The 72,089-nt window shown below is 44.2% G+C and overlaps 2 protein-coding genes across 4 annotated transcripts; one reads left to right on the top strand and one right to left on the bottom strand.

The window, feature by feature from the left end:
* Window positions 1-24,343: 24,343 nt before the first annotated feature.
* Window positions 24,344-32,507, top strand: LOC132449636 (uncharacterized). Of its 2 annotated transcripts, XM_060041396.1 has the most exons (11): window positions 24,344-24,597; window positions 26,995-27,086; window positions 27,217-27,363; window positions 27,503-27,621; window positions 27,738-27,874; window positions 27,964-28,057; window positions 28,161-28,272; window positions 28,363-28,583; window positions 28,787-28,955; window positions 29,271-29,398; window positions 29,687-32,507. In XM_060041396.1, the coding sequence occupies exons 2-11, from the start codon at window positions 26,996-26,998 to the stop codon at window positions 30,002-30,004; spliced, it is 1,536 nt and encodes a 511-aa protein (XP_059897379.1). In that variant the 5' UTR covers window positions 24,344-24,597; window position 26,995; the 3' UTR covers window positions 30,005-32,507. The 2 variants fall into 2 exon arrangements, with proteins under 2 accessions (XP_059897379.1, XP_059897387.1); XM_060041404.1 differs by lacking the exons at window positions 24,344-24,597; window positions 27,217-27,363.
* Window positions 32,508-58,528: 26,021 nt separating this feature from the next.
* LOC132449474 (uncharacterized) lies at window positions 58,529-66,693 on the bottom strand. Of its 2 annotated transcripts, XM_060041124.1 has the most exons (13): window positions 66,439-66,693; window positions 63,950-64,041; window positions 63,673-63,819; window positions 63,415-63,533; window positions 63,162-63,298; window positions 62,979-63,072; window positions 62,764-62,875; window positions 62,453-62,673; window positions 62,081-62,249; window positions 61,638-61,765; window positions 61,010-61,349; window positions 60,801-60,952; window positions 58,529-58,852 (listed from the first exon to the last, which is right to left on the bottom strand). In XM_060041124.1, exons 2-11 carry the CDS (start codon window positions 64,038-64,040, stop codon window positions 61,032-61,034), a joined length of 1,536 nt encoding a protein of 511 aa, XP_059897107.1. In that variant the 5' UTR covers window position 64,041; window positions 66,439-66,693; the 3' UTR covers window positions 58,529-58,852; window positions 60,801-60,952; window positions 61,010-61,031. The 2 variants fall into 2 exon arrangements, with proteins under 2 accessions (XP_059897107.1, XP_059897116.1); XM_060041133.1 differs by lacking the exons at window positions 63,673-63,819; window positions 66,439-66,693 and adding an exon at window positions 64,658-66,394 and having other exon boundaries at window positions 60,801-61,349.
* Window positions 66,694-72,089: the final 5,396 nt, after the last annotated feature.

Raw genomic sequence — 72,089 nt, 5'->3', positions numbered from 1 at the left:
AATTCCTCCTCTCGATCTTCTTTTCCTCCGTATTGTCTTCTTTATCAGAGTGGTTGGTATGAAATCCAGTTGTTCGGGTGATAAATCAACTGTCTGGCAAGCGAGTTGAAGCTCCAGAAGGTCCGCTCTAGCGTAAGTGCGTCTTGGTGGATTTGGATACGTGGTGACCCCAGCAGAGAAAAAACCTCCATAACTTGATGAAGAATGGCTTTTGAATTCCTCCAACGCATTTGACAGTATCCATAAGTCATAAGAATATTGTCATGATTTAAACTCGACAAAAATATGAAAAAGTAAATTAAATATGTAATAAAGTAGCCTTTCAATGACGAGTCGCTCAAACATAGGAGCGCCCATCTCGTTGCCATGGAAAACCATGTTATACATGCTTACACATCGTCGTTTTTTTTTGGCGTCGATGATTCCTTCTCCTGTGGGCTGTGGCGTGGCATAACTATGGTCTTTCAAACAAATGCGGTGCATGTTCAAATTTGCCGGTAAAACTCGTCTCGCTATACTAAGCTCTGTTCCACCGTTACGCTGGCTCAGAGTGAAAACGCGTTTGCAATTCCTGTACGACGTAGTGCTTTTTGACCCTCTCGGCAGCTCATAGACCGGAAGAAAATGGAAGCCTCCATGAAGCTTACCCGTCCTATGTAACCATATTGATATTAATATTAATTATTCTTCGCTCAGGAGGATAAGTGAGATTTTTGGCAGAGATCATTTTACACCAATGAGGACTTATTTATGAATGAATATGTTGATTTGAGGTAATAAATTACTCAAAATATTACATAGTGTCCCTTTAAGGCTTTGTAGTTAAACTTGTATAACCATCTGATACTAGCCAAGAGTTAAGCATATTCATCTAGCAAACTATACCTACCTTGGAGTGTTACAATAGCCAATAATAATTTTATTCCATGTGTCCATGCAGGCAAATTGGTGGATCCAAATGTTATTAAAAAACAAACATACATATATGATGTAATTTCTTTGTAATCATCCAAAATAATGTTAAGTGTATGGGTATTTTTCCCAGAAGGCCACTGTTCGATACGCGCGATCCATTGAGTGGGCAACGCGGCGTGTACTTAGTGGGCCGCGCGCCGTGTATTGAGTGGGCCGGTCTGACAGAAACTCCCGGGCCACTTTTTTCCCCCAGTCCGCCCCTGGCCGCGATCCCTGTAGTCCTAGTGCTACTGCTGCTAGCACCGCAAAACAAGGACATAGAGAGCTTCTCCCCCTTCGCACAAAGCCGCTGCTGATGAATGGTTGAAGCGTTGTGTGATTTAATGGCTTTAATGCCGTTCCATGTTACATTTATCGTTTTTTTGCACAACGAGCAAAACGCTTCCCCTTCATTTCCCATCACGGGTTTCAGCCAGTCTTTAAATGTCGGGTCGTCAACCCAAGTTTGTGAAAATGTACATTTACCCATTCTCTCATAGAGCTAGAGACGCGTACCGAACTCTGAGGGGGAAATGCGGGAAATGTTGCCGGCGTCGCTATAGCAACCTGCGACGCCAACTCATTTCAGGTCCTGTTAGCAACGTAAACTGTATTTTTTAGGCTAAATTAAGTTAAAACATGTAAACACAAATATAAAGCCAAAAATGGAAACTCATTATATATTGAGGTGGTGATGAAGTATTTACTACCAAGTCAAATTGCATTTGTTACCTTTTACTACCTTTCAAGGGCCTTCATTTCAAGTTTTATTTTTTACTACCTTTTACTACCGAGGGACACCCTGAAATAGGGATATGACTCCATACGGTTACATCAATATTAACAACTGTGTGAATGTTAAAGTCATAGTTCACTTGAAATGGGGTTGTATGAGGTATGCTTTCCTATGCAGAGTCAATGTATTACCATATTGGACAGCGCTCAGTACAGTAAATTGATATAATGTAAAAGACAAAATGTGATTTGAATTTAAGCTATGAATGTTAATATTTGAAATGTGTTTAATGAACACAACGTTGATTTACATACTGATTAAAACGTTTGTTTACAGAGGAAACATCCATCAAAGCTGAAGGCCTTCAATGACTATGTGGCAACCCGAAAGCGAACCCTAGAGGGGCCTGCCCGTAATTCCGAAGCCTCATTGTTCCGACGTCTCAATGTTCCGAAAAATTTGCCATTAGATCGACATGCCACTATTCCGACGGTTCAATGTTCCGAAAACGAAACCCATTGGTCCGAAGGTCCGTTAGTCCGACTTTTCAAAAAGGAGGCGCATTAGGCCGACGTTTCAATATGGAAAAAGGAAAAAGAGTTTTATACCTCGCTCGCTCCCTTTTTTGGAGGGCAAAAAGACAACGCTTCACTTCATTTCGACACAGTGTTGCAGCACCATGGACAGAGAGCGGAGGTCTAATTCTCAACACGGGCACACACACATACACACACACACACACACACTTGACTAAGTACACGGTATGAGGTATAAGTTTGACTAAATCAATGCCAGCGAAATTATTTAGGCTAAAAGCCGCACTGCAAACACAGTAAACAACACATAGGCCTATAGCCCCACACACAGCTACTAAAGTCAACATTTTTATTTGTTTTTCACTCACCATTTGACTTCTTTAAGGGAAAAGTATTAGTACTTGTATAACGTGCGCTTCATAAATTCACCTCTTGTGACAGTTCAAGCCCACAGCAACAGTCTGGCTTGGTGAAGTGCACTGCTGGAACTTAGCCTACATCGTCTTTTATTTTTGGTTTCATAATCCCACACGTGTTTCGTTATCCGTTTGGTTGGGTTGGTCTCTCGGAGTTTCGTGACTCCAGTTATGCTTTATGAGGAAGGCCGGGGCGAGAAGTGTGACGGCAAATGCAACATTCAACTGCTCCTCGGAAAATCTTAAATGTAAATTTCCGATTGAGAAATCAGTCAGGCTTTGACATTCATGAACTGTTAAAGAGAAACTTTCAAATTGATTGTATAACTTGATTCCATTACGAAGAGATGAAATGTACCTGTTGTTGCGTCACTTCCGATCACGGTCCGGTTTTACTCACTATTTCTTTCAATAACATTCTAAATGCACAACTTTAAAGCAACATATTTTTAGCGCATTATTGAATTAGCTATGCAAATATTTACTCCTGAAGGCCTATATTCCCAATGAAACCTGAAGGGGCTGAACCGGAACTTATCACAAATGCAAAGAAGCGTTAACCTTGAAATATAACTTCAGTACAGTTCAGTCGAAAGGCCTAATGGCATCCATACAGCCAGGAAATCGGGGAGGGAAGATTTTAGTTCATGAGGGTTTCCGTTACCAAAAGAACAAAGCAAATCAACACAGAATCTACTGGCGTTGTTGGAGAAAAACCTGTAATGCCTTCATCCAAACTGAACCATTTGACATTGATGAAGCAAATGTACGTATCAACATCATACACGTGTCAAATCACAACCACCCAAATGACACAAATCTGATTGAGACCACTGCACTGACTCAAACAATGATTGAGGAAATTGAGACTGACCCTTCCAAACCAATAAAAAGGGTATATAATGAGGTTGTCAGAAATTCCCAGCAGGATGACTATGTCCCTGAATTCAGCTTGGTTCGTTCAAGACTCAACCGGAAACGTGCCTCACTTGTACCTCCAATACCAAATGATGTGTACGAGGTGCTAATTGAGGATGAGTGGGCTGAAACATGGTGTGGAGCCAATTTTCTGTGTCATCAAGACAATGACTGGGGAGTGCTGATGTTTGGCACGGATGAAAATTTTTCAAAGCTCAGCAGGTGCAAAGATGTGTACATTGATGGCACATTCAAAAGTTCCCCAAGGCCCTACAAACAATTTGTCACAGTACATGGCAAGTACCTGGGTAGAGTGGTGCCATTAGTAATGTGCTTGTCTACTGGCAAAACGGTCGGCCAGTACAGACAGATACTGACTCACGCATGCGCGCAGATGGGGGGGGGGACATGTCCCCCTCAGATTCATAGTGACCCCCCCACTCTGTCCCTACATAAGGCGACAAACATCGCCGGTAAAACGGAGGATTGATGTTCCGTTAGTTAGACTACATAAGGGGACAAACACCGCCGGTAAAACAGAGGATTAACGTTCCGTTAGTTCGACTAATTTACATGCAGCGCGCATTGAGAGCCTGGCGTTTGTGTGCTACGACTAATGGTGCGTTCCAGTTGTGCACGAATGTCAGAATTTCCGTGCTCCAAGTCAGAATTGTAATCAGAACCCCCCGTGAAGTTGGATCTCCAACTCAGGAAGTCGGATTAATCTCACCAGCCAGACATAGAATTCATGCTATCTGCTACTCACGTAAAAAGTAGTTACATGTTTTGTTTTTACGTTTGTGAGGCTGGGACGCGCTGGGAGCACTCAACTTTGGGGTTACGTTGTTCCGAGCTCCAAGTTCCGACTTTCAGTGTAAATTGAACACACCATAAGGCACGACTCTCACTCCCCAGGGTCCTAAAGAGGAACTGGTTGCTCAGCCGCGCCTGTACCTGTTGCGGTGATCATTATGACAGAGCGGGTGCAATGAAGAAACAAAATGAAGCAGCAAAAAACAATCAGTGTTTTTTTAAAAAACTAACAAAGTAAGTAGGCTATCCTATCCTACGCCTGTTGCCTGTTGACTTTCCCAGATGTGGCAGCTAATCGTTTTGTATTGTTGAGTAGCTAGTGACATTAATAAACGGCATTTACTCTTACCTGAAGTAGGCTAAATGTAAAATAAAAGTATTTTTATGCCGTGGGTGAATAGCTTTAATGTTTTTTTCATTTTTATGTATAATCTTAGAAAATTCCTAAAGACATTTTGAGTGTGCCTGGCTCTGGCCCATACCTTGTCATTCTCTTTAGCTAGCTACCTACCTACACTCTAGTGATAATGTCACACACTCTAGCTGTGAACATTCTACCAATACACACCCATACATTTTTATGGCCTGATTTTTGGAGATTTATCTGCAAACTGTTTGGCTTAGAAAAGTCATAGCACTAATCTCCCGACCGAGCCGCCGTTTTGGTGCCTTTTTGTGTGTGTGCGACCAAAACTGGGAGGAGTAGTCGACCGAATAACGTAGAGAAGAATACAATATTATAATAACTATGGTGGATAGTAGTAGTGTGCTTTTCCAGGCACACTAATAAGCAACTGTTAAGTGAAATTATAAGATTTAAAATGTCAACATTATCCTCCTGGCCTGCAGGCAATTCCTGATGACAGTGAGGCAGGCCCTTGTCAGTCAAGAAAGAGACTGCATGAGGAAGGAGAGAAAGAAGGAATACAGACAGAAGAAGCAGGGACAGAACAAGGAGGGAAAGGAGGAATACAGACAGAAGAAGGGGACAGCCACAGTAGAAAAAGACAGCATGAGGAAGGAGAGAAAGAAGGAATACAGACAGAAGAAGCAGGGACAGAACAAGGAGGGAAAGAAGGAATACAGACAGAAGAAGGGGACAGCCACAGTAGAAAAAGACTGCATGAGGAAGGAGGGAAAGAAGGAATACAGACAGAAGAAGCAGGGACAGAACAAGGAGGGACAGGAGGCGACACAGATGGAAAGGAAGTTGACATGATAATGACATATACAAAGCCAAATCAACCTGACCCTTTTCAGTGCAAACCATTGGCCCATAGGCTATTACGAAAGTAACTACTTGAGCGCTAGTTAAAGCCCAAATTACACAAAAATAACTTATTGAGTTGAAATAATTTGCTGACAGCTTGGTCCCCCCCAGTTCAAAAATCCCATCTGCGCCCCTGGACTCACGTCAAGCGCAAGGTGCGGCGTGTGACTGGACACAGGTGGAGACCGCAGCGCGTAGTAACGGATTTCGAGAGTTCGCTGCTGCTTGCAATTCAGACGGAACTACCTAACAGTCAGACTTTTGTCAGAGCTTATGGAGGCGAGTCCAGGAACTGGGCCTTTCAGGCCCATACCAGAGGCATGGCAGTCTACAGAAATGTATTCAGAAATTCATGGCGATGGGATACCTGCCGGTCGCTTTAGTTAGGCAAAATTTCAGGATTCTGTCAACGGAAATAGCTACAGTTCGCCTTGTACAGCGCTTCCCTATGCTGGCTAATTTCATCCAGTATCTTGAGTGGAACTACATTGTTGATGGTTGTCAGTTTACACCACAACTGTGGAACGTGTTCGGCAGGACGTCAGACAACCGGACCAACAACTTTGTTGAGGGTAAGAACTAAAAACTTTTTTTCTGCGATTCACCATGTGAAAATATGTTATAAATGCTGAGTGTATGTAACTGTATGTAAACCTACAGTTCTATTTAGTAGCAATATTATAAGCTACATGCCATCAAAGGCTCAATTAAAAATGTATGAAGATGATAACATGGCTTTTAGTGGAGGCAGGACCATACATTCCCCCCCTTTTATTCAGGGAGGGTCAGGTAAAAATATTCGTAGCAACAGGGAGCCCACATAAGTAACAAACAGTGTGGTTATCTGACGATCTTGGCATTATTCGTTTAAGGTTTTCACCAACGATGGAATGCTGCACTGCAGAGGAGACACCCATCACTATGGATTTTCCTGCGGCAGCTGAAGGATGAACAGCGTCTGGTGGAAACCACAACTGCAGCTGCTGAACGTGCAGAACCTCGGCCACTACCAAAGAGAAAGTGGAGGCGCTGTCACGTTAAAATTGTACCGGGGGCGAAAATTGTACCGGCCTACGTCATCGTTTGTTTACATCCTGACAACCTGCCCGGCAACAGACGACGCGATGCAGAAAACATGTTTCCAAACGACGAAATAACATAATACAGATAGCGGATCGCTATCTGTATTATGATAGATAGCGATAACACTTGTTTTTACTTTATATTTGTATTGTATTTAATTGTTTAATCGAAACAATAAAAAAATTTGCCCGCAAAACGGGCGATCGCGTCAAATGACAAATGTTTTGCCCGCGAAACGGGCCATCGCGTCAAATGACGTAGGAGGGTTCTTGAAACATAATACAGATAACGGATCGCTAGATAACACTTGTTTTTACTTTATATTTGTATTGTATTGAATTGTTTAATCGAATTTAGCTAGTAAACTGAGTGTTTTAAGCAGGTTTCATAGTCTAGAATGTTCAAGAACCTTCCTACGTGATTTGACGCGATCGCCCGTTTTGCGGGCAAATTTTTTTATTGTTTCGATTAAACAATTAAATACAATACAAATATAAAGTAAAAACAAGTGTTATCGCTATCTATCATAATACAGATAGCGATCCGCTATCTGTATTATGTTATTTCGTCGTTTGGAAACATGTTTTCTGCATCGCGTAGTCTGTTGCCGGGCAGGTTGTCAGGATGTAAACAAACGATGACGTAGGCCGGTACAATTTTAACGTGACAGCGCCTAGAAGAAAGAATTGTGCGTCTGAAGCGAGAATATAACCAAGGCGTTCGCACACTGGACGAATTTTGGAATGCTGTGCAGCATTCAGTGCACAATTTTGTGTGAGTTTCCAATATCGGTAGGCCTATTTGCTACACATTTCATATAAGCCTAGATTTATAAGTTTATATTTAATTTTTTTTTTTTTTATAAAGCATCTTTAAGTTCGGTGTTTTATTGGTGCCAAACCTTTCTTTTTACTATTATGTTGTTGTTTTTTAGCTTTTGTGTCTGAGAATGGGGTCTGGGAGAATAAAAAAGGTAGCTACAGTACTTAATACATTTAAAGGTTCAGACAAAGAAAGTTGTTGGTTGTTTAGTTCAGATTATCAGAACCATAACCTGGACCATGTTATGTGTCTTTAAGTGTAAGATCAGAGTATAAGCATTGACTGGAGAGCAGAAACAGTCAGCAGTTCTGTTTATTACTGTTATTTTTTTGTATGGCAGTCATCATATGTATAGTTGAATAATATATCCCATAAAGATTTGACTGAATTGTTATTTCAGACATTAATGTTTTCGTCTTATCTATCTATCCATAATTAAGTAAATAAGTGGAGATAAAAAGGTATCTCATGTAGGTACTAAGATAACATAGCCTACTATATGTATGCTTGGCTACATGTTTTCCTTTGGTCGATAATCAGGCTACTTTATCTTATTTGCATTTCACTCCAGTTACTTATCTTTAACTAATGATTATTTACCTTTAGCCGACTTGATTATTCATTAATACAGAAGGCCTACCACCCAGTCTGTTTATCAGTATAGGCTTACTAATCATTATTGCTTGAGCAACAGTCACTCTACTTATTAACTTATCCTATAGGCCTACCAATGGTTCCTTAGTAACTATAGTCTACACTTTTTGTGACCCTACATGTTAAGTGTTACCAAAGTTTCTGATAATTTTCTCAAGATCCAGTTTATCAGGGAACTTTTCGATTGTAACTTGGCCCGACGATGTGTGCAAATCTCTCAATAACAACACTTTTGAAATCAGATATTTCTCAATAACAGCTGTTTAAATCAGGTATGAAATCAGGTATACAATTTTAATACAGTCTGCCGAACTAGAATCGCCACCATCAATTTGATATCAACAGACCAAAAATAGTCGGAAAGCCTACAGAAACTATAGATAGTAAATGTGACAATCACAAAAATTTACTTGGAGCAATGATTTACTGAGGAACTATTTTTTTTGGGAGCATATGCTTTTGCAGGGAGTTCGCCGCCCCACCTGCCCATATGGACGGCACGCGCCTGGTTGAGTCGTATTGTGGTCATAGCCTAAGCAGGACACCTGAGACATGCTGCTAGTGGATTTTAAAGAACAACCACATTATACAAAGGTTATCATGATTTAACAGCAGCAGCTATTGCCATTTACATAAGAAAATTTGGGCAACTATAGAGAAAAAAGCAGCCGCAGGACGCAGTTTCTTTAAACAAAGTTTTCCGAGGAGTTGTATGTTGCATTTGCTGTCGCGCATCTCGCCCCGGCCTTCCTCATAAAGTAGCATAACTGGAATCACGAAACTCCGAGACCAACCCAACCAAACGGATAACGAAACACTTGTGGGATTATGAAACCAAAAATAAAAGACGATGTATAGGCTAAGTTCCAGCAGTGCACTTCACCAAGCCAGACTGTTGCTGTGGGCTTGAACTGTCACAAGAGGTGAATTTATGAAGCGCACGTTATACAAGGACTAATACTTTTCCCTTAAAGAAGTCAAATGGTGAGTGAAAAACAAATAAAAAATGTGTCTTTAGTAGCTGTGTGTGGGGCTATAGGCCTATGTGTTGTTTACTGTGTTTGCAGTGCGGCTTTTAGCCTAAATAATTTCGCTGGCATTGATTTAGTCAAACTTATACCTCATACCGTGTACTTAGTCAAGTGTGTGTGTGTGTGTGTGTGTGTGTGTGTGTGTGTGTGTGTGTGTGTGTGTGTGTGTGTGTGTGCCCGTGTTGAGAATTAGACCTTCCTCCGCTCTCTGGTGCTGCAACACCGTGTCGAAATGAAGTGAAGCGTTGTCTTTTTGCCCTCCAAAATTCATCGTGAACGTGATATGTAGGCCTAGGTTGTATTTTGGAGAGAGAGAGAGAGTGAGAGTGAGAGAGATAGGGAGCGAGCGAGGTATAAAACTCTTTTTCCTATTCGGCATATTGAACCGTCGGCCTAATGCGCCTCCTTTTTGAAAAGTCGGACTAACGGACCTTCGGACCAATGGGTTTCGTTTTCGGAACATTGAACCGTCGGAATAGTGGCATGTCGATCTAATGGGAAATTTTTCGGAACATTGAGACGTCGGAACAATGAGGCGTCTGAATTACGGCATGGCACCACCCTAGAACCACCAGAAACACCAAACAAGCAAGCAAAATTAAGTGCGGTGATTGCACTGGGTGCAAACAGACGTGTGCCGCAGTCAAAGGTTGACAAGCTCCTGATTAACTTCATTTGTGAGGGTCTTAATCCATTTCATGTGGTTGAACAACCTGCATTTAAAGAACTTTATTGACACTTAATCCTCAATGCAAGGTCATTTCCAGATCCACTCAAGACCAGAATAGAGGGAACTGCCAGTCAGATGAAGACTTTGATGACGCACCTGACTGGAGTCAGCTATGTTGCCACCACTACAGACTGTTGGACAGCGTACCAGCAAAGTTACATAGGGGTCACATCTCATTGGATAGATGAGGACACTTTGGAGAGGAGATCCGCTGCACTTGCTTGCCAGAGATTAAAAGGGTCCCACACCTTTTGAAGGTCAATCACCATGGGAAGGTCAATTATATTCAATACAGTTAAATGCTTAATAAGCATTTTGTTCCTGTTTTATAAGGTTGAAAACCTTGATAATGGTGGTTGACAATTGTAAACTTCCTAGTTGCACTTTTGTTGTAATATACACAATATTTTTAAGTTGTCACAATGCAGTGTATTTAGAAGGGAAGGTCAATTGTATACATATATTCCATACAGTTAAATGCTTAGAAAGCATTTTGTTCCTATTTTACAAGGTTGAAACCTTGATAATGGTGGTTGACAGTTGCAAACTTCCTAGTTGCACTTTAGTAGTAATATGCACACTATTTTTAAGTTATCAAACTTGTTACGTATTTTAAGAATCTAAGCTACCTACACATAGCTCCAATGATGCAGGACCAAACATATAAGCCGTAAATACCATACATAGCCACAAGGGGAGCAAGACCCTACTGAAGACTGTAATAAATACTTTAGCCACAGAAGGCAGCATCACAGACCAGGCGAGAAAATACCGAAGATTATCTCACATCGGTTCCCCCCACTACTTCCGGACCGCGCTGATCAGATCATAACAGCCTACAGACCCACATTGACTTCAGAACTCTCCAGGCAGCGATAGGACATACGTGGGTTTATGTTTTGGATCAGCTGGGAGAATACTCTCGCACGTGCTAAGGCACATCTTCAATCTCTCTTTACTTCAGAGCATCAGTTTACCATACCGAAAATACTTTATACAAATAAAGTCTCTTTAAAGCTATTCCTTTGGATTCGACCCCTCTTTCCCTGAAGAACTTAGCAATTGGTTGACCCCGACGTTCTTGGAAAGATCCGGACCGAGCCTAGCGACCGCGAGGCCGTCGGGAACAGTACAAGCTACTTACAGGCGCCACAACAAAGGTAAACAGAACCTGTTGTCAATGACTAAACTCTGTATAGTTAGATTAGTAACATTAGGTGAATAGCTTGTACTGCGTCCGTCAGGCTGCGGGGACGTGTAATCTCGGACTGGTTTAAATTCATACAGCCGGTTACAAACGGCCTAGAATAAGCTAACAGATTGAAATTAAATAACGAGCTCACGAAGTATAAGGGCTAGGAGTGTGTTTTATATGGGTTTGTAGATAGACTGTATCCAATCCTGATTAGATCTAAATGTTTGTACCAACGTGGGAGACGCATTACCTGTGGTTAAGTGTTATTTATTTGGTGATAAGCTTCGAGTTCAGCCGGGCCACCATAAGGTATATTTATTACCGGCCACAAACTTCTAAACTCTTACGGTGGGGCGAGGAAAGGTCAGGTTTTTAACGTTAATCTAACTTAGTTGCATATTGAACCGGAGGCTTGGCCGTCGTTTGCCAAGGAGTTCAAAACTAATTGATTCCTCACAGCCCGGTTCATGTAACATCTAATGTGCAATTTTGGTTAGTATAGAACGCAGCCGTAGAGGTAGACTTACGCAGTATAACCCATCTGCTATCAAGTGCCTCGCTAACCCGCCGTGGAGACAAACTTGCAGGAATCTCATACTTCTTATAGAGATCCAATACAGTTTGTTTCTACAGCATTTTGGATGTACCACGTGGTATACGATTTAAAGGGACAACGCGTCTTGGAAACGTGCGTTTCCTTTGTTCGTACCTCCACAATCTTTGTAGTAAGAGCCCTTTTTGAAATAAACGCCATTGCTCGTGAGCAACAGGGGGGCTCAACTTAAGTGTTACATCCTCTCTCTCTCTCTCTCTCTCTCTCTCTCTCTCTTCTGCAAGTACGGTAGGGGCCATCTTGTCTGTTGTTAAGACTGCGTGGTCTCTGACAATAGCAGACCTCTCTCGCTCTCTCTCTCACTTTGACAATCTCTACCTCTCTCTAGAGATATGTTCTCTCTATCTCTCTCCAAGCACACACTTATTGAAGGCAATAAGTGTCATTTTTGACCTGAGTGCTCCTGGCTGTTTGATAAGGCAATGGTAGCCTGCACAAAGGGACCCCCGGTGTGTTATGTCTCTCTGTCTCTGTGTGTAGAAATATGTTCTCTCTCCATAAATATATTCCCTTAAAGATCCATCTGTTTCAAATGATAACAATGTTTTGGCAGCTACTTATTCAGCCAATGGTGCAAGTATAATTGTCACATTTCACTAGTCAATAGCTGGAAGTATTACCATTGTATATTTCATTCCAATATTTGAGGTATTTAGTTTGATTTTGATTTAAATATCAATATCTAGTTCATAACTACAGTTTCCGCACGCTCCTTAAGTGCCCTCATCCTCTACGAATCAACAAATCCATAGCAATAAGTTGAAAACCATCGGTAAAGCAATAGTTTCTGACACATAATATTTTGGCTATAGTTCTGTAACTAATAGACTTCAACATCTATGGGAGAACAATATTTATGTATACATGTGATAAATCTGTAAATCCACTTTGTTTGTACAGACATATTACTTTTGGGCAACCAGGAAGGTTGTTCCACAGTTTCAATATGGGATATTGAAAAGTAATTAACGTTGTACAATCTTGTAACTCCCAATTCCTCGCTCTTTCTCTCTGTCTGCCTGCCTGTCTAAAAGTAGGCCCTCCCTCACCCCTTAAATTCCTTCCCCATCCTTTAGTCCCCATCTCCCACCCCCCCTCATAAAGACCCCCCTCTTCCCCAGAGAATAGAATGAACCCCCACCCTTCCTACATCACCTCTCTCTATCTCTCCCTCTCTGTCGCTATTTTTAACAATGATAACTTCTATTTGTAGTTCCCCTTATCATCCAAGGATCTCATAGGGCTATCTGTGTACATATAAATGTACACACAAGGCAGAAACAGAGTGCATTGAGAACACAAATTGCGGTTAAGTAGTAGCCTTATGTTATAAGGTACCACAGTTTTCAGCCGGACAGATAGAACTCTGAGAAGTTTCTGTAGTCGGCTGATACGTATGTAGTATGCACCGCAGCCATATTTGTAGTTCTTGGTAGTGCCCCCTACTCGTTAACACGAGATTATTCCCAATTACATCTCAACATCTCCAAATGTACCACAAGTATATAACTATTATAAGTCCCAACTAGACGACCCCCAGCGTTCCAAGTAGCCGATCTCTTGCATTTGTACTAAATTTGTTCTCTTTTCTCGTCAGGCCTTGGCAACCCGAGCAGTAATGGATGCCCGACATTCATCATTTTTAATCGTTAACATTTCTACAAATATTCTCTTTTCTAATCAGGGAGTGGCAACACAACGACCAGTTGCCCACGATCATCATTTTACTTCTGTGCATAAAATATTAATTCTCTTTTCTCTTTAGGAGGTGGCAACACAAGCATTATAGTTGCCAAACACTCATCTTTTTACTTCTCTGCTTTGATCTTAATTCTTTCTCTCTCCAGGAAATGGCAGTATAAGAACGAATGCCAAACACTGACAGTAATTATTATTATTATTATTATTTTTATTTTTTTTTCAGATTGTTGAGCCCTTCTGTCTATTAAACATGCGTTTTGTGTAGCAAGACGGGTAGAGAACCAGGCTGGTTCAAATAGACACAGGGTTCAACTGCTAAAATAATATGTCTAATTGATAAATGGTGCACATGGTTTTAAACAGTGCCCAAGGAGGGAGTTAGCTCAACTGCTGTAGACACAATTACAATACGGTTTTTGCGAATATTAAATCTACATGGGTTGAATTCTACTATAATCAGCTACTAAATACGAATAAACACTGCGTGAAATGTTCAAAGGCCAACTATTGCTTCCATTGGAGCGATTGCAATAGATATAATATCATACCACCAATATGCATGCAATATCTTGTATTCAACAATTAGGAAAGCCGGATTCCAGAACCGAAAGAAGTCCTACAAAAGGGCACCAACCCAGGGGTCTTGCATCAACCAGATCCCTGTACGGCAGTTACACAGTGATCTTAAAATAGAAATAATTATCTAGACTCCACATCATGAACGGTTAGCCTTTAAAGTTGTCCATAGCGTGCATACCGCTCGTCCACAGAAGTCCGGGGTTATCCAGGCCTGGGGATTCTTATTAGAAGAGTTCTGGGATAACCTCCAATGAAGGAGTCCCCCCCAATAGAGGATCCTGAGGACAAGCGGTAGAAATGCATAGTTCAACAGACCTGACGAGGTCCAAAATACCAAAATAAGAAAGATTAAAATATATATTTCAAACTATAAAAAACGTTACGGTAACAACAGAAGTATGATGCCTAATATTGAAATGCAGATTTTTAATGTTAAGATATTTGATAATGTTCAAATTTAAGTTTTGTATGTTTGTATTTTCCCATGTGGTCTTGTCACCCTGTTATTCTGCAGGGTCGTTCAAAATCCTTTTAGGTTAGTGGAAATCAGTTCTCACTCTGTTCCTATGTTGTCCTGTGTTGGTTTGGGCCCGTTATCCTTGATCCCCAGAGAAGCGCAGAGACGCAAGTGATAAGGAACGGCCAACCCCATATTTATGACATCTTAAGGAATGATGATTTAGATGACCATGTGGTTAACAAAGGCTTTTGGTTTGTTGTGAGGCAGCTGTCCTCAGCAACACTTCTGAAGGTGTAAGAACTCCTGGCCACTCAGCGGACCTTTCTGCGGACCCTTTAGAAAATGAAGGGCTCCGCAGGAAGAAATCGCATCTGAGGTCTCAAATTGTTGAATAATATGCTTATTTTTAGGTCTGTTGATGCATATTATGATTAATCTGCGTTCGTGCTTTTCTTAAGAATGTGTATATAGAGATAAAATATAAAATGAAAACAAATGGTGGATTCATATACCATGTGTGAATGTCCTCTTGTGTGTGCCAGAGCCACCAAAATAATGGAGGTCACTCGACTGTTACATACACGAGGGGATATTGAAAGCATACCACATATAAAACTAAGATAATTAGAAAATGGTTCATTATAATTAACTTTCAATAACTTTGCTTCACCCAATAACTTCTGAATTTTTCTTTTAGGTTCAGTTTTGTTTTGTTTTAGAATATCACCCTATATTTAATACTCAGATGTGCATAATTGTTGTAGGTTTGAATGACTCTTTATTCTAACTAGTTTAGACGGTTTTGATTGACCTAGCTGAAGGTTCACCAGGTGTCAAGACGTAGGATTGTGGCACTTCCTGGGAGCCTCCGGGCCACACTTTAATCGACTAATCGTTCCTGCAGTGTTCTGAGGTGGTAACGGTGGGGCTCATGGGGAGGCCCCGGGAGAGTTGTCATTCGCGGGCTCACACGGGGAGAAATCGGGTAGGTCGGTAAGTCAGAAGGTTTAATTAATGTATCGATTTGATGTTGACCAACAAAAAACTAGATAATTATAATAATAAATACTGTTCATGTAATGGTATAGTTAGGTCTGGGACCTGCGTAGCTAAAAAAACTGTTTTGGAAATAGTAATGAACGTGTCCGGGACATGTATAGCTATAAAATAAGTCACTTTGCTAAGACATATTCACGTTTGATGTGGTATGCAGAAAGTGGCGATTTAATAAGGCGTATTCACGTTTGATGTGGTATACGATGTACATAGGAGTGAATCAAAGTGTGGACAACATCAAATGCGAGCAATAGGTAGAATAAATGAAGATTAGGTCATCCAATATACACAGTTAGTGTAGGACAATCGGGTAGTATGACTAAGGTAACTGTTATTATGAGATACGGTTAACACAGAAGTGATATTGAACATGCAAATTTTAACATTGTTATTTCCCTTTTACATCTTTTTGGTTACAGCAACTTGGTTGCACTACGGCGTGGTTAGCTTTGGTTGTCATTCAATGCGCATGGCTGAAGCAATGCGCAAGGAGGGATGTAGTGTGAAATTAAACCAAAGTAGATACTGTAAAACAATTAAAATTAGAATTCATGGAAATATGTTTTTGAACAACTAACTGCTGTACATGAGTTTGTATTTCTGCAATAGAAACAAAAGTTCCAGAACCAGATGCAGACACACCCGGAGCCTACAAACTACCACCACCGAGCAAGGACTAACAGTCACATGAGGAGATCAAATAACAGCAGGATTTGAATCGCTCCGGATGGGTTGGTGGCCAGGGCGCTGGTATGATTACAATCCCTCAGGTTAGAATTGGCAGAGAACTCCGGCATTAATGACCCTTTCACAGGATGGATGGAGAATATGTTTGGGAGGTGGAAAGGCAGAATCCAGTAAGTGCCCGTCGCGGGAATAAATGCAGAGACCGTGTTAATTGTCACCGGCTGCCGTTGTATTCCCTGCGCACGAGGGCTACTGCATCTGCTAATCACCACAGCAGTGGGCGCTACAGAAGTGCCAAGTGCCATCCAGGCTTACATTACCTGAGGGGCCCGACCCTATCCAGCTGTAATATGTAGAATAGTCAACACCTATACTATTCTAGTAGAAGCGCCTGTATATAAGATGATCAATATCCCGGATTTACTTAAATAACAAATTTTAAAAACCATACTAGACTATGTTTGTTATTATATAGTATTGTTTGGTTGCGAGTGCAACCCGTTATTTCTGAATCGCTACATTGATAATGGTACTGTTGATCTTCCTTGAGACGGTTGTTTTACAGGCCACCTGTTACTGACACGACGACGGAGAACCTGTTTGGAGGCTCCCATGATGTAGGAGTAACCTCTCTGAGTTGAGCCCTTGACAAGGAGGGACGAGTCTTGGGTTCATGAATTACAGGCCCGACGGCGACAGAAAAAATAAAAATAAAAACAATGACTACGATAATAACAATGCCCAAACCACCCACATGAACCGGCGCACCAATACACGAAGATCACCTAAACCCCCCAAATCCATGCCCAAACCACCCACATGAAGCGGCGCACCAATACACAAAGATCACCTGAACCCCCCAAATCCATGCTTGGCTATCAATCATTTTGAAATTTTAAAATTGTATTATGAATACCAATTTTTACTTTACTTTTGCACATGATGAAAATTGTATGACCTTGTAGCACATGACCAAAAGTATTAGCTCAGGATTTCTATGAATGGTTTTGTTTGTGTGCTGTTTGGCCATGTGATTGTATGATAACAAGATTTATGTTCATTGTTGTATTGTTAAATAATGACCTGTATTCCCAATGAGACCCACAAGGTGAATGCCGTTACAGTGTTATGGTAATCCGTGATGGTTTTTGCTCGGTAAAAACCGAGTTTTCCCACTCGGTTGGTGGTGTTGATGAATTATCCTACTTTGACTATGTTTTCGGTGTGGTAAATGGTGTTTAGGATTTAAAATAATATTGTATGGTCATCTAAGATGACCAAGGAGGGACTGTTACGTATTTTAAGAATCTAAGCTACCTACACATAGCTCCAATGATGCAGGACCAAACATATAAGCCGTAAATACCATACATAGCCACAAGGGGAGCAAGACCCTACTGAAGACTGTAATAAATACTTTAGCCACAGAAGGCAGCATCACAGACCAGGCGAGAAAATACCGAAGATTATCTCACATCGGTTCCCCCCACTACTTCCGGACCGCGCTGATCAGATCATAACAGCCTACAGACCCACATTGACTTCAGAACTCTCCAGGCAGCGATAGGACATACGTGGGTTTATGTTTTGGATCAGCTGGGAGAATACTCTCGCACGTGCTAAGGCACATCTTCAATCTCTCTTTACTTCAGAGCATCAGTTTACCATACCGAAAATACTTTATACAAATAAAGTCTCTTTAAAGCTATTCCTTTGGATTCGACCCCTCTTTCCCTGAAGAACTTAGCAAACTGTAGTGCATCAAGCTATACCTGTTTACAAAGGTTATGCCCTGTTTACACCAACCCGATCGTGGGCCCCGATGGCTAAATCAGCAGCTATCGTTATAACATCGGCAAATAGCGTGGTTGCATCTGGAAACACCGTTACTCTTCCCGGGAACATCGTTAGACAACGGGAAGAAAAGCTCAATGATCGGGCAACATCGGCAAAGAACGAACATGTTTGTTAATTTTGGGTCTATCGGGGTAGAATCGGTTACCAGGTGTTGCTATGGGCTAATCGGCTATAATCGAGAATAGAACGGGAGTATAACGTAAGACATCGTAAGTCGTTCGGGAATTTTGCTGGGGTACATCGGCTATATTCGTTAATCTTCCGCGCTTTATCTTGTTTTATCGTCTTTATATCGGCAACCTCAACACACGAAAGACCCCCGAGAGACACCCGACGTCTCTAGGGAAGACATACGGAATAGCACGTTTATTATACGAATGCACACGAATTACACCCGATAGAGTCACGCTATTTATTTTTTACCCGAATTAGACCCAATGTAACCCGAAACATACAGATTGCAGGCCGAATTATACCGATAGTCTAACGACAAATAACGATTGTGACCAGATTGTTTAGGAAGACCCTCATTCTGTCACTTGGGTATAAATAGGTGATGGATGGATGTCCTACTTTTATAATTAAAGGGATACTTCGCCCATTTAGAACCGGCATTCTATTATTATAAAATCGCTATTGTAATATAAATAAATATATAAATAAACATCAGTCTAAACCAGTCTCCCCTTGGCCTTCTCCCGAAATGATGCCAAATGACGTCAAATGACGCCAAACGCACTTCGGCTGTCTTCCCTGGCATAAATCGTTATGTTATCGTTATAACATCGGGAATGTGTAAATGCTACCCCAATAAATGGACCCGATCATAAATTTTTAGCCCGATATCATCCGAATCACCCCGACTTCCACATCGGTGGTCCATCGGCCATTAGCGGGATGGTGTAAACGGGGCATTAAGGACGGTTTAGCCCTGAATTTTCATTGCAATTTGCAAAGTTTTTGCTACAGAGAAATAAAACTCTTTTCAGACACAAATAATGGTCTTCTTGTTTAAAAGTCCATGTTGCTGAAACGAGAGCTTAAAGGTACGGCCACACTGAGCGCGTTACACGTTCAGTGTGCAAAACAACCGTGAGCACAAGTTCTATTTCATGTAGGCTACGCCGTCTAGGCTTCGCCTTATGGGCTTGTCCCGTGCGCGCGCTTGCGCGCGCTGAAAATTCAACTATGCACCTATCAGCGTGGGCACCGCCCACATTTCCCACGGTATCGTGTCTATATAACGCGGTGTATACCGTCGCTCATCCTCCCTTTTCTTTCAGCACTTGTGCTTGTCAGCAGATTAGAGAACTACCTAAGATGTCTTCAACGGAACAACGGATCTCCCTAGCCGGTGGCAGCGGCCCGGGAGAGGCCTCGGACAAACGGCCCTTTTCAGGGCCACCGGAGAGCGCTCCTGGGGCTAAGTCCTTCGCAGGACTCCTTTGCGCCTCCTGTCCCGCCTCCCTGGCACCGGGTGACGGGCACGTGGCGTGTTTTCGGTGCCTCGGCGCCGACCACGCCGCGGCTGCTATGGCGCCCTCTGTCACCTGTGTCTCATGCCGGGAGCTGTCTGAAGAAGGGATCCTCTCCAGACACCTCTACTTCTCCCCGGCGGTGGACCTGGCTGACGCCATTGACCTGTTCAGGGCCAGCCCGGACTACCACGATGGCGTCACCGACGGCGACGCTGTCTCAATGGACGACGTCTTCGACGACTCGGCGTCCGGTGTTTCCCACTCCCGGTTTTCAACCGTCACCGCCGTGGAACGAGAGAGACCGCGCCGGATGGCCGATCTCTTCGGGGAGATCATGGCTGAGGCGGCGGCCATCAAAGGAATTCCTATGCCGGCCCCGCCTCTCGCCCCCATATCGGATGATATGCAGGGCGAGTGCTTTCGCACCCCATCGTCTTCCCGAAGGGTTACCCAGTGCCCCTTGTTCCCGCCTGTGCAGCACTTTTTTAGTGCTGCCGGTGGGGACCCTTCTACACTGAAGGCCCCTGTGAAGTCCTACACGGACTTCACCAACGTGGAAGGGTGGGCCGACACTCAGGCGAGGGGGATCCCTCGCCTGGAGCCTCCCCTGGCAGCGCTTCTCTGTCCGGGCGCCGGATGGCGCCCTAACGAAAAGCCGCTGCCCCCCGACCGCCTCCAGAAACAGATTGTCGGCCTAACGGACAGGGTGTTCGTTTGTGCCTCTCAATCTGCGGCGGCGGTCAACAACATCGCCATGCTCTCCTCCGCCATGGTCTCCTTGTCGGCTGACCGGGAGGCCTACGGCCCAGAGGAAGCCGCAAGATGGCTGGCGGTTTCCCGCTTTTCCAGCGCCATCCTCCAGCTATGCCAGCCGATAGCCGTTTCGGCCGGCCGGCATATGGCGTGGGCAACCATGATTCAGCGAATCATATGGCTCTCCCACACTGCGGTGCCGGAACGGGAGCGGGCCAGCCTGGTCCAGGGTCCACTAGCGCCGGATGGCCTATTTGGTCCCCGGTTTTCCGAGGTTCTCGCGCACCAGCAGTCTGTCCGTGAGAATCGTTCCCGGTTCGGGGCGATTCTCACGGGCTCCTCCCACCAGCAGGCCGGGAGGAAGCGGGGTCCAGGCCGGGCCCAGCGTTCCAGGGGACCGCCTCCGACTCCAGCCCCGGTGCCGCAGCAGCAGCAGCCGCGGCCGCCGCCACCGCGGACGGGTGGAGCAGCGCCACGGACCGGAAAGTTCCGGAAGCTGGCTCCGACTTTTTCCTTCCCCAATAAAGAAAAAAATAAAGACCGTTCGACTGAACGGCAGTACATGGTACCCAAAGAGCGATATTCCTTAGGCCACCTGCGTCCTACGCTTGTGGCGCGTCCCTCCATGTTGCCTCTTCCCCCCCCTCAGCCCGGTGGCTGTAGGGTGGCGGACGGACGGCGTGTTCACATGGCCTCTGGTTCACCTGCTTCTAAGAAGCGGCGTCCCTTGGAGCCTCATGGACGGATCGGAGACCCGTTGCACGAGCCCGTGGATACGGCCGCTTGTACCGGTCTCCTGGTTCCCCACATTATAGGTGAGGAGATGGGTCCGCGCGCTGTGGCTACAGCCTGCGGACAGCGCATGCGCATGCGCACAGGTGCTGCGGCCGGACGGCTCGCTCCCTGTTCAACGAGCGCGACGTCTAGACAGCTCGTTGTTTTTACGGCTGCTAGTTCTGGTACGTCTCCTACGCTCGCTGAGCCTCCTCCCTTTCGTGGGAAGCCCCCCTTGGTTCACACGCAGTGTGGAGGCGGTAGGGGCAGAGGAATACGGGTTATTCCTGGACGGTCTTCCTCAGCTGTCGGCTCGCCCTCTCTCCAACCGCTATGCGTGTTGGCAAGAGCGGTGCGTTCTGCCATCGTGGTTGGACACCACGTTGAGATGGGGCCATCCCATACAGTTCAAGCGTCGTCCCCCACCCTTTATGGGGTTGGTGGAGACCTCGCTACGGGACCCGGCTGCGAGCACGGCTCTGGCAGCAGAGGTGGCACGTCTCTTGGTGAAGGGGGCCATCACTGTCGTTCCCCCCCACGAGTCTCACCTAGGTTTTTATTCCCGCTACTTCCTGGTTTCCAAGAAGTCAGGGGAAATGAGACCTATTCTGGATCTTCGCGTGTTCAACAGATTCGTTGCCACGAGGAAGTTCAGAATGCTCACGGTCGGAGCATTGTTCCGGTGTGTGAGAGAGGGCGATTGGTTCACATCCCTGGATCTCAAGGATGCTTACTTCCACGTCCCTGTTCAGCAGGCGCACAGGAAGTTTCTCCGCTTTGCCTATATGGGGATGGCGTACGAGTACCAGTGTCTGCCGTTCGGCTATTCACTGGCTCCGCGCACCTTCTCGAAGTGTGTGGAGACGGCGTTGGAACCGCTCAGACGTCAGGGAAAGAGGATTCTCTTCTACCTAGACGATCTGCTTATTCTGAGCAACTCAGAAGAGACCGCGAGAGGGGACACCATGTTGGTGATAAACCATCTCTCCTTCCTGGGTTTTGCCATCAACTGGGAGAAGAGCTCCCCGCTCCCCAGCCGGCAGACAGTCTACTTGGGGCTTTGCCTAGACTCAGCCACCATGACTGCGATGCTTTCGCCTCCTCGGCGAGACGCCATCCTGTCGGCGCTCTCCCGTTTTCACGTTCGCAGAAACGTGACCGCACTGTCCACCATGCGCCTGTTGGGGCTGATGGCAGCTGCCCACCCCGTGGTCCCCCTGGGTCTGCTTTTTATGCGCAGACTCCAGCGGTGGTTTGCTCGTCAACGGTTGGACCCCAGGCGACACAAGCTCAGGGTGCTCCTCGTCCCCCGTTCGGTGTCGCCAGACCTGGAATATTGGAAAGGACCCTCCTCCCTTCTCAAGGGTGTTCCCCTGGGCAGGGTGGCGTCCTACGTAGTGGTCTTCACGGACGCCTCGTTGACGGGTTGGGGAGGAACGTGCCTCTCTCACTCGGTCGGAGACGAGTGGCGCACGCCCCCTACAGCACACATAAATGTGTTGGAGCTCGACGCTGTGAGGAAAGTGCTGTTGCATTTCTTTCACCTGGTGCGCGGCCGCCACGTTCTGATCAGGACAGACAGCGTGTCGGCGGCGGCGTACATCAACAGACAGGGGGGAGTCCGCTCCCCTGCTCTCCACCGAAAGGCGGTCGAGCTCTGGCTTTGGGCTCATCAGTATCTCCGCAGTCTGAGAGCCCTGCATATCGCGGGCGCCCAGAACTTTGGGGCGGACCTCATGTCTCGAGGCGGTTACATCCCGACATTGTCAGACTGATCTGGCAGAGGTTCGGGACAGCGCAGGTGGACCTCTTCGCGTCCCGGGAGAACACGCACTGCAGGTGGTGGTTCTCCCTCAGCCCTCGGGATCTTCCCCCGTTGGGGGTAGATGCGTTGGCACACACACCTTGGCCGCGGGCTCTCTTGTATGCGTTTCCCCCGCTCCAGCTGATCCTTCCTCTTCTGGAACGGGTCAGACAGGAGAGACTGTCCCTGATATTAGTGGCCCCGGAGAACCGTTCAGCTCTGTGGTTTCCAGAGCTGGCCGCGCTCTCGCGGTCGGCGCCTTGGCCAGTACCATTCAGGCCGGATGCGCTTTCACAGGCCCACGAGACGGTGCACCACCCGCCCGATGTCTCGGGACGGCTGTTGGTTTGGCTCCTGAGAGGTTGATCCTGCAGGGCAAAGGTTTGCCTGAGACGGTTATCAACACTATTCAGAGTGCTCGTGCGCTTCTACTTCTTCCCTCTATGCGGCGAAGTGGTGCGCCTTCTCTAATTGGTGTGAGACGAACCACGCTGTCCCATCTCAATGCGAGGTGGGAAGCGTGCTTTCGTTTCTGCAAAACTTATTGGAAAAAGGTTTGGCCTTCTCCACTATCAAGGTCTATGCGGCAGCCGTTTCGGCTGGCCATGCAGGCTGTGATGGTGGACCGATCTTCAGCCATCCACTGGTCAAGAGATTCTTGCGTGGGGCTAGACGGGTTAGGCCTGTTTCACGCGTGCTTACACCACGCTGGGATCTCCCCACCGTGTTGCGCGGATTGTCCAGGGATCCTTTCGAGCCTCTCTCTCAGGCCCCTTTGGATGCCCTGTCATTTAAGACGGCGCTCTTGTTGGCCTTGGTTTCTGCCAAGCGGGCCGGTGAGCTAACCGCTCTGTCTGTCAGCCCGAGTTGCTTGTTGCTAAACGAGGACAGCTCCTTCGCGTTGCTCAGACCTAATCCTGCGTTCCTCCCGAAGAACATTAATAGTTATTTTTGGTCGAGGGATATTGTGCTTAAGGCTTTTCACCCCCCGCCTCATTCTAGTGAGGCGGAGGCGGAGTTGCATCTCCTGTGCCCGGTTCGGGCGTTGGCTATGTACGTGAATAGCCCACGCCCCGCAGCGTTCCGCTCCACACAACAGTTGTTTGTGCGTTATAGCGACGCTAGCAGGGGCCGCGCTCTCTCTAAGCAGCGGTTTTCTCGCTGGGTATGTGAGGGTGTTTGCCTAGCCTACTCTCGGCAGGGCTTGGCGCCACCGTTGGGCGTTAAAGCTCACTCCACACGGAGCGTGGCCGCTTCAACGGCTCTACTCAAGGGCGTTTTCGGTGGAAGACATCTGCGCGGCTGCGTCTTGGTCTTCCCCCGGCCCCTTTGTCCGTTTTTACATGTTAGACATGTCCAGGGGCTCACTCGGCAACTCTGTGCTAGAGTCCGGGACCCCTTTTACGGCTTAAGAATATACACAGTAAAATTACAAGAGTAAAATTTCCGTAGTTAAAATTATTTTACTCGAAAATAGTATTTTTTGCTCTGATTTGAGGTGAAAGAACAAAACAAGAGTTGAGAGACACGCGGAGTTAGATCTGAATAACGGAGTCATAATTTTGACTCCTCCCCGAGGGCAACGCAGTTAAGTTTCGTTTTGTCCGCCATTACGCCGATGGTCATTTCACCTGCAACCGATCTGGAGAGAAGTCTGCTAGGAAAATAACAACGCAAGTAATACATCAACAGTTTTTTTTAGCGCATACGTTTTTTTTGTTCTCATCGTACAGGATGCATGTAATGTTTGGTTTGTGTTATTTTCAAATGTGTGGCTTAACATTACCATGCCAGTCTCAAGACCTGCTGAGTCGTGTCACACCTTTTCTAAAAGTGGAATTTCACAGGTTATTAAAGCAGAGGGAGGATGAGTTAAAATCGGTAGTATCCCAAATTCAAGCTCAACGAAGCCGCGTGATTTAAACATATTATGTAAGTTACGCTAGTCATTGCTATATGCAGCTGCTACAGTAGATGCTGCTAAGGTATCACGTTAGCTTGCCAGTCATTTGACCAATTCACGTTTTTTGTTCTTTAAATTGGGAACATTTATAAGTATATGTTACACTTTTTTTTTGTTTAATGCACACATTAGTCGACTGCGGAGAATTTTGTTAACCATAGTGTATCATTGACTGGTTCGTTAGCATGATTTAGCACCACATGGACTTAACTCTGGAAAGAGTCAACAGAGGTTGTGCGCCACACCGATGCAGTGCAATTCACGTTTGTGCTTTTAGGAAACTTGGTAAGTAGACTAGATGGAACATCGTCTTTTGTTGGTTTGTGTCCAGTACACATTGGTTCACTGTGGGGAGACTCGTTTTACGTGAGAAGCTTGGCATGTAATGTTTGGTTTGTGTTATTTTCAAATGTGTGGCTTAACATTACCATGCCAGTCTCAAGACGTGCCGAGTCGTGTCACACCTTTTCTAAAAGTGGAATTGCACAGGTTATTAAAGCAGAGGGAGGATGAGTTAAAATCGGTAGCATCCCAAATTCAAGCTCAACGAAGCCGCGCGATTGAAACATATTATGTAAGTTACGCTAGTCATTGCTATATGCAGCTGCTACAGTAGATGCTGCTAAGGTATCACGTTAGCTTGCCAGTCATTTGACCAATTCACGTTTTTTGTTCTTTAAATTGGGAACATTTATAAGTATATGTTACACTTTTTTTTTGTTTAATGCACACATTAGTCGACTGCGGAGAATTTTGTTAACCATAGTGTATCATTGACTGGTTCGTTAGCATGATTTAGCACCACATGGACTTAACTCTGGAAAGAGTCAACAGAGGTTGTGCGCCACACCGATGCAGTGCAATTCACGTTTGTGCTTTTAGGAAACTTGGTAAGTAGACTAGATGGAACATCGTCTTTTGTTGGTTTGTGTCCAGTACACATTGGTTCACTGTGGGGAGACTCGTTTTACGTGAGAAGCTTGGCATGTAATGTTTGGTTTGTGTTATTTTCAAATGTGTGGCTTAACATTACCATGCCAGTCTCAAGACGTGCCGAGTCGTGTCACACCTTTTCTAAAAGTGGAATTGCACAGGTTATTAAAGCAGAGGGAGGATGAGTTAAAATCGGTAGCATCCCAAATTCAAGCTCAACGAAGCCGCGCGATTGAAACATATTATGTAAGTTACGCTAGTCATTGCTATATGCAGCTGCTACAGTAGATGCTGCTAAGGTATCACGTTAGCTTGCCAGTCATTTGACCAATTCACGTTTTTTGTTCTTTAAATTGGGAACATTTATAAGTATATGTTACACTTTTTTTTTGTTTAATGCACACATTAGTCGACTGCGGAGAATTTTGTTAACCATAGTGTATCATTGACTGGTTCGTTAGCATGATTTAGCACCACATGGACTTAACTCTGGAAAGAGTCAACAGAGTTTGTGCGCCACACCGATGCAGTGCAATTCACGTTTGTGCTTTTAGGAAACTTGGTAAGTAGACTAGATGGAACATCGTCTTTTGTTGGTTTGTGTCCAGTACACATTGGTTCACTGTGGGGAGACTCATTTTACGTGAGAATTGTGATTCTGTTCTGGTGCACCGCGTGTACTCTACTCTTAAAAGAGTTAACGGGTCGTACTTCATGATGAATGCAGCTGGTGTGCACGTGTTCACGTGTACACGTGTAACCGTTAAAATCATAACCGTTTAGGAAAAAACAATAAACGAAAACAGTTTTTAAACAAAAATCTTCAAATTAATTATGTTCTGGAGACACGCATTTATTGATTTTACATCACTAATAAACTAATTGGGGAGGATAAAAGCTAGTGTGCCGAATCTGTCTGTCCCTCGGCGAGTGTGTGTGAGTGAGTGTGTATCGGCGCACACTCACTCACACACACGAGGACAATGAAGTCACGGTTAACCATTTACAAGAAAAAAAAATCCGTCAACACGGTTAGACATTTTTGTAAACGTTCACATCCCTGCGTTCTTCTGACTGCAGTTTCTCAAATCTCTGTTACTGTTGATATGTTTTTCATATTAATTAGTTCAAGACAAGTAATCAAACTAACTAACCACTATTTTTTCCTGTTCCTTTAGGATGGAGGCAACTGTTAGGGTGAAATATAAGGACAGAAAGAAGTACTTCTTCCTAACATCACCTTTTCAATTCAAAGTATTTTTGGAAAGTGGTAAGAGAAAACATTGCATATGCAGCCTTTATTATAAAATATTGTTACCAATGCATTTGTTTGTGTGTTGCCACTACTTATGTAGGCTATATCATGGTCAGTGTTAATATGACTTAAATGTCTTTTAAAGTTGCCAAGAAGTTTGATCTACCCACCCTGGATATTAAAGTCTATGATGAAACCAGGACCGAAATCGATGATGAGGCATTCGAATACATTCTAAAACAACAGGATATTGGGGTTTTAGAAATTGTGATCCCAACAGCAAGCGTTGATGGTAAAATAACTTTACGTTTTAACTTCTAGATGAGTTTTTTAATCATCTCCGCAATGACATATCGTTCAAATTTAACCTTTTCTGAGTTGTGCAGCTCATGCTGTAAACATTTTGTGTCCCATGAAACATTATTTTGTAGATTCCTTCAGTTCTAGTTTGATTGGCGATGGTGAGCCTTCATCAGGATCTGATGACACAGCAATAGTGATCAGAAATCCCTCAGAAAAAAGAGATGCAGAGGATCGTCGTCTGGGTCGAGTAAGATCAATAGATTGTTTATGTCCTTTTTGTAACTTTGTTGCAACCATATATATGCTCTTGTTAATCTGTGTACTCTGTGTGTTCTCTGTGTACTGTCAATCACCTCTCCCAAGATGATTGAGGACATCCTCAAGAGTAGCCCTGGAGGTGATAAGATCACACATGAGTATGCTCGCACAAAAACATTGTCAGATGTCAGAAGACGTGACCTAGTGAAAATACTAGTTGCACATCTGACAAATGAGCATGGGTAAGTTTTTTTCATAAACTCACAAGACTGATATTAAATTAATCTTAGTTGTATTTTGGACAGGATGGTAATTTGATTTGTGTGTATAGCACAAGCCCCCCTAGGAGATTGAAGGAGGAATACGCCAAAGGAATCATCTGCCTTTTTCCTTACTTGGCTGACCCCCTGAGCAAGCTTGGCTATGTAAGTTACTGCTGCTTTTCTGGTGAAATGGTTTCAAATCAGTCACGTATTTATGGGTGAAAAGTATATTTGTATTTACATGTTTTTCCCCTTATTTTCAAAGGAACATTTTTATAATGCTGAAGATGGAAGTGGGTATTTGGCTTGGAGAATCAAAACTCTGCAGAAAGAGGTGTCCGAGGGGCGAATGAAACGGTCACGACAACTTCAAACAGGCCAGTGATTAATTTGGAACATGACCACTAGTTTATTTGGTCTAGGTTTTCTTTTGAGTATTAACCTGGCATGTTGTCCCAAACCTTTAGGTGGGCCAACTTCACACAGGGATCCATTGAAAGAAGACATCCAGTGGGACGGACAGCAGTGTCAAGAAGCAATTGCCCTGATGAAGCATTCCACGGATGAAGTTGTAGTGAAGGAGAAAATGAGGCTAACCCTGGCCTATCGTCAGAAGTTGCTGCACGATCCTGAGAACTCAGCCGACATCCTATCTGTTTTTCCTCGTTTCTTGGACATTCCAGGTTTGGTGAGTAAAGAACTACAAAGTAATGTTTTGTGTAGTTTGTTATTGTTTGTTTTCGTCAGACAGAATGTACATTTATCTTTGTTTGCTTTTACATGTTTTGATTGCTATCTGCCGAACCTGATCAGACTTCAGAAATGATCTCTGTAGCTACTTTGACCATCTACTGTGGGACTTACACTAAATGTCTTTGCCATGTCTTGTAGATTGATCAAGATTTCAGGAGTCTTTTTGGTGACGCAACCTCTGCAAAGATGTTGGAGAAGTGGACCACCAACTTTCAAGCAAAGGTTGTTACTCAGTGTCGTGGGCTTACACTGACTGGAGATGTACAAGACCTCATCCAAAATGCTGAAGCCACTGAAGTAGATGATGGTAATGTCTTCTCCTTCGACTATTCTAGATGGAATGGGGATAACCATTTTATTGTGCATTAAGGCACATTTTGTTATATGTACATATCAACCTGTTGCCTTGAGAAACGGAAGTGGCTGTCATTCACATGTGAAATCACTGGGAATACAGTAATTGAACTGCACAAAGTTGTTTTTATAGTTTCCTACTCAAAACTCATGTCATTGATCCTTTTGCAGGCTTTATTGGTTATGGATAATCCGTCTGCTGCTCCGTCTCTAAATCTGAATCAATATGAAATGCTTAACTGTTCTGTTTTTGTTATATATTCCCCAGGCTGGGACAGTGACATGTCATCAATGCTGTTGCTGGTTCACCTTCTGCCACCTTCAAGCCAAGGCCGAAAAAGACCAGGGAAAATCTCAGCCAGACAAGCATGCGACAGTCTTGTAAAATTCATCAAGGTGAGCTTTGTGTGGAACAAAAAGGGTTGGAAAATACTTCCTCTTTTATTATGCTAATAGTGCTGGGCCATTGGGTAACGCTTGAATAACTAACAAAAGGTGGCCACACACGTTGCATAACACTGACCTTATTTGCATTTACGTGTTTTGGCGTTGTCTTCAGAGTGCTTTACAGCGTATGTGCTAATAAGTGTTATGCATAGTGTGCCCTCTTCCTTTTTACTCTTATTGTAACTTTGTAAGAATCCAAAACATAATAAATGACCATGCCTCCTTATTCAACCACAGATTGGGACCAGCATCCAAGCACACCTGGACAACATCTCTGGGAGTCTCCAGCCATACCTACTTGCTGTTGGTGCCAAGAAGAGCATGATCGAGTCTTACTACATCGTGATCGACAAACATGCTCTACCCTGTAAGACCTCAACTTCATTGGCTTGTGTTGATGAACTTTTCAAAGCACATTTCGTCTTTGGCACAAGATACTGTCAGGAATTGACCAATGTGTACACCTTTCTGCAAACCACTGTCTATGACATAGATGTGGAAAACACCAAGGTAAATCCTAGAGTTGCAGAGTTGAGGGCCAGGATGCAGAAGTAAACTCCTATGATCTGCTTCATTTGTGCAAGATGTCATGCCAGTGTCAATGCCTTGATTAAGCACTTTAAATTGGTTCATGGTCTTTGTCCCGGAAAAACTCTAAGGTTAAAATGTGCTCAAAGGGGTTGTGCACATGTATATAATAGTTTTTCTGGATTACGAAAGCATCTCACTAAGTGTTCTTTGCGTGACAGTTCAAGTGTTAATGAAAGTTCATCTTCAGCCAGTTCCGTTTCAGTTAGGGATGTAGACCTTTTACCACATGAAAATGTAGCTTGTGAATCTGAACTCCTTCCAAAAAATATAGTAAAAAGTTGTGCGACAATTGTTGCAGAACTGAAAGTTGCTGGGGTAGCAGAGACCACCATTAATAATGTTGTCAACTCTGTTGGGGAAGTTATTGATGACATACAAAACGAAACTCTAGTGTCAGTGAAAAACGGTTTATCTTTACAGGAACCAATGAAAAGTGTTGTGGAATCTCAAATTGATCAGTCATTCCAAAAAATTGAAAATCCATTCTTGGCATTCAACTCTGAAAGCAAGAGAATGCAGTACTTTTCTGAGCAATGGGGGAAAATTGATCCAGTCGAATATGTCCTTGGGACAAGGTTTGCTACCAGACGTAATACAACAAATGGGTCATTTTCTCAAGTTGTTGTCCGAGATAAGTTTACATATATTCCCATTCTTGAGACTTTGCGGTTCATTTGTAAGCATCCTAATATTAATGACTTTTTAAGTAGAGATTGGGAAAAGAAAGAAACGTTTCTCTATGATATACAGGATGGAGAATTCTTTAAAAGTCATGCCCTTTTCTTGAAACAAAACCATGCGTTTCAGATCCAGCTCTTTTTTGATGAGTTTGAGTGTTCAAACCCCCTTGGGTCCAAGCGTGGAATACACAAGTTAGGAGCCATCTATTTTACGTTGAGAAATATTTCTCCAAAATATAACTCAAATTTACTTGCCATCCATTTGGTTTCATTATTTCACGCACAAGACATCAAAACGTATGGATTTGATAAGATCCTTGAGCCACTGGTCAAGGATATATCTCGTCTTGAAACTGAAGGAGTTCAGATTCCCCTTTATGATCATGCTGTTTACGGAACCATCATTCAAGTTACAGGAGACAACCTTGGTATCCATTCTTTATTTGGTTTTGTAGAATCGTTCAGTGCTCGTTATTGTTGTCGTTTTTGCCTACTTGAGAAGGAAGATTTTCAAACGGAGTTCAGTGAAGATAGCAGTAAGATCTCACTTCGAACCAAAGAACTTCACGCAGAACATTGTGAGGTTATCAAGAGTAACCCTCAACTTCCTTATGTTATGGGCGTGAAAAAGTCGTGCCTTTTAAATTCCTTGCAATATTTTCATACGGCGACAAATTTTTCAGTCGATATCATGCACGACATATTTGAAGGGGTTGCCCAATTTGAGATGAAGCTCCTTCTGCAACACTTGGGTCAGAATTACACAACACCGGCAGAAATACACAGACGAATTCAGAGTTTCAATTATGGTCGCTTGGAACAGTGCAACAAACCTCCAGGTGTTAATTTAGTTGAGGGTTCTAATGACTTAAGCCTTAATGCTACACAAAGCTGGTGTTTGCTGCGCCACCTCCCGATTATATTCGGGGATCTTGTTTGTTCAAGTGACCAAAACTGGTATCTATTCATTTTACTGCTTCAAATAGTCAGCATAGTTTTGTCTCCAGCCATATCGAGTGGCATAACTATATATTTGAAGCATCTGATTTCTGAACACCACAGTCTATTCAAGTATTTATATCCCCACAAGAAATTATTGCCCAAACATCATTTCTTAATCCACTACCCGACGTCGATGCAGAAACTTGGCCCTTTGATACATAGCTGGTGCATGCGCTACGAAGGAAAACACAATTACTTCAAAAGACAAATAAAAAGTTTTAAAAACATTACAAAAACATTGGCCAAAAAACACCAATGTCATGTGGCATATTTGTGGCAAACATTTAATCCAAATGAATTGAAATTAGGCCCTGGCAAAATGGTCCCCTTGAATAGACTAGAATCCTACACAGAGATCGCTGTTAAGCTCAATGTTCCCGTTTGGACAACGATCTACAATGTAAAATGGATAAAGAGTTTTGGGAATTTGTATCGGCCTGGGCTGGCTGTTTGCATAGGAGTGGAGAATGAGATGCCTGTGTTTCATGTAATCCAGAATATTGTTGTAAGAGATGAGTGTGTTCTTTTTATAACGACTGCTATGAAAACTCTTTATTTAGAGGAACATGTCCATGCTTTCAAGGTTATGCACACCACAGAAGCACCCATTGTTTTGGAATTTAAAGACCTTTTGCACCACAAGTGTTTTGATATTTTAATGTCATGTGGTCTTGATTCAGATTTGTTTATAATCCCTTCTTTTTTCATGTAATGCTTTTTGTGATGAGGATAATTTTCTATTGAGAGCAAATATTTGGTGCCAAATAAAGACATGTGGAATAATTGATCTTTTGTCATTTTTAACAATCGTACGAGCTTAATATTGAATTGTGCAATTTCTAAATTGGACTCCTTACAGAGAAACAATTACTCAAAATTGAGGAATGTTAACTCTTTTTAAGGGAGTAAATTGCTGTGGAGTAAATTTGTAGTTCCTCTAGTAGGAGTAAAAATAGAGTGAGAGTCATTTGAAATTGTCTCTACATAGAGTGAATTGTACTATTAAAGAGTAGAATTTTTACTCTAAATTGAAGAGAAATTACTCAGATTAAACAACTCTATCGAAAGAGTTAACTTAACTCTTTTTAGAGAGGGACCAAATGTTATCCAAAATAGAGTAAAAATTTCTTCGATTTGAGTAAATTTTACTCTCGTAATTTTACTGTGTAGACATGTTCTTTAAAGCGTCGTGGTTGGATTTCCTCTCGCCGGCTGGCGAGTTGGACTTGATTACCAGTCTTACTCTCCCACCTTTTTTCAAATGAAAAACAGGCTAGGGGGTTTTCTATTGGCTCGCCAATTGTCTGGTGGTTTTGTTTACCAGTATGGCACTCCCGCCGTTTTCTTCAAATAAGAAACGGCCGAGAGAGTCCCATTATTGGAGAGCCGAATTCCGTAGCTCCGCCCCCGGTGGTAGCGGACCTAATGGAAACCTAGTTGCTCTGGTTTTTCTTTTCCTTTCATGGGTTCCATGAAGCACGGAATAGAGCCGGAGTCTTTACAGACTCACTTTTTTCTCCCTTGATCATTGCCTTGCTTGATCTAGGAGGAATTAGTTTTTTATAAAGCTGTTGTGTTTTACACTTCCTTGGCTTTTTGAGTCTTAATGTGTTCTGGTGACTTAGGTCTTTTTGACTGGGGTCCAGCAGGAGTACATTGATCGGGCTCCGCTCGCAGCTTCACCTTAGCCCATAAGGCGAAGCCTAGACGGCGTAGCCTACATGAAATAGAACGATAGTTATGTTATTATAACTCTAGTTCTATGATTGTAGGCGTAGCCGTCTAGTTTCCCACCTGCTGTACCCTCCAATTGCTGAAAGAAAAGCTTGGAGGATGAGCGACGGTATACACCGCGTTATATAGACACGATACCGTGGGAAATGTGGGCGGTGCCCACGCTGATAGGTGCATAGTTTGAATTTTCAGCGCGCGCACGGGACAAGCCCATAAGGCGAAGCCTAGACGCCTACAATCATAGAACTAGAGTTATAATAACATAACTATCGTTGGTGTGGCCGTACCATAAGTAATAACGTTCTATACAAAGTTTAGCTACACTAACATATTTCTCAGAAACATACGTAGATTCAATTTTACACAAGTGCCCGAATTCAGCCAAGGGTTTCTTACCTGTGTTACGTATTTTAAGAACCTAACCAACCCACACATAGACCCTAGGAAGCAGGACCAAACATATAAGCTGTAAATACTATACATAGCCACAAGGGGAGCAGGACCTTACTGAAGGCTGCAATAACTGCTCCATCCACAGAAGGCAGCAGCACAGACAACTGAGGGAGCCGAGGGTAATACGTCACACCGGCTCCTCCCACTGCTTCCGGGCCATGCGGATCAGACCATAAAAACATACACATTGCCACAAGCTCCTCAGAATCTTCTCGGCAGCTACAGACATAGGGTTAATGTTTCGATCAGCTAGGAGACGCTCAGCACGTGTTAAGACACGCTTCAACCTCCTTTTGCTCCATAGTATTAGTTTACCATACCGAAATACTTTATAACAAATAAAGTCTCTTAAAAGGTATTCCACGGATTTGATCACTTTCCTTGAAGAACTTCTGCACTGGTAAAGGCTACTTGAAAGAATCTCATACTCCCTAAATGCCCCAGGTAGCATGTGAACATCCAAACTGATATGACTTGAGGCTTCCCATAGAATTATCTTAATTAAATCATTAATTCACTATCACTTTCAGAGCCTTGTATGTGTGGACCAATCCTGTTCAATCATACAGCTTGTGTTGATGGTGCATTTGAAATGTGTATGGTCATTCATATAAGACTCAAGGCGTACACACAAGGAGCATTAAAATAAAGAGATCAATAGGTAGACGGCAGAGAGCCACCGGGCCTAAGCCCGGGGGCTTGAAGTAGATCACGTTATTTTCCTCTCCACGCGTTAGAGACAATTCCCTCCCTTAAGCTTCATAGTTTACCATACCGAAACATGCCTGCTTTATAACAAATAAAGTGAGTTATAAGCAACCCGGGATTGGACTATTTTCTTCGAAGAATGCTGCAATACCTGACGGTATCTCTGCCCACGCGGTTGTCGTCTAGGTTTCAGCCATTGACTGTACAATTCAGAATTGAATGTGAGGAGGGCTGTCAATCAAATATCGCGCTTCAGAAACAGCCAATCATAGGAAAGCCCCCTCCCCATAGTGCCAAAACTAAATTCGCGCGCGAGAGCAGAACATCATTCGCGAGAGGCTGAGGCTGTTTTGGGCGACCGAAGTTATTTCCCGCTCTCGCTTGCAACGAGGTAATGCTCTCGAGGAGCTGTTTTCCTCACTCGGGGAGCAGCGCTCTGAGTGCGCGCGCGCGCAGAGATAATTTGCGCGCTCGCAATTAATATCTACGTGTGTGATATAATATAATAAGCCCGAATGCATGTTTTATCACATGAGTGCTTTATGGCACTAATGTGTCGCCATACGTATCCAGCTTGTTCCACGCTTTAAGCACCCAGGCTACTGCGTGTGCCGTGTTTTCCGTCGATGTGGCGAAGCTGTATGGTTATGCTGTTGAGAGCTTAAATAAATGGACTATATAAGTTGACTATGAACAATTATTGAAGTTTAACATTTTGTTCAGCAAATTTGACAACTGACAGATGCAATATTGTGGCCAGTGAAAATCACAAAATTCTGACATGTACATTCATGGGCAGATTTAGAATAATTTGTTGCAAAATGTTGCAAATTTGAATCTCCATGCATAGCGCATCACGTCGATATTGTGGTTTAGTGCTGCTCTAGTTCGCACAGATTCAGGAGACCCGCCGAGTGAATTTAACCGGGTCCACTTGACATCGGGTAGGCGCATGACAATTTGGCTACAGGCTTTTCTAGTGTCTCATTTTAGCTGCTGGTGTATGTGGTGCACTCTCCTATCCTTAACGTAAACATGAACCTACTCAGTAGGCCTTCCCCGACGTGAGTCAGACATGACGATTAGTCTTTCCTTTACTTCTCAAACTATGTTACAATTGCATGTTCATCAGCCCAATTTTTTCAATTTTCTCGGGGGAAACGTGTTTTCAATTAGCGACGCTCCTGTACAGGTGCATCTAAACAATTGCAATATTCATGAAATGTTCCTTTTTTTCTGTAGTTTAATTAAAAAGGTGAAACTTTCATATATTCTAGATTCATTACACAAAGTGAAATATTTCTGGCCTTTCTTTTGTTTAAATTTTGATGAATATGTTTTACAGCTCATTGGATAAAAAATCCAGTATGTTACAATATTAGGGGAAACCGGGGATGGAAGTAACACGGGGAGAGTTGTAACACAACCAGTTCGACCAATCAGGGATCATAAATGAGCCATGTGACACTGCCAGTCTCTTCAGAACTTGATCACACATGAAAATTTTCCAGTCGATGGAGCTATTTTTCGTGGAGCTACGGGAAAAAAAACTAAATTTGAGGTAAGAAAGTAACTTTTTTTTTTTTTTTACTTTTTCTTCTAGTACTTTTACCGTTGTAGATAAAGTTGTATGAGTTATATCAGGTCAAACTATAGATTCTGTAGTAAAGAATGGTGTATCTATCTCTTGCTAATGTCAAAGCACCATGCTAATATAGCTAGCTAAACATGCATGACAGTGGTGGGGGAGGTTGTAACACTTTTTTTTCAAGGTGTTACAACCATACCCTTACATACAAAGTAGATATTTTTGGTGATTTTAATAATCCTACAGAATGCCTAGAACATGGGTGAGAAAAACGAATCGTGGCGTGGAAGCAAAGTTACTTGAGAGAGCAACAGAGGCGGTCAGAAATGGATCATCAGTCAGGGCAGTGGCAAAAAAACATGGCATCTGCCATGTTTCCCTAAATAGATATTGGCAGAAGCTGAATCAACTAAAAGCCCAGGGATCGCAGGAGCTTCCCCGAGTAGGGTACGTGAGTCCAAACCTGGTCTTCAGCAGAGAACAGGAGGACTTATTGGCCGACTATATATGCCAGGCCGCTGACATTTACTATGGGCTAACTCCACGTGAGGTAAGCATGATAGTTGAGAGTAGGGTAGGATAAGCAAGAGTCAAGACCTCTTAAGGCGAGACACGGCAGGTGAAATATCGATTTTTTTCATGCCCTGGTCAAATTTGAGATTTTGAGCTAGTTTGCCTCTTTAACTTGTTATCTTTCATACTACCGTAAAGAAAACGTCAAAATTACACATTTATGTGTCTGTTTCACTGATTTAGTTCAGCCGCGGCATCCATTTCGTCCTAAAGAACTAAAGTCGATTCATTGGCTGAAGGCGCTTTTCTGCTAACGTGATTCGCTCAGTGCCTCACGTGTTGTCTTTTTGACATTTCCGTGTTAGCTGGCCGCGGGAACTTTAGAAATGCCTCGTCTTACTAAATTGTCCGCTAAAAGAAAGACACAAATGGGTCTAGCAAGATCCACGAGAATATATCAGCCGGCCGAATTGCCTCATAACCCTCCAGTGAACAGCGCGTCCGGTCGTAAGTTGTTTACTAACCGTGAGGTGATAGAGGGTGCCACTGACTGCGCGACACAGCAGTGGTTGATTGTCCATGTCTCTCGTCTAAATGAGATGATAAATGATCTTCTGTGTCCTAACTGTGCCGAATCGGATCTGTCAATAAACATTGATCAAAAAAACCAGGGCTTTTGCAGTAGCCTGATTCTGGAGTGCAACCGTTGTAAAGCTGAGGGTGGGTATCGGCGAAGCGTGTATACATCCACACGACTGCAAAGTGAGACCCGCGGAGACGTCGCCTTTGACGTAAATGTGCGAATGGTGCTGTTGGCACACGAGTTGGGCTTGGGTTATGCTGCGCTGAAAAAGATCAGCAAGGTTTTGGGGATCCCTTCCCTTCATTTGAAAACGTACCAGCGACATGACAAAAGAGTTACAGGTAGGCTATGGAAAGATGAGGAATGATTACAGACTTGGATGATAATAATGTAGGTCTAGTAATAATAAATATATGTAGGCTACTGTATTAGGTAAATGTACACATTATTATGGTAGATAGGTATTAACTCTATACACATCCAACATAATTATGTTACACCACTAGTAGTAAACATAATACACCATACAACAGATAATATTATATTAGGCTAATAATACATTATGTTATTCTTTTGATTATGTTATAAAAAAAAAGGACATAATAAAATGAGCAGATGTTGACACAGTGTGTATTTTAATTTTAGTGGCAGAAATTGAGAGGGGACTAGGGTCCTTGCACAAGGCCAGGGAGAGCATCAGGCAGGCGTATGCAGATATGGATCCGGAGGTGGCTGAGTCACTGAGGCAGGATACGGATGCTGTGATAGACATTGGGGTCTCCTTCGATGGGACCTGGCAGAAGCGAGGCTTCACCTCACACTACTGTGTCTGTCTGCATTGACATCCTGACAGGTCTCGTTATAGATTACGAGATCCTGTCATCTTACTGCCATGCATGCGCCTGTAAGAACAGTGTGTTGAAAGCAGGAGAAATCAGTGAGGAGGAGTTTGACAGCTGGAAAGAAGGCCACAAGGCTGACTGCGCTAAAAACTTTGCTGGCTCCAGCAAGGCCATGGAGCAGGAGGCTGCCAAAAGGATGTGGGGTAGGTCAGTGAGCCGTCATCAGCTCAGGTACACGGAGATGCTGTCGGATGGAGATAGCTCAGCATTCCGGCAGGTAGTAGAGCTGAAGCCCTACCCGGGTCAGGAGGTCACCAAACTCGAGTGCATTAACCACGCTCACAAAAGAATGGGCACTGCACTCAGAAAGATAAGAGTAGGGAAAAAATTGGGTGGCAAGGGATCAGGGAAACTCACGGCAAAGAAGTGCAAATCTCTACAAAATTTTTACAGGGGGGCCATTCTAAATAATCAGGGAAACATTGAGGGCATGAAGTCGGAGATATGGGCGGGCCTGCTCCATTGCATGTCTACTGACGAAGTGCCATTGCACAACAGATGCAACCCCCAGTGGTGCTTCTTTAGGAGGGCGGAAGACAACGGAGAGACCCCTGACAGCCACTCGCTTCACTCAAAAAACCATTTGTCCCGGGAAGTGGGTCAGACACTTGTACCCATTTATCATCGAACGTCAAGTGACAGTCTCCTGCAAAAAATGCAGCATGGGGGCACACAAAATAACAATGAGTGCCTCAATTCAGTTATATGGGCTCGCTGCCCAAAAACAGTGTTTGTGGGGAGAAACAGAGTGGAGGCGGCTGTAAGCATGGCCATATCATCTTTTAATGAGGGTGCGTCAGCCATCCTTAATGTGATGGCCAACCTGTGGCTGGAGAGCACAACAATCACCCTAAACACCATCGGGGAAGCTGACATGCTGAGGGTCACCAAGGCAAATGCCATCCTGTCTCCTCAAACAAAGGGAAAGAGAAAACATGAGAGCAATGAAAGAAAAGTGAAAAGGCACCAGCAAGAACAGGAAGAGGGGGCGACATATGGTGCAGGGATGGAAATGTAGGCCCAATGTTCTGTATATGCAAATCAATTAATTACCATAGCCTACTTAAACTAGATTAAAAAAATGAATTGCATGTTTTGTGTAATCATTTTGATTTAAGTTATGAACTGGTTCATGATGATACAGTATGTATAAGTTCAAATCTTACCTTATTCACCTGCACAATACCGTATAATTAACCAGCCTGTTACAGCAGTTGTTGGCTTTCTATGGCTGCCATGTTATTAAATTATTTATTTAAATGTTCTTTATATATTCAAAACTGTTATGACTAAGAGCTTGAGCCTTTATTTTGCGTTCTAGTAGATTTTTGCTGTATAAATGTATGCAAATCCCCTATATAAATCTTTAAATGCCGTTTTCTCAAAATGAGTGTTTTTCCATTTTTAGGTGCACATTTCTCAGCCTATGTAGAACCTAGGTACACCACACTTCCCAGTTTCACACATAGCATTGTTATGAAGACATCTACACATGGATTTATTTATAAATTGTTCCTGGCCAGATTTATGGGTCATTTTACCTGGAAATCATGGCGAAAATAGGGTTTTTAAGGCCATGGATAGTATATTTTGATTTCCCAGGTCATAAAAGCAGATATCCTAAAATCCATGTGAGGATTTTTTGTCATTTGATATATAAACAAAATAAAAAAATAATTTTGGTCCTGGCTTTATCACAGTTTAAGATTCATGCACCGGAAATATAGGCAAAAACGTGCATATTTAATGAGATTCAGCCTAATTAGTATAATTAAATATGCAAAATTATATTCAAAATGATGTATGTAATCAACAGGTGAAGTTTCATGGTGATCCCTTGTATTTAAAAATTCTACCCTATTCACCTGCCATGTCTGGCCTTAATTTGTATTGGACCTTTCATGCAAACTAAATTAAATGTTTAATAACTACCAACATATGAATTAAGACAATCAACAAAAATGTGTTTCCTAACTCCTGTTATGCTTTTGCATAGGTCAGAAGGTTTGCCTTTCAGCTTGCAATACATTTCCAAATTCAGCATCCGACAACCTGGGATAACAAGAAGATGGCTGGGCCTGACTGGTTCAGCACCTTTCTAAAGCGGAACCCCAGGCTCTCAATAAGAAGTCCACAGGCAACAAGCCTTTCAAGAGCCACGTCATTCAACAGGGCGAATGTCATGCTCTTTTTCAGTAACCTGGCCGAGGCAATAACAAATAACAACTTTGAGGTGCCGACATCTGGAACATGGATGTGACAGGCGTCACGACAGTGCAAGCACCATCCAGAGTGGTAGCGCGCCGGGGCCTCAAACAGGTGGGAGCCATGACGTCGGGAGAGAGAGGGACATTGTCAGTTGCGTACGCTGTGCAAGCTCTCGGGAATTCAATTCCACCGTTCTTCGTGTTCCCACGACAGAACTATAAGCAACACTTTGTGCAGTCCGGGCCATTGGGTAGTGCTGGCAGTGCCAACAAATCAGGCTGGATGCAGGAAGATGATTTCTTATACTTTCTTGGTCACTTTGCAAAGCACACAAAGATTAGTCCAGAAAGAAAAGTGTTGCTCCTGCTGGACAATCACTCGTCTCACATCTCTGTGCGAGCCGTGGATTTCTGCAAAGGTCAGGGCATCGTTCTGCTTACCTTTCCTCCACATTGCAGCCACAAACTCCAGCCACTTGACAGAAGTGTGTTTGGTCCATTTAAAAGGAACGTGAACAAGGCAAGTGATGACTGGATGCGGATGAATCAGGGTAAACCAATGTCAATATATGACATTCCATTGATTGTGAGGATTGCCCTACCCACGGCAGCATCACAAAGGAACATTCAAGCAGGGTTCAGGTGCGCAGGCATATGGCCTTACAATCCTGACATTTTTCAGGACAGTGACTTTGCGCCCTCCCAAGTCACGGATCGTCCTGACCCATCTGATCTCCTGCTGCCAGGCTCCTCAGCCACTCCACTGACAGGTTGGCTTGATTGAATGAATGTTTTGATTGTTGTTGCTCTTGTATTGTCTTATATATATTGTTGTTTATTGTATTTAAATGTATTTCTGATTGAAAAATGTCAAACTGATTGTCAATTTTGGATAACAATAGCTCTTTATTCTGATTCTGATTTCAGCCACTCGCCTGCCGCCCGGCTCCTTACCAGCTCACCTGCCACTGGGCTCTGCTCGAACTCACCTGCAGCCCTCTGCTCCAGCTCACCTGCAGCCCGGCTCCTCAGCCACTCCACTGACAGGTTAGATTAATTGAATGAATTATTGCTGCTGCTATGTATTGTATTGACTTATATATTGCTGTTTATTGTATTTAAATGTATTTTTGATTGAGAACTGTCAAAATGATTGTCAATTTTGGATACTGTCAATTTTGGATAAATATAGCTCTTTTTTTCTGATTCTGATTTCAGCCACTCACCTGCAGCCCGGCGCCTTACCAGCTCACCTGCAGCCCTCTGCTCCAGCTCACCTGCAGCCCTCTGCTCCAGCTCACCTGCAGCCCTCTGCTCCAGCTCAGCTGCAGCCCGGCGCCTTACCAGCTCACCTGCAGCCCTCTGCTCCAGCTCACCTGCAGCCCTCTGCTCCAGCTCACCTGCAGCCCTCTGCTCCAGCTCACCTGCAGCCCTCTGCTCCAGCTCACCTTTCGTCTGGCTCTGCTCCACCTCTAGAGATGCCGAGCACCTCTGAGTCCATCCTTGGTCAGTTCAATCCATCAAGTTTTCGGCCATTTCCAAAAGCAGGCCCAAGAAAGGAAACAGGCAAAGGCAGAAGGAAGAGGCGCACCGCAATGCTAACTAATACACCAGTCAAGCTGGCATTGGAAGAGGAGGATCGGCTTAAAGGGAAACTATTTGCCAGGGCGCTGGCATGATTACAATCCCTCAGGTTCAAATTGGCAGAGAACTCCGGCATTAATGACCCTTTCACAGGATGGATGGAGAATATGTTTGGGAGGTGGAAAGGCATGATCCAGTCAGTGCCCGTCGCGGGAATAATGGCAGTAACCGTGTTAATTGTAGCCGGCTGCCGTTGAATTCCCTGCGCACGAGGGCTACTGCATCGGCTGATCACCACAGCAGTGGGCGCTACAGAAGCGTCAAGTGCCATTCAGGCTTACATGGGGATCAGATATGATCCGGTGAAAGTGGACGAGACATCAACTGAGGGGCCCGACCCTATCCAGCTGTAATATGTAGAATAGTCAACACCTGTCCTATACTATTCTAGTAGTAGCGCCTGTGTATAAGATAATCAATATCCCCGATTTACTTGAATAACAAATTTTTAAACAACCATACCAGGTTATGTTTGTTATTGTGTAGTGTTACTTGGTTGCGAGTGCAACCCGTTATTTCTGTATCACTGCATTGACAATGGGACTGTTGATTTTCTTTGAGACAGTTGTTTACAGGTTTCCTGTTGCTGACACGACGACGATTGAACGCCTGAAGGAGTCTCACATGATGTGAAAGTAACCTCTCTATGTGAGCCGAGCCCTTGACAAGGAGGGACGAGCCTTGGGTTCATGAATTACAGGTCCCGATGGCGACAGAGAAAACAAGAGCGGCGACTACAAAAATGTCCAAAACCACCCACATGCACCAGCGCACCAATACATGAAGATCCCCTGAGCCATCCAAATCCATGCGACCCACAAATAATCTCGTATTTTTTACTTTTTACTTTCAATGCTTGCTGCAAATATATGTCGCCTAATTTTTGTACCTTTCACTTTTATGCTAACGAAAATTTTATAACTTTGTCACATATAACTAGTTGGGATTTTTATGAATGCTTTTATCCATATGCTTATTGTTGTATTGTTGACAATGACCTGTATTTCCTATGAGACCCACCAAGGTGAATGCCGTCTCAGTATTAGGGGGACGCGTTGTGGTTTATCTCAACTATGGAATTTTTCCACTTCGGTAGGTGGTGTTGATGATTTTCCTACTTTGACTATGTTCTCGGTGTGGTAAATGGTGCTTATGACTTACAAATCTTATTTTATGGCCATCTGAGATGGCCAAGGAGGGATTGTTACGTATTTTAAGTACATAAGCTGCTCCCACATAGCCATTAGGAAGCAGGATCGAACGCACAAGCTGCATGATGACCCCCACATAGCCACTAGGAAGCAGGATCGAACACACAAGCTGCATTACCCCCACATAGCCACTAGGAAGTACGATTGAACGCACAAGCTGCATGACCCCCACATAGCCACATGGGAGCAAGATCGAACACACGAGCTGCATTACCTCCACATAGCCACATGGGAACAGGATTGAACGATAGCCGTCTAGGCTTCGCCTTATGGGCTCGTCCCGTGCGCGTGCTCGCGCGCACTGAACATTTCAACTATGCACCAATCAACGTGGGCACCGCCCACATTTCCCACGGCACTGTGTATATAAAGCGGCGCATACCGCAGCTCATCCTCCACACTATTTCAGCATCTGTAGGGTACAGCAGGTGGGAAACTAGACAGCTATGCCTACAATCATTCTATTTCATGTAGGCTACGCCGTCTAGGCTTCGCCTTATGGTCTAAGGCAGGGGTGGCCACCACTAAATTCCCCTCATCTAGATGTTTGTTTTTATAAGTAATCATCAAGTTGTTAAGCAACAGTTTTCTCAAGAACTTTTGAGAGTGCAGGTAAGATAGAAATTGGCTTAAAAATCGAGACCAGGTCCGGTTGTTACGTATTTTAAGAACATAAGCTGCCCCCACGTAGTCGGGTTAGAGTTTTGGTCAGCTGGGAGTCGCTCAGCACGTGTTTGACACAATTCCCCTCCTTTTGCTCCGTAGTTACCATACCAAAATACTTTGACAAATAGTTAAAAGCGATCCGGATTGGACAACTTTCTTTGAAGAACTCAGCACGGTGAACCAGACTTGTGAATGGGAGTTATAATTGCCTTTTTCCAGGGCTCGGGAAATTCATTACTTCTGATGGAGCAGTTGACAACATGAGTCACTGGCACTTGAACAACAGAACTCTGTTTTTTATTAATTTAAGTATCCTATCTAAAATAATCCTTAGCCTTAGATTGCCGTAATTCCATTATAACTTCACCAATCTCGCTTTGATATAAATCTTTAATATGAAAAGAAGTAGAGAGATCTCTCTGTAAATCATCATTGCTTTTCCCTTTTGAGTCAGCAATTAGTTGCATAAAGTAACAGGTTTTTGCCATACGCAACTCCTTTGTTACCTTATTTCTTAAACCTTTGAAAATCAGTGTGTCTGAATTATTTCTGGTTACCAATGACTGTTTACGTGCAAGATCCTGTTTCTTCATTAGTTGGTGAATATCCTGAGTGTATTTCTATCACAACAGGTGTTAACATTGTAAGATTGTATAACATCATCCCAAGAAATATTCCGTAAGTCGTTTTCAAATTGTGTTTTGTTCTTTGGAATACCTGAAAACCCTGGTTTACCATTGCACCAGGATTTTAAACGTTTTTTGATTAGTTTTCTAACTATTAAAACCATATTGTAGTCGGTACCCAGATACCAGCTGATAAAAAAGGTACGCGCAGTAATATGAAGGGAGGGAAAATAGTGCCGGATGAGGTCAGACTTTTTTACGGCCAACAATTCGTGATGCAAATGTATTACTCTTTTGAACGCTTATTATTTTTTGAAGCAAAACTACTTTCTGCAGCGCCAGAACTCCGCTCACGGGACGCAGTGGGGGAAAAGTCCCTGCTGATGCCCGACACCGGTGGTGAGGATGTGTGAGGATGGATACGACCTCTTGTCCAAAAATCCAAACTATCCCTGTAACTACAATTGCTACAATTCCTGACAATAAATGTAAGAAAATACTTGTAAGAAAAAATGGTTCACCATCTTTCGACGGACAGTTTCCTCCTTCAGTGCAGCTTCAGCCTCATCAAACTGCTCCTCATTGGCGAGTGGCAGAACAATGGGGAAGGGCTCTTCTCTCTGTGATTCAGGACCCGCTCCAGGAATATTCATGGAGGATTTAGCGATTTCAGTCTTTATGAACTGAATGTCCCGTGACATTTGCTTTACCTCCATGAGTAGCTCCGTAAGCATCTTGGTGTTTTTGTTGGCAACAATGTCTTAGAAGAAAAGCAATTGGTTTTACATTATATTTCAAGGATAGATTGACCATTTTCAATTGTTTAGAATGACACTCAGCAACTCACTGATGTTTGCACCCCTAACTGATAGTAACCATTAAGCACTTAAATGTTAAGCCTAACAAAGACAGTGATGTCACAAGGGACATGTTTCTCAATTCAGATGGCATCAGTAAGGTTACGAAGTTGATCAGAAAATGATACTTGCCTTGCAACATTTGGCTGGGCTCCCTTGCATGGAATCTTCCCCGTGGTGTTTCTGGAGCTGAACCATTAAGACACCGACAACATGGCATCACACATGGCATTGCACATTAGGTCATTGTGTATTGGGGGCTAAATGGGCATTATAGCTAGGGATGGGTATCGTTTGGGTTTTATCCGATACCGGTGCCTACTCGGTACTTTTCAAACGGTTCCGGTGCTAAAAAGGTTCTCGAACCGGTACTTAAAAAAACAAAACTGCACACACTTGCATACATGCACGACTTGTTATGAGTAATAATAATAATAATAATAATATTAATTACTTGCTGAAAGCAGGCAGGCACGCATCATGGCGCAACATTATTGCCAAAGTCATATTAAGTAACATAACTCAGGTGCGCAAGACAGCCACAGGAGACGCCAACATTGTTTTCAACCGCTCGGTACCGCGCTGTATTAATTCCCAACTTTTAAAGAGTAAAAGTATTTGAAGCGAATAACGACTGTTTTTGATTGAAACTTTCTGTTTATTTGGTTTTGAACAGAAAGTTTTTGATGCATGCATCGGCTTTGAGTTTGTTTGTTTGTTAATTTAAAATTACATTCGCTCGCAACACACACACACACACACGTTCATTCACGTTCACCCACTACAACCTGCCGATCACTACAACCTGCCGATCGTCAACGCGCTGCGATGCCGCAGCGCGTTGACAAGTCCGTCCCGAGTCTCGAGGAGCCCATAGGCTCTATGGTTTATATGTTTGAAAGCCGTGACACACTCTTTTACCAGTTGGCCTGAAATACCACGCCTCGCAGTCATGGACCTATAAAGAAAGTCGTAGTCGTACCATGCGTGTTTAGCGCAACATTGAAAAGGGTCCCGTCTGAAACAGTGTCGCGCAGCGCTGCGTTCCGAACGTTGTGTAATCAAATACACCGGTATGGCGGTATATAAAAAAATCATATCCTAACGAAAATACACACCGTTATTCAGTCTGAACCGGTATAGCGCCCAGCACTAACGCAAGTTGACGCCGCAACACCATGGGGACGGGGCAGGGGGTGTTAAGCACCGTTATGAGGAACCGAAATGTGCGTTCTTATTCGATCTCGTTACAACCGTTGGGGTGGTTATGGTGATTGTCAGCAAAGTCTAAAAAGAGGACAATCTAATTATATACTTGCAAGATAGGGAGACACTGAATAAACAGACTTTAGACACAATAAGAGTGGCTGAGTGCATCAGCCATGTAGCCTATTTGTCTACTTACCATCATTACAGAGATCTGTTGACTCTAGCTCTGCCAAGAAGTTTACACAATAGTCTAAAATGAGAGAACACAAAACATAAACTATGATTGTTATAACTCAGACAAAGCACATTTAAAATCTGTCCAACCGATTTTCCGAGTTATAAACGTCAGAGATGTAGTTATGACACTGCATACTTTTGATAGAATGAAAAATAGAATAATGTTCTAAAATAGGTAGAATATCATAACCACGTTAATAACGTTTGTAATAAACCAAACCGTTTGTAAATCGGTTGAAAATTTAGCAAGTTATGGTTATTTAAAAAGTACATGTACCACTACCAACACAATGTTATGGGTGAGCAGCTTACTGTGGTAAGATGGACCCTTTTTTAAAAAAAAAAGGGTCCTATGTTCCCAAGTCTCGTACAAAGAGGGGGAACGTAGGACCCGGGGAACATAGGACCCGGGGAACATAGGACCCGGGGAACATATACACGCTCGCGGTCAAATTGTCTATTGATAAGCACATATTGCGTTATTTCTGGAAGAAAGTGGTCCAATCCTTGGTTGCTTTTAATTCACTTTATTTGTTAAAGTAGGCATGTTTCGGTATGGTAACTATGAAGCTTAAGGGAGGGAATTGTATCTTAACGCGTGTGAGGGACAATATCGTGAGCTTCAAGCCCCGGGCTTAAGCCCGGTTCACTCCATGGTTACCTATAGTCTCTGCCTTCTCCAACTCAAACACGCGCCTTTTCCCGTCAAGTGGGCGTGGCCTATGTGAAGTGGGCGTGGTCGGGGTGACGTATTGGCTCCGCCCCTGCCTAAAGGTGATGCCATCTGTGGAGTAGTTATTGCAGCTTATGTGTTCGATCCTGCTTCCTAGTGGCTATGTGAGGGTAATGCAGCTTGTGTGTTCGATCCTGCTTCCTAATGGCTATGTGGGAGCAGCTTATGTACTTAAAATACGTAACAATCCCTCCTTGGCCATCTCAGATGGCCATAAAATAAGATTTGTAAGTCATAAGCACCATTTACCACACCGAGAACATAGTCAAAGTAGGAAAATCATCAACACCACCTACCGAAGTGGAAAAATTCCATAGTTGAGATAAACCACAACGCGTCCCCCTAATACTGAGACGGCATTCACCTTGGTGGGTCTCATAGGAAATACAGGTCATTGTCAACAATACAACAATAAGCATATGGATAAAAGCATTCATAAAAATCCCAACTAGTTATATGTGACAAAGTTATAAAATTTTCGTTAGCATAAAAGTGAAAGGTACAAAAATTAGGCGACATATATTTGCAGCAAGCATTGAAAGTAAAAAGTAAAAAATACGAGATTATTTGTGGGTCGCATGGATTTGGATGGCTCAGGGGATCTTCATGTATTGGTGCGCTGGTGCATGTGGGTGGTTTTGGACATTTTTGTAGTCGCCGCTCTTGTTTTCTCTGTCGCCATCGGGACCTGTAATTCATGAACCCAAGGCTCGTCCCTCCTTGTCAAGGGCTCGGCTCACATAGAGAGGTTACTTTCACATCATGTGAGACTCCTTCAGGCGTTCAATCGTCGTCGTGTCAGCAACAGGAAACCTGTAAACAACTGTCTCAAAGAAAATCAACAGTCCCATTGTCAATGCAGTGATACAGAAATAACGGGTTGCACTCGCAACCAAGTAACACTACACAATAACAAACATAACCTGGTATGGTTGTTTAAAAATTTGTTATTCAAGTAAATCGGGGATATTGATTATCTTATACACAGGCGCTACTACTAGAATAGTATAGGACAGGTGTTGACTATTCTACATATTACAGCTGGATAGGGTCGGGCCCCTCAGTTGATGTCTCGTCCACTTTCACCGGATCATATCTGATCCCCATGTAAGCCTGAATGGCACTTGACGCTTCTGTAGCGCCCACTGCTGTGGTGATCAGCCGATGCAGTAGCCCTCGTGCGCAGGGAATTCAACGGCAGCCGGCTACAATTAACACGGTTACTGCCATTATTCCCGCGACGGGCACTGACTGGATCATGCCTTTCCACCTCCCAAACATATTCTCCATCCATCCTGTGAAAGGGTCATTAATGCCGGAGTTCTCTGCCAATTTGAACCTGAGGGATTGTAATCATGCCAGCGCCCTGGCAAATAGTTTCCCTTTAAGCCGATCCTCCTCTTCCAATGCCAGCTTGACTGGTGTATTAGTTAGCATTGCGGTGCGCCTCTTCCTTCTGCCTTTGCCTGTTTCCTTTCTTGGGCCTGCTTTTGGAAATGGCCGAAAACTTGATGGATTGAACTGACCAAGGATGGACTCAGAGGTGCTCGGCATCTCTAGAGGTGGAGCAGAGCCAGACGAAAGGTGAGCTGGAGCAGAGGGCTGCAGGTGAGCTGGAGCAGAGGGCTGCAGGTGAGCTGGAGCAGAGGGCTGCAGGTGAGCTGGAGCAGAGGGCTGCAGGTGAGCTGGTAAGGCGCCGGGCTGCAGCTGAGCTGGAGCAGAGGGCTGCAGGTGAGCTGGAGCAGAGGGCTGCAGGTGAGCTGGAGCAGAGGGCTGCAGGTGAGCTGGTAAGGCGCCGGGCTGCAGGTGAGTGGCTGAAATCAGAATCAGAAAAAAAGAGCTATATTTATCCAAAATTGACAGTATCCAAAATTGACAATCATTTTGACAGTTCTCAATCAAAAATACATTTAAATACAATAAACAGCAATATATAAGTCAATACAATACATAGCAGCAGCAATAATTCATTCAATTAATCTAACCTGTCAGTGGAGTGGCTGAGGAGCCGGGCTGCAGGTGAGCTGGAGCAGAGGGCTGCAGGTGAGTTCGAGCAGAGCCCAGTGGCAGGTGAGCTGGTAAGGAGCCGGGCGGCAGGCGAGTGGCTGAAATCAGAATCAGAATAAAGAGCTATTGTTATCCAAAATTGACAATCAGTTTGACATTTTTCAATCAGAAATACATTTAAATACAATAAACAACAATATATATAAGACAATACAAGAGCAACAACAATCAAAACATTCATTCAATCAAGCCAACCTGTCAGTGGAGTGGCTGAGGAGCCTGGCAGCAGGAGATCAGATGGGTCAGGACGATCCGTGACTTGGGAGGGCGCAAAGTCACTGTCCTGAAAAATGTCAGGATTGTAAGGCCATATGCCTGCGCACCTGAACCCTGCTTGAATGTTCCTTTGTGATGCTGCCGTGGGTAGGGCAATCCTCACAATCAATGGAATGTCATATATTGACATTGGTTTACCCTGATTCATCCGCATCCAGTCATCACTTGCCTTGTTCACGTTCCTTTTAAATGGACCAAACACACTTCTGTCAAGTGGCTGGAGTTTGTGGCTGCAATGTGGAGGAAAGGTAAGCAGAACGATGCCCTGACCTTTGCAGAAATCCACGGCTCGCACAGAGATGTGAGACGAGTGATTGTCCAGCAGGAGCAACACTTTTCTTTCTGGACTAATCTTTGTGTGCTTTGCAAAGTGACCAAGAAAGTATAAGAAATCATCTTCCTGCATCCAGCCTGATTTGTTGGCACTGCCAGCACTACCCAATGGCCCGGACTGCACAAAGTGTTGCTTATAGTTCTGTCGTGGGAACACGAAGAACGGTGGAATTGAATTCCCGAGAGCTTGCACAGCGTACGCAACTGACAATGTCCCTCTCTCTCCCGACGTCATGGCTCCCACCTGTTTGAGGCCCCGGCGCGCTACCACTCTGGATGGTGCTTGCACTGTCGTGACGCCTGTCACATCCATGTTCCAGATGTCGGCACCTCAAAGTTGTTATTTGTTATTGCCTCGGCCAGGTTACTGAAAAAGAGCATGACATTCGCCCTGTTGAATGACGTGGCTCTTGAAAGGCTTGTTGCCTGTGGACTTCTTATTGAGAGCCTGGGGTTCCGCTTTAGAAAGGTGCTGAACCAGTCAGGCCCAGCCATCTTCTTGTTATCCCAGGTTGTCGGATGCTGAATTTGGAAATGTATTGCAAGCTGAAAGGCAAACCTTCTGACCTATGCAAAAGCATAACAGGAGTTAGGAAACACATTTTTGTTGATTGTCTTAATTCATATGTTGGTAGTTATTAAACATTTAATTTAGTTTGCATGAAAGGTCCAATACAAATTAAGGCCAGACATGGCAGGTGAATAGGGTAGAATTTTTAAATACAAGGGATCACCATGAAACTTCACCTGTTGATTACATACATCATTTTGAATATAATTTTGCATATTTAATTATACTAATTAGGCTGAATCTCATTAAATATGCACGTTTTTGCCTATATTTCCGGTGCATGAATCTTAAACTGTGATAAAGCCAGGACCAAAATTATTTTTTTATTTTGTTTATATATCAAATGACAAAAAATCCTCACATGGATTTTAGGATATCTGCTTTTATGACCTGGGAAATCAAAATATACTATCCATGGCCTTAAAAACCCTATTTTCGCCATGATTTCCAGGTAAAATGACCCATAAATCTGGCCAGGAACAATTTATAAATAAATCCATGTGTAGATGTCTTCATAACAATGCTATGTGTGAAACTGGGAAGTGTGGTGTACCTAGGTTCTACATAGGCTGAGAAATGTGCACCTAAAAATGGAAAAACACTCATTTTGAGAAAACGGCATTTAAAGATTTATATAGGGGATTTGCATACATTTATACAGCAAAAATCTACTAGAACGCAAAATAAAGGCTCAAGCTCTTAGTCATAACAGTTTTGAATATATAAAGAACATTTAAATAAATAATTTAATAACATGGCAGCCATAGAAAGCCAACAACTGCTGTAACAGGCTGGTTAATTATACGGTATTGTGCAGGTGAATAAGGTAAGATTTGAACTTATACATACTGTATCATCATGAACCAGTTCATAACTTAAATCAAAATGATTACACAAAACATGCAATTCATTTTTTTAATCTAGTTTAAGTAGGCTATGGTAATTAATTGATTTGCATATACAGAACATTGGGCCTACATTTCCATCCCTGCACCATATGTCGCCCCCTCTTCCTGTTCTTGCTGGTGCCTTTTCACTTTTCTTTCATTGCTCTCATGTTTTCTCTTTCCCTTTGTTTGAGGAGACAGGATGGCATTTGCCTTGGTGACCCTCAGCATGTCAGCTTCCCCGATGGTGTTTAGGGTGATTGTTGTGCTCTCCAGCCACAGGTTGGCCATCACATTAAGGATGGCTGACGCACCCTCATTAAAAGATGATATGGCCATGCTTACAGCCGCCTCCACTCTGTTTCTCCCCACAAACACTGTTTTTGGGCAGCGAGCCCATATAACTGAATTGAGGCACTCATTGTTATTTTGTGTGCCCCCATGCTGCATTTTTTGCAGGAGACTGTCACTTGACGTTCGATGATAAATGGGTACAAGTGTCTGACCCACTTCCCGGGACAAATGGTTTTTTGAGTGAAGCGAGTGGCTGTCAGGGGTCTCTCCGTTGTCTTCCGCCCTCCTAAAGAAGCACCACTGGGGGTTGCATCTGTTGTGCAATGGCACTTCGTCAGTAGACATGCAATGGAGCAGGCCCGCCCATATCTCCGACTTCATGCCCTCAATGTTTCCCTGATTATTTAGAATGGCCCCCCTGTAAAAATTTTGTAGAGATTTGCACTTCTTTGCCGTGAGTTTCCCTGATCCCTTGCCACCCAATTTTTTCCCTACTCTTATCTTTCTGAGTGCAGTGCCCATTCTTTTGTGAGCGTGGTTAATGCACTCGAGTTTGGTGACCTCCTGACCCGGGTAGGGCTTCAGCTCTACTACCTGCCGGAATGCTGAGCTATCTCCATCCGACAGCATCTCCGTGTACCTGAGCTGATGACGGCTCACTGACCTACCCCACATCCTTTTGGCAGCCTCCTGCTCCATGGCCTTGCTGGAGCCAGCAAAGTTTTTAGCGCAGTCAGCCTTGTGGCCTTCTTTCCAGCTGTCAAACTCCTCCTCACTGATTTCTCCTGCTTTCAACACACTGTTCTTACAGGCGCATGCATGGCAGTAAGATGACAGGATCTCGTAATCTATAACGAGACCTGTCAGGATGTCAATGCAGACAGACACAGTAGTGTGAGGTGAAGCCTCGCTTCTGCCAGGTCCCATCGAAGGAGACCCCAATGTCTATCACAGCATCCGTATCCTGCCTCAGTGACTCAGCCACCTCCGGATCCATATCTGCATACGCCTGCCTGATGCTCTCCCTGGCCTTGTGCAAGGACCCTAGTCCCCTCTCAATTTCTGCCACTAAAATTAAAATACACACTGTGTCAACATCTGCTCATTTTATTATGTCCTTTTTTTTTATAACATAATCAAAAGAATAACATAATGTATTATTAGCCTAATATAATATTATCTGTTGTATGGTGTATTATGTTTACTACTAGTGGTGTAACATAATTATGTTGGATGTGTATAGAGTTAATACCTATCTACCATAATAATGTGTACATTTACCTAATACAGTAGCCTACATATATTTATTATTACTAGACCTACATTATTATCATCCAAGTCTGTAATCATTCCTCATCTTTCCATAGCCTACCTGTAACTCTTTTGTCATGTCGCTGGTACGTTTTCAAATGAAGGGAAGGGATCCCCAAAACCTTGCTGATCTTTTTCAGCGCAGCATAACCCAAGCCCAACTCGTGTGCCAACAGCACCATTCGCACATTTACGTCAAAGGCGACGTCTCCGCGGGTCTCACTTTGCAGTCGTGTGGATGTATACACGCTTCGCCGATACCCACCCTCAGCTTTACAACGGTTGCACTCCAGAATCAGGCTACTGCAAAAGCCCTGGTTTTTTTGATCAATGTTTATTGACAGATCCGATTCGGCACAGTTAGGACACAGAAGATCATTTATCATCTCATTTAGACGAGAGACATGGACAATCAACCACTGCTGTGTCGCGCAGTCAGTGGCACCCTCTATCACCTCACGGTTAGTAAACAACTTACGACCGGACGCGCTGTTCACTGGAGGGTTATGAGGCAATTCGGCCGGCTGATATATTCTCGTGGATCTTGCTAGACCCATTTGTGTCTTTCTTTTAGCGGACAATTTAGTAAGACGAGGCATTTCTAAAGTTCCCGCGGCCAGCTAACACGGAAATGTCAAAAAGACAACACGTGAGGCACTGAGCGAATCACGTTAGCAGAAAAGCGCCTTCAGCCAATGAATCGACTTTAGTTCTTTAGGACGAAATGGATGCCGCGGCTGAACTAAATCAGTGAAACAGACACATAAATGTGTAATTTTGACGTTTTCTTTACGGTAGTATGAAAGATAACAAGTTAAAGAGGCAAACTAGCTCAAAATCTCAAATTTGACCAGGGCATGAAAAAAATCGATATTTCACCTGCCGTGTCTCGCCTTAAGAGGTCTTGACTCTTGCTTATCCTACCCTACTCTCAACTATCATGCTTACCTCACGTGGAGTTAGCCCATAGTAAATGTCAGCGGCCTGGCATATATAGTCGGCCAATAAGTCCTCCTGTTCTCTGCTGAAGACCAGGTTTGGACTCACGTACCCTACTCGGGGAAGCTCCTGCGATCCCTGGGCTTTTAGTTGATTCAGCTTCTGCCAATATCTATTTAGGGAAACATGGCAGATGCCATGTTTTTTTGCCACTGCCCTGACTGATGATCCATTTCTGACCGCCTCTGTTGCTCTCTCAAGTAACTTTGCTTCCACGCCACGATTCGTTTTTCTCACCCATGTTCTAGGCATTCTGTAGGATTATTAAAATCACCAAAAATATCTACTTTGTATGTAAGGGTATGGTTGTAACACCTTGAAAAAAAAGTGTTACAACCTCCCCCACCACTGTCATGCATGTTTAGCTAGCTATATTAGCATGGTGCTTTGACATTAGCAAGAGATAGATACACCATTCTTTACTACAGAATCTATAGTTTGACCTGATATAACTCATACAACTTTATCTACAACGGTAAAAGTACTAGAAGAAAAAGTAAAAAAAAAAAAAAAGTTACTTTCTTACCTCAAATTTAGTTTTTTTTCCCGTAGCTCCACGAAAAATAGCTCCATCGACTGGAAAATTTTCATGTGTGATCAAGTTCTGAAGAGACTGGCAGTGTCACATGGCTCATTTATGATCCCTGATTGGTCGAACTGGTTGTGTTACAACTCTCCCCGTGTTACTTCCATCCCCGGTTTCCCCTAATATTGTAACATACTGGATTTTTTATCCAATGAGCTGTAAAACATATTCATCAAAATTTAAACAAAAGAAAGGCCAGAAATATTTCACTTTGTGTAATGAATCTAGAATATATGAAAGTTTCACCTTTTTAATTAAACTACAGAAAAAAAGGAACATTTCATGAATATTGCAATTGTTTAGATGCACCTGTACAGGAGCGTCGCTAATTGAAAACACGTTTCCCCCGAGAAAATTGAAAAAATTGGGCTGATGAACATGCAATTGTAACATAGTTTGAGAAGTAAAGGAAAGACTAATCGTCATGTCTGACTCACGTCGGGGAAGGCCTACTGAGTAGGTTCATGTTTACGTTAAGGATAGGAGAGTGCACCACATACACCAGCAGCTAAAATGAGACACTAGAAAAGCCTGTAGCCAAATTGTCATGCGCCTACCCGATGTCAAGTGGACCCGGTTAAATTCACTCGGCGGGTCTCCTGAATCTGTGCGAACTAGAGCAGCACTAAACCACAATATCGACGTGATGCGCTATGCATGGAGATTCAAATTTGCAACATTTTGCAACAAATTATTCTAAATCTGCCCATGAATGTACATGTCAGAATTTTGTGATTTTCACTGGCCACAATATTGCATCTGTCAGTTGTCAAATTTGCTGAACAAAATGTTAAACTTCAATAATTGTTCATAGTCAACTTATATAGTCCATTTATTTAAGCTCTCAACAGCATAACCATACAGCTTCGCCACATCGACGGAAAACACGGCACACGCAGTAGCCTGGGTGCTTAAAGCGTGGAACAAGCTGGATACGTATGGCGACACATTAGTGCCATAAAGCACTCATGTGATAAAACATGCATTCGGGCTTATTATATTATATCACACACGTAGATATTAATTGCGAGCGCGCAAATTATCTCTGCGCGCGCGCGCACTCAGAGCGCTGCTCCCCGAGTGAGGAAAACAGCTCCTCGAGAGCATTACCTCGTTGCAAGCGAGAGCGGGAAATAACTTCGGTCGCCCAAAACAGCCTCAGCCTCTCGCGAATGATGTTCTGCTCTCGCGCGCGAATTTAGTTTTGGCACTATGGGGAGGGGGCTTTCCTATGATTGGCTGTTTCTGAAGCGCGATATTTGATTGACAGCCCTCCTCACATTCAATTCTGAATTGTACAGTCAATGGCTGAAACCTAGACGACAACCGCGTGGGCAGAGATACCGTCAGGTATTGCAGCATTCTTCGAAGAAAATAGTCCAATCCCGGGTTGCTTATAACTCACTTTATTTGTTATAAAGCAGGCATGTTTCGGTATGGTAAACTATGAAGCTTAAGGGAGGGAATTGTCTCTAACGCGTGGAGAGGAAAATAACGTGATCTACTTCAAGCCCCCGGGCTTAGGCCCGGTGGCTCTCTGCCGTCTACCTATTGATCTCTTTATTTTAATGCTCCTTGTGTGTACGCCTTGAGTCTTATATGAATGACCATACACATTTCAAATGCACCATCAACACAAGCTGTATGATTGAACAGGATTGGTCCACACATACAAGGCTCTGAAAGTGATAGTGAATTAATGATTTAATTAAGATAATTCTATGGGAAGCCTCAAGTCATATCAGTTTGGATGTTCACATGCTACCTGGGGCATTTAGGGAGTATGAGATTCTTTCAAGTAGCCTTTACCAGTGCAGAAGTTCTTCAAGGAAAGTGATCAAATCCGTGGAATACCTTTTAAGAGACTTTATTTGTTATAAAGTATTTCGGTATGGTAAACTAATACTATGGAGCAAAAGGAGGTTGAAGCGTGTCTTAACACGTGCTGAGCGTCTCCTAGCTGATCGAAACATTAACCCTATGTCTGTAGCTGCCGAGAAGATTCTGAGGAGCTTGTGGCAATGTGTATGTTTTTATGGTCTGATCCGCATGGCCCGGAAGCAGTGGGAGGAGCCGGTGTGACGTATTACCCTCGGCTCCCTCAGTTGTCTGTGCTGCTGCCTTCTGTGGATGGAGCAGTTATTGCAGCCTTCAGTAAGGTCCTGCTCCCCTTGTGGCTATGTATAGTATTTACAGCTTATATGTTTGGTCCTGCTTCCTAGGGTCTATGTGTGGGTTGGTTAGGTTCTTAAAATACGTAACACAGGTAAGAAACCCTTGGCTGAATTCGGGCACTTGTGTAAAATTGAATCTACGTATGTTTCTGAGAAATATGTTAGTGTAGCTAAACTTTGTATAGAACGTTATTACTTATGGTACGGCCACACCAACGATAGTTATGTTATTATAACTCTAGTTCTATGATTGTAGGCGTCTAGGCTTCGCCTTATGGGCTTGTCCCGTGCGCGCGCTGAAAATTCAAACTATGCACCTATCAGCGTGGGCACCGCCCACATTTCCCACGGTATCGTGTCTATATAACGCGGTGTATACCGTCGCTCATCCTCCAAGCTTTTCTTTCAGCAATTGGAGGGTACAGCAGGTGGGAAACTAGACGGCTACGCCTACAATCATAGAACTAGAGTTATAATAACATAACTATCGTTCTATTTCATGTAGGCTACGCCGTCTAGGCTTCGCCTTATGGGCTAAGGTGAAGCTGCGAGCGGAGCCCGATCAATGTACTCCTGCTGGACCCCAGTCAAAAAGACCTAAGTCACCAGAACACATTAAGACTCAAAAAGCCAAGGAAGTGTAAAACACAACAGCTTTATAAAAAACTAATTCCTCCTAGATCAAGCAAGGCAATGATCAAGGGAGAAAAAAGTGAGTCTGTAAAGACTCCGGCTCTATTCCGTGCTTCATGGAACCCATGAAAGGAAAAGAAAAACCAGAGCAACTAGGTTTCCATTAGGTCCGCTACCACCGGGGGCGGAGCTACGGAATTCGGCTCTCCAATAATGGGACTCTCTCGGCCGTTTCTTATTTGAAGAAAACGGCGGGAGTGCCATACTGGTAAACAAAACCACCAGACAATTGGCGAGCCAATAGAAAACCCCCTAGCCTGTTTTTCATTTGAAAAAAGGTGGGAGAGTAAGACTGGTAATCAAGTCCAACTCGCCAGCCGGCGAGAGGAAATCCAACCACGACGCTTTAAAGAACATGTCTACACAGTAAAATTACGAGAGTAAAATTTACTCAAATCGAAGAAATTTTTACTCTATTTTGGATAACATTTGGTCCCTCTCTAAAAAGAGTTAAGTTAACTCTTTCGATAGAGTTGTTTAATCTGAGTAATTTCTCTTCAATTTAGAGTAAAAATTCTACTCTTTAATAGTACAATTCACTCTATGTAGAGACAATTTCAAATGACTCTCACTCTATTTTTACTCCTACTAGAGGAACTACAAATTTACTCCACAGCAATTTACTCCCTTAAAAAGAGTTAACATTCCTCAATTTTGAGTAATTGTTTCTCTGTAAGGAGTCCAATTTAGAAATTGCACAATTCAATATTAAGCTCGTACGATTGTTAAAAATGACAAAAGATCAATTATTCCACATGTCTTTATTTGGCACCAAATATTTGCTCTCAATAGAAAATTATCCTCATCACAAAAAGCATTACATGAAAAAAGAAGGGATTATAAACAAATCTGAATCAAGACCACATGACATTAAAATATCAAAACACTTGTGGTGCAAAAGGTCTTTAAATTCCAAAACAATGGGTGCTTCTGTGGTGTGCATAACCTTGAAAGCATGGACATGTTCCTCTAAATAAAGAGTTTTCATAGCAGTCGTTATAAAAAGAACACACTCATCTCTTACAACAATATTCTGGATTACATGAAACACAGGCATCTCATTCTCCACTCCTATGCAAACAGCCAGCCCAGGCCGATACAAATTCCCAAAACTCTTTATCCATTTTACATTGTAGATCGTTGTCCAAACGGGAACATTGAGCTTAACAGCGATCTCTGTGTAGGATTCTAGTCTATTCAAGGGGACCATTTTGCCAGGGCCTAATTTCAATTCATTTGGATTAAATGTTTGCCACAAATATGCCACATGACATTGGTGTTTTTTGGCCAATGTTTTTGTAATGTTTTTAAAACTTTTTATTTGTCTTTTGAAGTAATTGTGTTTTCCTTCGTAGCGCATGCACCAGCTATGTATCAAAGGGCCAAGTTTCTGCATCGACGTCGGGTAGTGGATTAAGAAATGATGTTTGGGCAATAATTTCTTGTGGGGATATAAATACTTGAATAGACTGTGGTGTTCAGAAATCAGATGCTTCAAATATATAGTTATGCCACTCGATATGGCTGGAGACAAAACTATGCTGACTATTTGAAGCAGTAAAATGAATAGATACCAGTTTTGGTCACTTGAACAAACAAGATCCCCGAATATAATCGGGAGGTGGCGCAGCAAACACCAGCTTTGTGTAGCATTAAGGCTTAAGTCATTAGAACCCTCAACTAAATTAACACCTGGAGGTTTGTTGCACTGTTCCAAGCGACCATAATTGAAACTCTGAATTCGTCTGTGTATTTCTGCCGGTGTTGTGTAATTCTGACCCAAGTGTTGCAGAAGGAGCTTCATCTCAAATTGGGCAACCCCTTCAAATATGTCGTGCATGATATCGACTGAAAAATTTGTCGCCGTATGAAAATATTGCAAGGAATTTAAAAGGCACGACTTTTTCACGCCCATAACATAAGGAAGTTGAGGGTTACTCTTGATAACCTCACAATGTTCTGCGTGAAGTTCTTTGGTTCGAAGTGAGATCTTACTGCTATCTTCACTGAACTCCGTTTGAAAATCTTCCTTCTCAAGTAGGCAAAAACGACAACAATAACGAGCACTGAACGATTCTACAAAACCAAATAAAGAATGGATACCAAGGTTGTCTCCTGTAACTTGAATGATGGTTCCGTAAACAGCATGATCATAAAGGGGAATCTGAACTCCTTCAGTTTCAAGACGAGATATATCCTTGACCAGTGGCTCAAGGATCTTATCAAATCCATACGTTTTGATGTCTTGTGCGTGAAATAATGAAACCAAATGGATGGCAAGTAAATTTGAGTTATATTTTGGAGAAATATTTCTCAACGTAAAATAGATGGCTCCTAACTTGTGTATTCCACGCTTGGACCCAAGGGGGTTTGAACACTCAAACTCATCAAAAAAGAGCTGGATCTGAAACGCATGGTTTTGTTTCAAGAAAAGGGCATGACTTTTAAAGAATTCTCCATCCTGTATATCATAGAGAAACGTTTCTTTCTTTTCCCAATCTCTACTTAAAAAGTCATTAATATTAGGATGCTTACAAATGAACCGCAAAGTCTCAAGAATGGGAATATATGTAAACTTATCTCGGACAACAACTTGAGAAAATGACCCATTTGTTGTATTACGTCTGGTAGCAAACCTTGTCCCAAGGACATATTCGACTGGATCAATTTTCCCCCATTGCTCAGAAAAGTACTGCATTCTCTTGCTTTCAGAGTTGAATGCCAAGAATGGATTTTCAATTTTTTGGAATGACTGATCAATTTGAGATTCCACAACACTTTTCATTGGTTCCTGTAAAGATAAACCGTTTTTCACTGACACTAGAGTTTCGTTTTGTATGTCATCAATAACTTCCCCAACAGAGTTGACAACATTATTAATGGTGGTCTCTGCTACCCCAGCAACTTTCAGTTCTGCAACAATTGTCGCACAACTTTTTACTATATTTTTTGGAAGGAGTTCAGATTCACAAGCTACATTTTCATGTGGTAAAAGGTCTACATCCCTAACTGAAACGGAACTGGCTGAAGATGAACTTTCATTAACACTTGAACTGTCACGCAAAGAACACTTAGTGAGATGCTTTCGTAATCCAGAAAAACTATTATATACATGTGCACAACCCCTTTGAGCACATTTTAACCTTAGAGTTTTTCCGGGACAAAGACCATGAACCAATTTAAAGTGCTTAATCAAGGCATTGACACTGGCATGACATCTTGCACAAATGAAGCAGATCATAGGAGTTTACTTCTGCATCCTGGCCCTCAACTCTGCAACTCTAGGATTTACCTTGGTGTTTTCCACATCTATGTCATAGACAGTGGTTTGCAGAAAGGTGTACACATTGGTCAATTCCTGACAGTATCTTGTGCCAAAGACGAAATGTGCTTTGAAAAGTTCATCAACACAAGCCAATGAAGTTGAGGTCTTACAGGGTAGAGCATGTTTGTCGATCACGATGTAGTAAGACTCGATCATGCTCTTCTTGGCACCAACAGCAAGTAGGTATGGCTGGAGACTCCCAGAGATGTTGTCCAGGTGTGCTTGGATGCTGGTCCCAATCTGTGGTTGAATAAGGAGGCATGGTCATTTATTATGTTTTGGATTCTTACAAAGTTACAATAAGAGTAAAAAGGAAGAGGGCACACTATGCATAACACTTATTAGCACATACGCTGTAAAGCACTCTGAAGACAACGCCAAAACACGTAAATGCAAATAAGGTCAGTGTTATGCAACGTGTGTGGCCACCTTTTGTTAGTTATTCAAGCGTTACCCAATGGCCCAGCACTATTAGCATAATAAAAGAGGAAGTATTTTCCAACCCTTTTTGTTCCACACAAAGCTCACCTTGATGAATTTTACAAGACTGTCGCATGCTTGTCTGGCTGAGATTTTCCCTGGTCTTTTTCGGCCTTGGCTTGAAGGTGGCAGAAGGTGAACCAGCAACAGCATTGATGACATGTCACTGTCCCAGCCTGGGGAATATATAACAAAAACAGAACAGTTAAGCATTTCATATTGATTCAGATTTAGAGACGGAGCAGCAGACGGATTATCCATAACCAATAAAGCCTGCAAAAGGATCAATGACATGAGTTTTGAGTAGGAAACTATAAAAACAACTTTGTGCAGTTCAATTACTGTATTCCCAGTGATTTCACATGTGAATGACAGCCACTTCCGTTTCTCAAGGCAACAGGTTGATATGTACATATAACAAAATGTGCCTTAATGCACAATAAAATGGTTATCCCCATTCCATCTAGAATAGTCGAAGGAGAAGACATTACCATCATCTACTTCAGTGGCTTCAGCATTTTGGATGAGGTCTTGTACATCTCCAGTCAGTGTAAGCCCACGACACTGAGTAACAACCTTTGCTTGAAAGTTGGTGGTCCACTTCTCCAACATCTTTGCAGAGGTTGCGTCACCAAAAAGACTCCTGAAATCTTGATCAATCTACAAGACATGGCAAAGACATTTAGTGTAAGTCCCACAGTAGATGGTCAAAGTAGCTACAGAGATCATTTCTGAAGTCTGATCAGGTTCGGCAGATAGCAATCAAAACATGTAAAAGCAAACAAAGATAAATGTACATTCTGTCTGACGAAAACAAACAATAACAAACTACACAAAACATTACTTTGTAGTTCTTTACTCACCAAACCTGGAATGTCCAAGAAACGAGGAAAAACAGATAGGATGTCGGCTGAGTTCTCAGGATCGTGCAGCAACTTCTGACGATAGGCCAGGGTTAGCCTCATTTTCTCCTTCACTACAACTTCATCCGTGGAATGCTTCATCAGGGCAATTGCTTCTTGACACTGCTGTCCGTCCCACTGGATGTCTTCTTTCAATGGATCCCTGTGTGAAGTTGGCCCACCTAAAGGTTTGGGACAACATGCCAGGTTAATACTCAAAAGAAAACCTAGACCAAATAAACTAGTGGTCATGTTCCAAATTAATCACTGGCCTGTTTGAAGTTGTCGTGACCGTTTCATTCGCCCCTCGGACACCTCTTTCTGCAGAGTTTTGATTCTCCAAGCCAAATACCCACTTCCATCTTCAGCATTATAAAAATGTTCCTTTGAAAATAAGGGGAAAAACATGTAAATACAAATATACTTTTCACCCATAAATACGTGACTGATTTGAAACCATTTCACCAGAAAAGCAGCAGTAACTTACATAGCCAAGCTTGCTCAGGGGGTCAGCCAAGTAAGGAAAAAGGCAGATGATTCCTTTGGCGTATTCCTCCTTCAATCTCCTAGGGGGGCTTGTGCTATACACACAAATCAAATTACCATCCTGTCCAAAATACAACTAAGATTAATTTAATATCAGTCTTGTGAGTTTATGAAAAAAACTTACCCATGCTCATTTGTCAGATGTGCAACTAGTATTTTCACTAGGTCACGTCTTCTGACATCTGACAATGTTTTTGTGCGAGCATACTCATGTGTGATCTTATCACCTCCAGGGCTACTCTTGAGGATGTCCTCAATCATCTTGGGAGAGGTGATTGACAGTACACAGAGAACACACAGAGTACACAGATTAACAAGAGCATATATATGGTTGCAACAAAGTTACAAAAAGGACATAAACAATCTATTGATCTTACTCGACCCAGACGACGATCCTCTGCATCTCTTTTTTCTGAGGGATTTCTGATCACTATTGCTGTGTCATCAGATCCTGATGAAGGCTCACCATCGCCAATCAAACTAGAACTGAAGGAATCTACAAAATAATGTTTCATGGGACACAAAATGTTTACAGCATGAGCTGCACAACTCAGAAAAGGTTAAATTTGAACGATATGTCATTGCGGAGATGATTAAAAAACTCATCTAGAAGTTAAAACGTAAAGTTATTTTACCATCAACGCTTGCTGTTGGGATCACAATTTCTAAAACCCCAATATCCTGTTGTTTTAGAATGTATTCGAATGCCTCATCATCGATTTCGGTCCTGGTTTCATCATAGACTTTAATATCCAGGGTGGGTAGATCAAACTTCTTGGCAACTTTAAAAGACATTTAAGTCATATTAACACTGACCATGATATAGCCTACATAAGTAGTGGCAACACACAAACAAATGCATTGGTAACAATATTTTATAATAAAGGCTGCATATGCAATGTTTTCTCTTACCACTTTCCAAAAATACTTTGAATTGAAAAGGTGATGTTAGGAAGAAGTACTTCTTTCTGTCCTTATATTTCACCCTAACAGTTGCCTCCATCCTAAAGGAACAGGAAAAAATAGTGGTTAGTTAGTTTGATTACTTGTCTTGAACTAATTAATATGAAAAACATATCAACAGTAACAGAGATTTGAGAAACTGCAGTCAGAAGAACGCAGGGATGTGAACGTTTACAAAAATGTCTAACCGTGTTGACGGATTTTTTTTTCTTGTAAATGGTTAACCGTGACTTCATTGTCCTCGTGTGTGTGAGTGAGTGTGCGCCGATACACACTCACTCACACACACTCGCCGAGGGACAGACAGATTCGGCACACTAGCTTTTATCCTCCCCAATTAGTTTATTAGTGATGTAAAATCAATAAATGCGTGTCTCCAGAACATAATTAATTTGAAGATTTTTGTTTAAAAACTGTTTTCGTTTATTGTTTTTTCCTAAACGGTTATGATTTTAACGGTTACACGTGTACACGTGAACACGTGCACACCAGCTGCATTCATCATGAAGTACGACCCGTTAACTCTTTTAAGAGTAGAGTACACGCGGTGCACCAGAACAGAATCACAATTCTCACGTAAAATGAGTCTCCCCACAGTGAACCAATGTGTACTGGACACAAACCAACAAAAGACGATGTTCCATCTAGTCTACTTACCAAGTTTCCTAAAAGCACAAACGTGAATTGCACTGCATCGGTGTGGCGCACAAACTCTGTTGACTCTTTCCAGAGTTAAGTCCATGTGGTGCTAAATCATGCTAACGAACCAGTCAATGATACACTATGGTTAACAAAATTCTCCGCAGTCGACTAATGTGTGCATTAAACAAAAAAAAAGTGTAACATATACTTATAAATGTTCCCAATTTAAAGAACAAAAAACGTGAATTGGTCAAATGACTGGCAAGCTAACGTGATACCTTAGCAGCATCTACTGTAGCAGCTGCATATAGCAATGACTAGCGTAACTTACATAATATGTTTCAATCGCGCGGCTTCGTTGAGCTTGAATTTGGGATGCTACCGATTTTAACTCATCCTCCCTCTGCTTTAATAACCTGTGCAATTCCACTTTTAGAAAAGGTGTGACACGACTCGGCACGTCTTGAGACTGGCATGGTAATGTTAAGCCACACATTTGAAAATAACACAAACCAAACATTACATGCCAAGCTTCTCACGTAAAACGAGTCTCCCCACAGTGAACCAATGTGTACTGGACACAAACCAACAAAAGACGATGTTCCATCTAGTCTACTTACCAAGTTTCCTAAAAGCACAAACGTGAATTGCACTGCATCGGTGTGGCGCACAACCTCTGTTGACTCTTTCCAGAGTTAAGTCCATGTGGTGCTAAATCATGCTAACGAACCAGTCAATGATACACTATGGTTAACAAAATTCTCCGCAGTCGACTAATGTGTGCATTAAACAAAAAAAAAGTGTAACATATACTTATAAATGTTCCCAATTTAAAGAACAAAAAACGTGAATTGGTCAAATGACTGGCAAGCTAACGTGATACCTTAGCAGCATCTACTGTAGCAGCTGCATATAGCAATGACTAGCGTAACTTACATAATATGTTTCAATCGCGCGGCTTCGTTGAGCTTGAATTTGGGATGCTACCGATTTTAACTCATCCTCCCTCTGCTTTAATAACCTGTGCAATTCCACTTTTAGAAAAGGTGTGACACGACTCGGCACGTCTTGAGACTGGCATGGTAATGTTAAGCCACACATTTGAAAATAACACAAACCAAACATTACATGCCAAGCTTCTCACGTAAAACGAGTCTCCCCACAGTGAACCAATGTGTACTGGACACAAACCAACAAAAGACGATGTTCCATCTAGTCTACTTACCAAGTTTCCTAAAAGCACAAACGTGAATTGCACTGCATCGGTGTGGCGCACAACCTCTGTTGACTCTTTCCAGAGTTAAGTCCATGTGGTGCTAAATCATGCTAACGAACCAGTCAATGATACACTATGGTTAACAAAATTCTCCGCAGTCGACTAATGTGTGCATTAAACAAAAAAAAAGTGTAACATATACTTATAAATGTTCCCAATTTAAAGAACAAAAAACGTGAATTGGTCAAATGACTGGCAAGCTAACGTGATACCTTAGCAGCATCTACTGTAGCAGCTGCATATAGCAATGACTAGCGTAACTTACATAATATGTTTAAATCACGCGGCTTCGTTGAGCTTGAATTTGGGATACTACCGATTTTAACTCATCCTCCCTCTGCTTTAATAACCTGTGAAATTCCACTTTTAGAAAAGGTGTGACACGACTCAGCAGGTCTTGAGACTGGCATGGTAATGTTAAGCCACACATTTGAAAATAACACAAACCAAACATTACATGCATCCTGTACGATGAGAACAAAAAAAACGTATGCGCTAAAAAAAACTGTTGATGTATTACTTGCGTTGTTATTTTCCTAGCAGACTTCTCTCCAGATCGGTTGCAGGTGAAATGACCATCGGCGTAATGGCGGACAAAACGAAACTTAACTGCGTTGCCCTCGGGGAGGAGTCAAAATTATGACTCCGTTATTCAGATCTAACTCCGCGTGTCTCTCAACTCTTGTTTTGTTCTTTCACCTCAAATCAGAGCAAAAAATACTATTTTCGAGTAAAATAATTTTAACTACGGAAATTTTACTCTTGTAATTTTACTGTGTATATTCTTAAGCCGTAAAAGGGGTCCCGGACTCTAGCACAGAGTTGCCGAGTGAGCCCCTGGACATGTCTAACATGTAAAAACGGACAAAGGGGCCGGGGGAAGACCAAGACGCAGCCGCGCAGATGTCTTCCACCGAAAACGCCCTTGAGTAGAGCCGTTGAAGCGGCCACGCTCCGTGTGGAGTGAGCTTTAACGCCCAACGGTGGCGCCAAGCCCTGCCGAGAGTAGGCTAGGCAAACACCCTCACATACCCAGCGAGAAAACCGCTGCTTAGAGAGAGCGCGGCCCCTGCTAGCGTCGCTATAACGCACAAACAACTGTTGTGTGGAGCGGAACGCTGCGGGGCGTGGGCTATTCACGTACATAGCCAACGCCCGAACCGGGCACAGGAGATGCAACTCCGCCTCCGCCTCACTAGAATGAGGCGGGGGGTGAAAAGCCTTAAGCACAATATCCCTCGACCAAAAATAACTATTAATGTTCTTCGGGAGGAACGCAGGATTAGGTCTGAGCAACGCGAAGGAGCTGTCCTCGTTTAGCAACAAGCAACTCGGGCTGACAGACAGAGCGGTTAGCTCACCGGCCCGCTTGGCAGAAACCAAGGCCAACAAGAGCGCCGTCTTAAATGACAGGGCATCCAAAGGGGCCTGAGAGAGAGGCTCGAAAGGATCCCTGGACAATCCGCGCAACACGGTGGGGAGATCCCAGCGTGGTGTAAGCACGCGTGAAACAGGCCTAACCCGTCTAGCCCCACGCAAGAATCTCTTGACCAGTGGATGGCTGAAGATCGGTCCACCATCACAGCCTGCATGGCCAGCCGAAACGGCTGCCGCATAGACCTTGATAGTGGAGAAGGCCAAACCTTTTTCCAATAAGTTTTGCAGAAACGAAAGCACGCTTCCCACCTCGCATTGAGATGGGACAGCGTGGTTCGTCTCACACCAATTAGAGAAGGCGCACCACTTCGCCGCATAGAGGGAAGAAGTAGAAGCGCACGAGCACTCTGAATAGTGTTGATAACCGTCTCAGGCAAACCTTTGCCCTGCAGGATCAACCTCTCAGGAGCCAAACCAACAGCCGTCCCGAGACATCGGGCGGGTGGTGCACCGTCTCGTGGGCCTGTGAAAGCGCATCCGGCCTGAATGGTACTGGCCAAGGCGCCGACCGCGAGAGCGCGGCCAGCTCTGGAAACCACAGAGCTGAACGGTTCTCCGGGGCCACTAATATCAGGGACAGTCTCTCCTGTCTGACCCGTTCCAGAAGAGGAAGGATCAGCTGGAGCGGGGGAAACGCATACAAGAGAGCCCGCGGCCAAGGTGTGTGTGCCAACGCATCTACCCCCAACGGGGGAAGATCCCGAGGGCTGAGGGAGAACCACCACCTGCAGTGCGTGTTCTCCCGGGACGCGAAGAGGTCCACCTGCGCTGTCCCGAACCTCTGCCAGATCAGTCTGACAATGTCGGGATGTAACCGCCTCGAGACATGAGGTCCGCCCCAAAGTTCTGGGCGCCCGCGATATGCAGGGCTCTCAGACTGCGGAGATACTGATGAGCCCAAAGCCAGAGCTCGACCGCCTTTCGGTGGAGAGCAGGGGAGCGGACTCCCCCCTGTCTGTTGATGTACGCCGCCGCCGACACGCTGTCTGTCCTGATCAGAACGTGGCGGCCGCGCACCAGGTGAAAGAAATGCAACAGCACTTTCCTCACAGCGTCGAGCTCCAACACATTTATGTGTGCTGTAGGGGGCGTGCGCCACTCGTCTCCGACCGAGTGAGAGAGGCACGTTCCTCCCCAACCCGTCAACGAGGCGTCCGTGAAGACCACTACGTAGGACGCCACCCTGCCCAGGGGAACACCCTTGAGAAGGGCGGAGGGTCCTTTCCAATATTCCAGGTCTGGCGACACCGAACGGGGGACGAGGAGCACCCTGAGCTTGTGTCGCCTGGGGTCCAACCGTTGGCGAGCAAACCACCGCTGGAGTCTGCGCATAAAAAGCAGACCCAGGGGGACCACGGGGTGGGCAGCTGCCATCAGCCCCAACAGGCGCATGGTGGACAGTGCGGTCACGTTTCTGCGAACGTGAAAACGGGAGAGCGCCGACAGGATGGCGTCTCGCCGAGGAGGCGAAAGCATCGCAGTCATGGTGGCTGAGTCTAGGCAAAGCCCCAAGTAGACTGTCTGCCGGCTGGGGAGCGGGGAGCTCTTCTCCCAGTTGATGGCAAAACCCAGGAAGGAGAGATGGTTTATCACCAACATGGTGTCCCTTCTCGCGGTCTCTTCTGAGTTGCTCAGAATAAGCAGATCGTCTAGGTAGAAGAGAATCCTCTTTCCCTGACGTCTGAGCGGTTCCAACGCCGTCTCCACACACTTCGAGAAGGTGCGCGGAGCCAAGGAATAGCCGAACGGCAGACACTGGTACTCGTACGCCATCCCCATAAAGGCAAAGCGGAGAAACTTCCTGTGCGCCTGCCGAACAGGGACGTGGAAGTAAGCATCCTTGAGATCCAGGGATGTGAACCAATCGCCCTCTCTCACACACCGGAACAATGCTCCGACCGTGAGCATTCTGAACTTCCTCGTGGCAACGAATCTGTTGAACACGCGAAGATCCAGAATAGGTCTCATTTCCCCTGACTTCTTGGAAACCAGGAAGTAGCGGGAATAAAAACCTATTCCCGCTATATGAGACTCGTGGGGGGGAACGACAGTGATGGCCCCCTTTACCAAGAGACGTGCCACCTCTGCTGCCAGAGCCGTGCTCGCAGCCGGGTCCCGTAGCGTGGTCTCCACCAACCCCATAAAGGGTGGGGGACGACGCTTGAACTGTATGGGATGGCCCCATCTCAACGTGGTGTCCAACCACGATGGCAGAACGCACCGCTCTTGCCAACACGCATAGCTGTTGGAGAGAGGGCGAGCCGACAGCTGAGGAAGACCGTCCAGGAATAACCCGTATTCCTCTGCCCCTACCGCCTCCACACTGCGTGTGTGTGCGTGTGAACACTGCGTGTGAACCAAGGGGGGCTTCCCACGAAAGGGAGGAGGCTCAGCGAGCGTAGGAGACGTACCAGAACTAGCAGCTGTAAAAACAACGAGCTGTCTAGACGTCGCGCTCGTGCCCGCTGAACAGGGAGCGAGCCGTCCGGCCGCAGCACCTGTGCGCATGCGCTGTCCGCAGGCTGTAGCCACAGCGCGCGGACCCATCTCCTCACCTATAATGTGGGGAACCAGGAGACCGGTACAAGCGGCCGTATCCACGGGCTCGTGCAACGAGTCTCTGATCCGTCCATGAGGCTCCAAGGGACGCCGCTTCTTAGAAGCAGGTGAACCAGAGGCCATGTGAACACGCCGTCCGACCGTCACCCTACAGCCACCGGGCTGAGAGGGGGAAATAGGCAACATGGAGGAGCGCACCACAAGCGTAGGACGCAGGTGGCCTGGGGAATATCGCTCTTTAGGTACCATGTACTGCCGTTCGGCCGAACGGTCTTTACTCTTTTCTTTAATAGGGAAAGAAAAAGTAGGAGCAAGCGTCCGGAACTTCCCGGTCCGTGGCGCTGCTGCTCTCCCCGTGCGCGGCGGCTGCGGCTGCTGCACCGGGCTGGAGTCGGAGGCGGTCCCATGGAACGCTGGGACCGGCCTAGACCGCGCTTCCTCTCAGCCTGCTGGCGGGAGGAGCCCGTGAGAATCGTCCCGAACCGGGAACGATTCTCACGGACTGACTGCTGGTGCGCGAGCACCTCGGAGAACCTGGGACCAAATAGGCCATCCGGCGCTAGTGGACCCTGGACGAGGCTGGCCCGCTCTCGTTCCGGCACCGCAGTGTGGGAGAGCCATATGACCCTTTGAATCATGGTAGCCCACGCCATATGCTGGCCGGCCGAAACGGCTATCGGCTGGCATAGCTGGAGGATGGCGCTGGAAAAGCGGGAAACCGCCAGCCATCTCGCGGCTTCCTCCGGGCCGTAGGCCTCCCTGTCAGCCGACAAGGAGACCATGGCAGAGGAGAGCAGGGCGATGTTGTTGACCGCCGCCGCGGATTGAGAGGCACAAACGAACACCCTGTCCGTTAGGCCGACAATCTGCTTCTGGAGGCGGTCGGGGGGCAGCGGCTTTTCGTTAAGGAGCCCGGCGCCCGGACAGAGAAGCGCTGCCAGGGGAGGCTCCAGGCGAGGGATCCCCCTCGCCTGAGTATCGGCCCACCCCTCCACGTTGGTGAAATCCGTGTAGGATCTTACCGGAGCCTTCAGGGTCGAAGGGTCCTCACCTGCAGCAATAAGCAAGTGCTGCAAAGGCGGGAACAAGGGGCACTGGGTAACCCGCCGGGAAAAAGATGGGGTGCGAAAGCACTTTTCGGACTCGGCGTCCGAAAAACCGGACGCCGAGTCGCCGAAGACGTCGTCCAGGGAGGCGTCGATGATGCCATCGTCGACGTCAGGTCCGAACAGGTCGATGGCGTCAGCCATTTCCACCGCAGGGGAAAAGAAGAGATGCCTGGAGAGGATCCCCTCTTCAGGCAGCTCCCGGCAGGCGACACAGGAGACGGTGCCGCCATAGCAGCCGCGGCGTGGTCGGCGCCGAGGCACCAAAAGCACGCCAAGTGCCCGTCACCCGGTGCCAGGGAGGCGGGACAGGAGGCGCATAGGAGTCCTGAAAAGGACCTAGCTCTAGGAGCGCTCTCAGGTGGCCCTGAAAAGGGCCGTTTGTCCGCGGCCTCGCCCGAGCCGCTGCCACCGGCTTGGGAGATCCGTGTTGAAGTTCTCATCTTCTTAATTGTAGTTCTCAATTTCTCGCTGATAAGCACAAGTGCTGAAAGAAAAGGGAGGATGAGCGACGGTATACACCGCGTTATATAGACACGATACCGTGGGAAATGTGGGCGGTGCCCACGCTGATAGGTGCATAGTTTGAATTTTCAGCGCGCGCAGGCGCGCGCACGGGACAAGCCCATAAGGCGAAGCCTAGACGGCGTAGCCTACATGAAATAGAACCGCGTTACTCGCCTTGGATAACACGAGTAACGCCCCTAACCTGACGCTTGATCAGTGTGTGGTGGTTCAACGCGCCAACGCAGCTAGATGAGTCCATGTCCATGCAAGTGAACGGAGCGTTCCCTCTTCGTCATAACTATCAAACCAAACATCCTTCACATTCACAGAGCGAACATTATGAAAGTAAAATGCACATGTCTCGCTAAAAATGTTTCCATAAACGCATTTAATGGCGTAACTATGTTACTATTTCCACCCAGAATAAAGAAAGATGTCGGCCGTATGCTTCTGCGCAAGCGTCACTACTCTCTGCCAGTGACGTCGGGTCAAGCTCCACGCTGATTGGCTATCGCGGCTAAGCCTCACGCGTTGGAGCGTTGAAAGTTCAATTTTTTGAACT

This window comes from Gadus macrocephalus, chromosome 2 (assembly GCF_031168955.1).
Source record: "Gadus macrocephalus chromosome 2, ASM3116895v1".
Taxonomy (NCBI): Eukaryota; Metazoa; Chordata; class Actinopteri; order Gadiformes; family Gadidae; genus Gadus; species Gadus macrocephalus.
Note: the sequence above shows the minus strand (reverse complement) of the source record. Positions and strands in the feature narration are given on the sequence as shown.

Bases quoted from the DNA above. Each gene is read 5' to 3' on its own strand.
- LOC132449474 (XM_060041124.1), bottom strand. From the start codon at position 64,040: ATGGAGGCAACTGTTAGGGTGAAATATAAGGACAGAAAGAAGTACTTC. The intron at 63,299-63,414 runs GTAAGATCAATA...ACCTCTCCCAAG, and splicing joins AGGATCGTCGTCTGGGTCGA to ATGATTGAGGACATCCTCAA. The intron at 61,766-62,080 runs GTAATGTCTTCT...TATATTCCCCAG, and splicing joins AGCCACTGAAGTAGATGATG to GCTGGGACAGTGACATGTCA.
- LOC132449636 (XM_060041396.1), top strand. From the start codon at position 26,996: ATGGAGGCAACTGTTAGGGTGAAATATAAGGACAGAAAGAAGTACTTC. The intron at 28,273-28,362 runs GCCAGTGATTAA...CCAAACCTTTAG, and splicing joins GTCACGACAACTTCAAACAG to GTGGGCCAACTTCACACAGG. The intron at 29,399-29,686 runs GTGAGCTTTGTG...ATTCAACCACAG, and splicing joins GTCTTGTAAAATTCATCAAG to ATTGGGACCAGCATCCAAGC.